Source organism: Neolamprologus multifasciatus, chromosome 6 (genome assembly GCF_963576455.1).
Source record: "Neolamprologus multifasciatus chromosome 6, fNeoMul1.2, whole genome shotgun sequence".
NCBI classification, from domain to species: Eukaryota; Metazoa; Chordata; class Actinopteri; order Cichliformes; family Cichlidae; genus Neolamprologus; species Neolamprologus multifasciatus.
In genome coordinates, this window is record NC_140444.1 from 17,174,172 (window position 1) to 17,232,689 (window position 58,518).

At 40.0% G+C, this 58,518-nt stretch overlaps 3 protein-coding genes across 3 annotated transcripts; all 3 read right to left on the reverse strand.

Moving 5' to 3' along the window:
• Positions 1-910: 910 nt before the first annotated feature.
• Positions 911-12,148, reverse strand: rnaseh2a (ribonuclease H2, subunit A). Its single transcript, XM_085162912.1, has 9 exons — positions 12,018-12,148; positions 10,445-10,580; positions 9,736-9,807; positions 8,133-8,259; positions 7,960-8,047; positions 6,467-6,604; positions 5,854-5,941; positions 2,392-2,515; positions 911-2,082 (listed from the first exon to the last, which is right to left on the reverse strand). The coding sequence occupies exons 2-9, from the start codon at positions 10,569-10,571 to the stop codon at positions 1,920-1,922; spliced, it is 927 nt and encodes a 308-aa protein (XP_085019038.1). The 5' UTR covers positions 10,572-10,580; positions 12,018-12,148; the 3' UTR covers positions 911-1,919.
• A 3,765-nt stretch (positions 12,149-15,913) lies between these two features.
• LOC146516770 (transcription factor Sox-10-like) lies at positions 15,914-20,110 on the reverse strand. Its single transcript, XM_085163201.1, has 4 exons — positions 19,972-20,110; positions 18,967-19,628; positions 18,315-18,586; positions 15,914-18,074 (listed from the first exon to the last, which is right to left on the reverse strand). The coding sequence occupies exons 2-4, from the start codon at positions 19,404-19,406 to the stop codon at positions 17,287-17,289; spliced, it is 1,500 nt and encodes a 499-aa protein (XP_085019327.1). The 5' UTR covers positions 19,407-19,628; positions 19,972-20,110; the 3' UTR covers positions 15,914-17,286.
• A 13,532-nt stretch (positions 20,111-33,642) lies between these two features.
• Positions 33,643-46,312, reverse strand: LOC146516771 (ATP-sensitive inward rectifier potassium channel 12-like). The gene is made up of 3 exons (XM_085163200.1): positions 45,822-46,312; positions 37,844-38,022; positions 33,643-36,887 (listed from the first exon to the last, which is right to left on the reverse strand). Exons 2-3 carry the CDS (start codon positions 37,933-37,935, stop codon positions 35,288-35,290), a joined length of 1,692 nt encoding a protein of 563 aa, XP_085019326.1. The 5' UTR covers positions 37,936-38,022; positions 45,822-46,312; the 3' UTR covers positions 33,643-35,287.
• Between the last annotated feature and the right edge of the window lie 12,206 nt (positions 46,313-58,518).

The following is a 58,518-nucleotide window of genomic DNA, read 5'->3' on the forward strand; positions in this document are numbered from 1 at the left end:
TAACAAAGTGGCCGAAAACTGTATGTTTACAAAGTGCAAGATTGTATTCCATATATAACGCTGCCTATTCACTATGGAACAAAGACAGGATGATCTAATAGAATTACATTGCGCAGTCCTAAGCTGAAATAGATCTGCCTTAGTCATATCTACACATGGGCCAACTGCTAACTAATCCCATTGACGCAACAGGACATCGAGCTCCTCAAAGGACTTAGGAGGAGTCTGGGGAAGTTATAAATGACCATAGAAGAAGGATCAAGAAAGGAATCAGCAGCACAGTGATTCATAAAGCTCCAGTTGAGGCTACAGCAGCCAACTTGCCTTGGAATTCAGCTTTCTGACATCTGACTACCCTCCACAACCATGGAGCCAGTGGCACAGACAATGACTGCCACGACAGCCTTTGACAGAGAAACTTTCCCCAGGAGAGCTCTGAGAGCAGCCCCCAGAGGAGCCTCATCTCACTTTGTGGGGAGCTCTATCATCATCCTTTCCTCATTTGCCGTCTCCAGCTTAGCTATGAACTGCGGGAAGAGGATCCAGGAGTCCAGAAACAAACCCAACAGCAACTAGCAAGGTGGAGAAATGGATTTCCCTCCATAGCCAACAGCTAGGCTAACCTAGCCAGAATATATTTTCATATTCATATGACGGGAGCTGGAACTCCTAGCCAGCTGCCTTTCATCATCCTGTAGTAAAATGTGATGCATCATAAAGTGTCCTGGAGAAAAGGCCTAGAAGAGGATGAAGCGTAGGACAGATCCGGAAAAAGAATGGCTGATGATTTCTGGAATATAAAGATTTGAAGATCATCTCAAAATTCAGCTGTGCTCTCTAAATGCACATTGTTGTATTGATACAGATTACAGAGTGGGCTTTAAAGAAGAGAAATATATGCAGTAATACCATCAAACCTCATCCTACTTCTACCTCATATCTGTAGCATGTAACACTGAAGACAACAGAAGCTAAACATGATTAAGTTCCAAATATCCGCCCCTCGGTTGTGATAAAAATGTACCATTTTATTTTTGAGATGCTTAGTATAAGTTTTTGTAACATGTTGTTTTATGTTGTTTCTGTTCTTGGCAACCTGTCTGTCAGGACTGATGACTCAAGGAAAACCTGGACTGTCATTTTTATTTAGTCATAATATATCAAAAGATACCGTCTCCCTACAAGAGCTGGATACAGAATCACTCAGTGTATTATCATGTGAAATTCAACGACAACAACTACCAACTGCTGTGAAGTATTTAAAGATTGTATTAAGATACTTAGAGCTGTACTAGATTTTTCTTTGAAATTACTAATTTACATAATTAAATTTTAATTTAAAGTTTTATTGTGACAATATTTATGTTGCTTTTTTTGTTAAAATTAAAGACGCTTGTTTTAAGTAGCGCTGCGTTTTATTCTCAACCTAAAAGCTACCTAAGAGCTACAATCTGAAGAAAACTGTGCAGAGTATGAAAAGTGTTCCACATCTGCAATGGACCACTTCCATCGGTTTTTACTGAAAGTATACAGAATTAATAAGTTGTTTAGATTTGCGATGAAGTTTAAGATTTCAGTGATGTCAGACTTTGATGAATAATTTGTTCTTCTTGTGTTGGCAACTCGAATAGTAGTTGCTACATTCTGTTGATGCTTTTCATTCATTTTACCAATGGAGGGCAGTATTGTCATTACAGACTGCAACGCAATCCAGCAATGAACCCACCCTCGTTCTTGATGTGTGGTACAGAATGCAGAACACACTTTAAAACATATTTAAACAACATCTTTATATATAAAAACAGTTACAAACAAGACAAATACAGACAGATGACTGAAGTTTGCATCCGTGTTACCAAAAAAGTCCCACAATGCATTTATGACTTCCAGGATGTATGTGAAGGCCCTCTAACGTGTCTTTAGAGTGTGTTGAGGCTCTTCAGCCTCCGCTCAGTGAAGAAGCGGTGTGCCTGGTGGGTTGCATTTTGGTCGTTACCTACAGCTGATACACTAAAGTAGGACAACATTGACTTGTTGCTCTGCCTCTGCGCTGCCTTCTCGCCATCCTCTTCTTCATCGTCCCTGAGAAAAGATTTACAAGGACAATGACTGTTTTTTAAACTCAGTGCCAACTACTTGTCTCCTAAGGTCAAACGATTAGCACAGAGATTAAGTGTAACCTGTGATCATGCAAGTATTCTTATCTAACAGACACTGAAAAACAAAGTATTTTGCAAATACACTATGAGAAATTGGTATCAGCCAGATCTGTGCTCACAAATAGCAGAAACAGTATAAGAGCAGAATCACAGAAGGACAGATGCTCCTTTAATTGAGGATTTCATAACCAAAGTAGGACTTTGATCAGAATAGAGTTTGAAGGCTCTTTACCAATGCACATTAACCGCTTTGCTGTCCATTAGGGTTTGGGCAGTGCTCCAGCTAAATCGAACAAACTGAGGGTAGCCAAATACTGGGTCGAGGTACTTCAGCAGCCACGCTTTCGTCTTGGGATCTGGAAACAAAGAAAAGAGTGGGACTCGGTGCTAGTTTTTCTACAAAACTTTTACATGCAAATAAAATTATTTTAGCATAACAGTCTTAAGTAGGCAGTGTTAAATTCAACAAGTGAAATGTTATTTCAAACTGTTAATCCCAACAATGTCCGTCGCTAATGAAAAAGTGTCCCTTTGGGTTACTTGTGTAACCCCGGTTCTCAGAATAGCATGAGTGAGATGTCTCACTATGGGATGGGCCTGACTTCATCATCAAATCTTAAACCACCGCTTAAATCATATGGTAGGGATATCTGGATCTGTCCTAAAGTGGTTCACCTCATTTCTTGTGGATAGAGCACTTTTAGTTTCAGTGGGAAACTTCTGGTCAGATATAGCTAGATTTTCATGTGGAGTCCCTCAAGGATCGGTTTTAAGCCCCTTGTTATTTTCATGATATATTCTTCCTTTAGGCCATATAATCACCGGTTTCAAAATTATTTCCTACCATCTGTATGCAGACGATATCCAATGATACATCTCCTTTAAACCTTGGGAATTAGACAAATTATCCCTCTAATGGACTGTCTAAGGAAATTAATGGTTGAATGACAAACAATTTTTTGCAGTTGAACGCAGACAAGACTGAGCGTTTAATTCTTGCCCCAGAGAGTATCAAGCCCCAAATTTGTCAAAGTCTGGGTTCTTTCTAATCCTCGATTAAAGCTACTGCTCCGAATCTTGGGATAATTTTTGATCAATCTCTGTCTTTTGACAGAGATCAGATGAAGTCTGTGACCTGCTCCTGCTTTTTTCATTTGAGAAATATTGCTAAACTTAGGACTATTGTCTCCAAAGGTGAAATGGAGATGCTTGTCCATACCTTCATCTCCTCCCGGTTTCAAAAATTTTAACCCACAGTAATAAATTCTCCTATATCACTCTCATGTTAAAATCTTTGCACTAGCACTAACTATGTGATATGCTTTTATACTTCCTTTATATTGTTGTTTTGGTTAGTATGCTTTTATATTCCCATGTGAAGCACTTTGTAATAGCTTCTTGTCTTAAAAAAGTGCTATATAAATAAATTTTGCTTACTACTTAACTTCAGCTCCCAGGATAAAGTTGAGAGTGCTGCCTCTCTCTCTCTCTCTCAGAGATAGAGAAGGAGCGGTGTCTCGCCCACCCTGCGTGTCCTAAACACTTGTGTTATGGGGACATCTAGTTGAAGAATATGGTTGTGACACCTAGTTAACACTAGCACACGTAGGGTGTTAAGCTTCTTATAGCAGTGTTTCCCAACCACTGTGCTGCAGCACATGGGTGTGCCGTGGAAGATTATCTGGTTCGACCTGATTGGTACTCTAAGCAACTGGCATGAGTAACGGGCAGAACAATTACATTCTCTTCCACTAGAGGGCAGTACAACTACCTGCTTTAATTAAATGAATTGCTAACTGCCAGGAAAACAGAAGACAATGAAGAAATTACATAATAGTCATGCTGTGAGACAATGCAGTGCGTAACAGCAATCGATAAATATTTGAAAAGGAAAAGTAGTCAATTTGACCTGGGTCCTGTTCAGAGCCAGATGAAGGCCCTAGCATGAGAAGTGGTCAGAAGAAAGCAAAAAAGGTAAACTGGGGACAAACGAGCCCATTCCGCTATACCTGGTGCACGGGGAAAAATGATCAATATGTCTTATGTGACATTTTTGTTTGGTGGTGTGCTGTGTGATTTTTATAATGTGAAATATGTACTGTGGCTCCAAAAGGTTGGGAAATACTGGGTTATAGCATGGTTACTGAGGTGGGCAGCAGTGCCCTCTTGAGGCAGCAGTGCCATAGTGTCGTTTATTGACTTTTTGAGCGCTCTAGACAAACCCCAGGGCCACGGATTGGTACCAGTCCGTGAGTCGTTTGGTACCGGGCTGCGAGAGTTGAGGCTCGGGTGTAAAATTTATGGTTTACAGGATTTTTAAAACCGTTAACTCGTTTTCCCTGGGTCTTTTCCCGTGTTGTAGTTGAGTGTCTTATTTTGTTATTTTGAAAGAAATATTTACGCATCACCATAGCGACCAGAGAGCATTAAGGGGCAGAGAGGAGGATTTTATTCTTAATGTTGATGGCACATTTAAGGAGGATGCTGCTAATAAAGTTACACAATTACACAGTGAATTTGCATTAATTATTATATTTACAAAATACCACAGTTTTTGCCTTGGCTGTATCATTTTATTTTGCTGTATTTATCCGCGACACAATCTGTGAAAATATTGTCTGACATTAAACCAGTCCGTGGCGCAAAAAAGGTTGGGGACCACTGCTCTAGACTGTGCCCTCTACAGTGAGTTTGGACGCGGCGGGGGGACATGTTGAGTGTGCCTGTGTGACTTAGAAGTAGCAACAAGCAACATACTCCGCAGACTTGGTGTGCATTTTTACTCTAGATTTTGTCGCCACAGCTAGCCTAAGCAGGTTGAGATATGCTCCAAAGCGAGAAGAGGTGTTTAAATAGTTACATAATACTGTAGGCTATTTAACAAATTTCCCACGCGTGGGACTAATAAAGGTTATCTTATCTTATTTAAGGGTGGGTGGTTCTGTCCAAAGTGGTAGTGGCAATCACCAGCCAATCAGGATTTGTGGAATGAGATAAAAACCTCTGATGAATGAGTTTCTGGGGGAGACGCATCCCATAGTGAGACAGTGAATACAACCATGTATCTTTTCATAAAAAAGTGTCAGCATTAACCAAACATTTCCCAAAGAAATGTTTGGTTTTTAAATGGCACAAAGGCAGTGATATGTAATAATGTAATAAGTCATATTTTTTCCATTCAGGTTAAAGTAATTCTACACTGTTTATGTGCCATGTTTCAGTTCAAATTTTCACTGCCCACCCCAGCTTTAACAGCTACACTAAGGTATATTAAGTGCATTAAGTGCATTTAATTTAACGTTAACTAGTTAACTAGGTTACCATACCATACCATACCACCTTTATTTATAAAGCACTTTAACATAAAACCAGAGTTCACAAAGTGCTGTACATGCTAATAGCATAAATAAATAAAAATTAAAATGAGATAAGATAAGATAAAAAAAAATAAAAATAAAAAAAATAAAAAAATAAAAAAAATAAATTGAATTGAAACAGGTTTAATATGACTTATCATTTATGGTCAGTGTAGAAATTTTGTACCCACACTCACAGCAACATTTCAGAAGTTTGCTCTACTTTATTGTTCCACAGCACTAACTTTACATACTTTTACTTGAGCAAAACAAACTTTTAGTTTAAAATAAAACATGTTCTTGCGGATGGATAATAACATATGTGCATGGTTTCCTACCATTAGGGTACCCTGAGCCATAGTCTGTATCCACCTCTCCCAAGTCCTCTGTAAAGTTCCAGCCTTTCACGACACGATCCCTAGCAACCTGCAAACCAAAAAAAATCGCACCAGAAAACTCTTTAAGAGCTGAAAATAAGAAATATAAAATATGAATATTCTTTAGTAACAGCAACGGTAGGTCAATAATCGCAAAAGGAAAATTGCTCCTTTTGGTCTGCTGTCTACTGCAGTAAACCAGAAACCATTAAGTGGAGAAAAAACATCTCAATGTAAAATACTGGATATTTGTAGAACCAAAACTCTGTTTTCTACACTAAATAATCGCATAAGATATATCACTAAAAAAATACCATAAAAAGTGTGTAATCCTTACACGAATAAGGACATAATTTTGTATTATTGTTCAAATGCTTCTCTTTAGCCTCATAGTAAAGTTGTGCAAAATCCAATGCATTTACTACAGCTTGTAAAAACTACTTATTTCAATACTTCAATAAAATCTCTGAAGGTAGCTTCACACCCTAGAGATAATAAAGTACCAACCAACTCTAATAGCCAAGGGATTTAAAAATAGAAAAGACTTAAATCCAGCTGAGGACTGGTCACTAACCTTTGCACAGATACTGGCTGCACTCACAACTGGAAACAGGGAGTCAGCTTTTGGCCTCACAGTCACTTGAATACCCGGAAACCGCTGAGAGAGTTTATGCTCATACTTGTCCGCTGGGCCAACTGTGTCCACATAAATCTGCACAACACCACAGAGATAGTAAAAGTTAAGACCAAGGCAAATAATACACAATGAAAAAGTCCGGTTGGATCACTCAGAGCTACAACTTAAAACAGTTAAACAAAAAGGATAATTACTACTTCAAATATAATAAAGCGATTTATTAGAGCGATTTATTAGAGCGATTTATTATATTTTGGTTTTTATTTGATGATACAGTAGATTAGACCTGGGATGTACGGTTCTAGACCACCTGTAGTGGAGGTCATTGGTGGACTGTTCTGCACTAATATGCCCACTAACATGAGGGGGGGTAAAAAAGAAGCATTGAGAAATGTGTCCATCTCAAGGCAAACAGTAACAAGACAGATAGAATTTGCAGGAAGTATGGAGTTTCCATTGAAAAACAAAGCAGACAACTTTGTTTTCCGATAGAACTTTTTCTCCTTGGCTCCATAATAGCTATAAAGTCTGCAACACATTTTTCGATGTTGGAAAACAAAAAGGTTTGAGGTCAGTGAAAGTTAGGAAACTGCAAGCTTGGATAGGCTGTAATGGAATAAATTGCAGGTGTAATGGCAGGTATTATAACAAAAAAAAAGTCTGACTTTTGAAGCAGATGCAAGATAAAGTGTCTGAATGGTGACAGAGGCTACCACACAGCTGCGTGTGGCTCATTCATGGGCAAGAGTGTGGGACCTGAGAGCAGAAATATAAAATTGTTTTTAAGAAGAAAGGCAAGCACATCCAGAGCTCTAAGGTACATAATAAGTATAAGATTTATTGTTGATGTGTTCATATTTCATGTTCATATTTTCATCTCAGGTCTTAAACCCAACTTGAATTTACTTGTTCAAGCCCAAAAAAGATTCACTCATTGAAAAAGAAAAAAGAACTTAAAAACTGCAGATCAAGTAGTTAAAACTATAACCAAAATAGCGAAAGTGCTTTGTTTAAAATTAAAAGTCTTTGAAATTTTACAAAAACATGTAACTTTTCTTCTTTAATTTTTGGAAATGTTGATTAAATAGTAATAAAATATTGGTGTTTTTACTAGGTCTATTTCACATTTTCATTGCCTAATTGTAGCATCTTCTCTTACCAGAAACTGTTTTATACACATCAAGAGAGTTTAAAGAGATTAATACTGAGCACAATTTAACCCACCTTATTAGTGTGGCTCTCCACAATGCCCCCTGCCCTTTAACTGCCCACCCACACAAAAGTGCCCCCTTAGGCTGAAAGGACAGTTTCAAATCAGATTTAGCTTTTAGGAACATAGAGGAAATATGACTTATACAGGACATTGCGGACCCTATATTAAAAGAATAATGTGCACATATTTAAACATTTCATGTAAACTGTTTACCTACCTCTTTAAGCTGTACTCCACTGTCCAAAGCATACTGTACAAGGTCTATTGCTGTATCGTGTGAAAGGGCGTTGAGGTTGTATTTTGTCCTTGAAGGAAAAATAGACATTATGTTAGTCTGCATGAATGATGGTAACAAACCTCCAAGTGCATGGCGCTGTATGCGCAAATTACCTCCGTAACATGCAGGTAGAGATGGTGTTTGGCGACAGAATCTGCAGAGCCCACCCAACATAACTCTTAGCTTCATCCAGTTTTTCAAAAAGATTCTCTCTTTCTGCCTCTGTCAGGGTTTTTGAATCTAAAAGAAAAGCAAATAATCACTGAAGACACAATGACAAATTGTATCTTCAAATGTGGAAAGGAAAACGCCGGGGGGCTTTTCATGCTTATTTATTTTCTGGTGACATTTTTAGTTACTGAAACAAAGTAAATAATGATTAGCAAGCTTCATACTTTTTAGGGCTGGGCGATATGGCCTAAAATCCATATCGCGATATAATTTGAAGCATGTGCAGTAACGATATATATCACGATATATTCTTTTCTTCTGTATAACATATTTTCCACACTATAAAGCACACTTAAAATCCTTTAATTTTCTCAAAAATTGAGAGTGTGCCTTATGTATAAATTCTGGTTGTGCTTACTGACCTCGAACCGATTTTGGCGTGCAGAAATCTGTTAAAAAATGTTTTAGTACAACTTTGGTAAGCCGCACTGCTTGATGGATTGTCAGAGCATTACGGCTGCCGTAGTGAGGAGCTTCGCGGAGTAATCTGGGTCCAAAACTCCGTCTACTTCAGGTCCCAAAGTCAAACAAACACTAAGAGTTAAAAACGGTCTAAATTCTTTCATCTTTAATTAAATCATCAGCGTTGCTGCTTTATCGGGTGTAACAATTATGTTTTACATCCATGAAAACAGAATTGATTAAATTTAACGGAGTTAGAAGTTAACAGGAAGTTAGCTTGCTAGTTTCCACCTAAACATGACATACCATGTTCTGACTGAGAGATTTTTGAAACTAATTAAAACGTACAGGTCTGCTACCACTTCCAACATAAATGAAGACAGAAAACTAAACAGCAGTGGCGTTTGCAGGGTTACTGAAGTTGGACTACCTGGTATATAATGTTGTGCTACGTGATTGCTAGCGACACAGCTATGTTAGCATAACATTAGCACAGTGAAGCTGGAGGATGAACGCCAACTTTTTTCCACTCGATAAAAGTTAACGTGAGGGATTCTGGTGGTTTGGGACAAATGCAATCGCATAGCAGGATGCTATACACGGGCCAAACTTCAGTCAGGAGAACAACTGAGATTATTCATCCACAATACGAGGTTAGTTATTAATATACTGCAACAACATGGGAATAGAACAGCTGCGAGAGAATTCAATATTAATGAATCAATGTTACGGAAGTGGAGGAAGCGCAGTTTTTGGCTTTCCCCATATTTCAAAAGTGCTTCATCTCTTTGCTATGACTGTCGCCCGGCATAATTTGCAGATGATAATGGTTTTAGCCGCTGCGATTCTTTCAGCCAAAACAGGCGTGATGACATCATCAACATGCGCTATCGCAATATAGTCAAAATCTCTATCGTTGGCCAAATTTATATAGTTTATATCGCCCACCCCTAATACTTTTCTTTCTTTTTTTGTTTAATTGTACGGGAGGACAGCAGTGACAATGAGTTTAAAGCATTATATTCAGAAAGACAGCTGCGTTTTTCTCAGTTTAAATACAGCAATACAAGCAAACTGGTTTACCTGCTACTTTCAAGTCCTTCAGCTCCTCCTTTCTGGAAAGTGGACAGAAACATATCCCATACACCATCGGCCCTGCATCACAAGTAACATCAAAACTGTTAGATTTCTCTACTAAATGTACATACTAATTCACCCAAAACTCAAATGGCAAATAACAGGGAGACAACAAACATCAATATCAGCTCATAGCTACACAGTTGGCTCAAATAACAAATAACATGGCATTTACCAAAGGTTAAGTAACTATCTTGTGTCAAATATTTCCACTGCCTTAATGTTTAAGGACAGTGAGATGATCAGAAAATCTGTTGGTTTTTAACCATTAAAAATGTTCTCCTTTTTCTAGCAAAGAAGGGATATTAGAAACAAATACATTAAAAACAAACATTTAAAAAAAGCATTGGACAAACTGTTCTTTAACACTGGTATTAGACCAGAATTTCACATTCTGTGTATCCAGACCAGTAAACAAAATTATTCCATTTTAAAATAAGTTGTAGGATAAAATTTCTAAACATTTTATGAATGTTTAGAAATTTTACAGGTTTCTAAACCTTAAATTTTTAAGGTTACAATTTGTCAAACATTTAATTTAGTAAAGTGCAATTTTAACACTATGTTTCAGCATAACTTTACATACTTTACACTCTGTGTTTCAAATATAGAAGAACCTCGAGTGGTTAGCTTAGAGTAAGTAAAAGTCACGTACCCAGCACAGGCCCCCTGCCAGCCTCATCAATGCCAAGACAGCAATCCTCCGTTTTGCAGACTTCAGGGATCTCAGAAACCAGCCGGCAGCTGACGGAGTTGTCAGCTTCAAAGGGGCAGAGGTCCATGACTGATGGCTGAAAGAACATGCAACATTAAATTAAATTTAAAGTTGATTTTTGTCTTGTATTTATTATTTTACTTATTTTAAACTTCTGTAACAGATGGCCCCGAAAAATACCTTATAAACTTTAATTAATAAGATAAAACTAAATAAATAAATAAAAGGATCAAATCCACTAAAAAAATAACTGAAGCCTAACTGAAGAGAAAACAAATACTGAAAACTAAAGGAAAAAAAATCAATCAGAAAATGTAAAGCTTTTTAAATTAATTTTTTTGAACTCAGAAAAACTGCAACAACACACTTAATACATTTTGCTGAAGAAGCGGCATCATTTAATGCCCTGTTTAGCATCTAAATCAGGTGTGTCAGGGCACACAGTGGGGTGTTAATGTTTCGACAGCATTGACTGACGGGACCATACATTTGTGCAAAAACAAAAAAACAAAACACGCTTTAGGATCAGGTTAAAAGTTGCAGTGTGTAAAATATCACTGCTAGAAAGACTGCAGTAAACTGAATTTTGTTTTCTTACTCCTCCCTTTTCAAGTCGATATCCTAACTATGGTGGCTGTTGAAGGACAAACAAGTTTTTGTCAGCCAAGAGAAACCAAAAACATTAAATTTAGACTGTACCCCACAAGGGCTGCAGCTGGCTGGCAGGTTTCTACTACCGTTTTAAAAAATTAAAATAAAGAGAAAAACATTTCTACACACTATATTTAAGAATATTTTAATATCAATATTTAGTAACAAATCAGGAAAAAACAAATAAACTGATATGTAAGGTGGGTAAGAAAAACAATGAAATACACAACATTGTTTTTCTTACCTACCTTACAGGAGGAGAAAAAAAGCTCTACCCAGACTGAGCTCCTGACAGGAGAGCAAATGATGATGTGTGAATCTGAGGGTGTGTGTCGGGAGCTTAAAGGGACTTTATGAAGGGAGACGTAAGATCCCACTGTGCGATGGCACTCTAAAAGTCAAATGACAGCAATGTGAGATCCAGCTCTGACTCATTAAGTTATACACATTCAGACACAATGAAACACACACTGACCTACAATCGGACATAGAATAACCACACACAGTTATTCTGTTGTTGGATTAAATGATTGTATGACAATTAACTTTTAAAGAAATTGCTTCTTTTTTCCTACATTTACTGCATACACAGAGAAAATCGCCACATTTCGGATCCTTACAACTTTAGAGAACGGTTTTTATCAACGGAAAAGGTGCATTTCAGAAGAAATGTGAAATGCTCTGTTATCATCTGTGTGGCTACTGTGAGCTTAAACGTTAGCTAAATGCTACGCGCCACTCAAACGGACAGTTTTAACCAGCTCGCCCTGGAGATTTGTGCTTAAGTCATTAGTTTAGGCTGCTGGGAGAAAATGCCAAAGTAGCACACATCGTCATAAACGCAAGCAAAGTTTATGCTGACCTGCTCAGATGATGAAAACACCCCAAACTTCACCCGACGAGTACTTCTGTGTGCACCGTGCAGCAGATTTGGCGCCCCTGGATTGACGTCATCATCGGTTCTTCTTCTCTTGTGTTTGATGGCAGTTCTAATTCTCTAGAGTTGTATTACTGCCACCCCCAGTTTTTTAGTCAATGATTTCAGTCTTTTCTTCCCCCGTACCGATTCCCTTTAGAGGGCCGCAAGTTCCAAAATTAGTTAAATAAATACATTATTAAATAATCAAATAAAAGTGTAATTAATTAATTAAATAATATTAAATCATAAATTATAAATAAGTAATGTATCAAATGTTTTAAATGAATTGGACAGCTATTTAATACAATAATTATATATTCATTAATTCATTAATTATTCCCTTAATTAATTAATCAATAAAAAATAATAAATTGTTTAATTATTTATTTATTTCCTTTGTTTTGGGACTTGTAGTCCTCCATAAGTCCCTACACTGAAGTTTTTAAACTCATTGTCACCGACAGGAAAACTCTAATAATCTTTATTCTTGCATCCTTCCAGCACAAAGACGAAACATGCTGTTTCTCTTTCTGAGCCAGTAACCCTATAATATTCCCTATAATGAAATTTTGTATAAAACAGTGTACTATTCTTTGAGTCAGAATGAACATTCCTGTCACAAAGTAGAAGCGCCAATCAGGTTTTGGAAAACTGAATTGTACGTATCCTTTATTTATCCAGATACTAAGGTCTCATTGACTTTAGAGATGCCTTTTTAAAGAGAGATCTGGCCTAGAGGACATCAGAAATTGCAGCTAAACATGTTAAGAGGCTAAAAAGGACTTGACTGATTACAACAAGTACAATGATGCAGAGTGATTTCCTAAAGACACTTGCAAAACAGATCATTTCATTTACTATATAGGCCCATTAATATATCCTGTTGACTACAACCTGTTTACCAATATAAGAAAATATATTAGACCTCAAAAGCACAGAAAAACTTCAGAAATCACATTTTGGCACAACATCGACAGGCTCTCTTGTTCTTTAGAGTTCGGTGGCAGTTAGCATCATTAAGAATTGCATTACTTCCTCCTTCTGAACTGAATACACTGCCATCAACAGTATTTGTAAGGCCAGTTGCTTTCAACAACCCACTAATTGAGTTTCTTTCCTCTACTAAATCTGCACAGCTTTAATTTTAACCCTAGCCAATCCTTGCACATACATAACTTTTTTCTGCAGGCCATGAGGATGTGCTCTACTGTGTCTGTAATAGCCATGAAATATGATCCGTTTAAGCTGCTGTGACCAGTTCTTATCTGCTCTTTATATTATTTTCGGTCTTATGTCTTGCTTCTTGCCTCCTCTACTTTATTTTCTGTCTCATGCAAATGTCTCTTATTGAGCTTTCCCAGCTCTTTAGCCATTTTTTTTAAAGTATTGACCAAACTATGATATTCCTCTTTGATTTGACTGAAAAGTTGGCATCAGCTAATGAGCAATTCATAACTGGGAACATGATGATTTCTTTTTGCCATTTTAGTTGTTAAGTATGCTGACACTCAGTCATTATTCAAGGTGACAAACTACCTCACATTTTGAATGGTTTGCAAATGTCAGCATACATGAATCTCACAAATGTGGTTAAAAAATAAATGTTTTGGTCTGTGCCTGGACCTGTAACTCAAACATGATTATGAGACAAAACAGCAGCTGAAATCATATTTCACGTGTTTAAAAAAGCTTAAAATTTAAAAGCTTATTTAAGCGAATAAATTTAGCTGAATTGTTTGTGTGGATGTATACAGCAGCTCTGCCTCTCAGCATTAGAAATATAGCTGTGATTTGTTCACCCTGTTACATATGAGTATATTCCTTTCTATTATTTTCTCCTCCCAATGTTCTTCTGAATCCCGTCTGACAACTGGAAACACTAACTGCTGCTTCTGTTGCCTGTTTCTGCACTGAGGTCTTCTTCTTCCTCCCCTCTTTTTATGGCATCAGCAAACTGTATCAAAACTGTAACCGCCACTGTTTGTTGAGGAGTGATACTGCACCAGCTTCTTCTCTTTAATCAGCATTTGGGCTGCTGTCTGACCCAAAAATGTTATAACTGACAAGCTGGAGTCTTGTGAAAAACTATTTACACTCCATAGTTTTTATATAACAACCTCTATCAGCAGTAACTGTCTGGTTTTTTTTTTCTGCAGTAAGTATCTGTTTTTTGTGTCAGTCGCTCACATTTGTGAAGGAATCTCTGCCTGCTTTTCTTTGAGGTTTGCATGCATGCTGCAGCATTCAATCAGGTTTTGACTAGAACTCTGCAACACTTTGAGTCTTTTCTTTAGCTTTATTTGTTGGGCAGATTGTGCCAAATTTAATTCTAGAATACTTTCACTCAGTGACTGCAAGGTGCCAAGGACCCGTGGCTGCAAAAAGGCCATAGCAATAGTTTGGTGTGAGCTGTTTCCAAATGTCATGCTGTGCATTAAAGTCAAACACCCCCATTTTGGTCTCAACTATCCAAAGGACATTGTTCCAGAAGTCTTGTGGTTTTTTTTCAGACACAATTGTGCAAATCTAAGCAATGAATTCCCACTTATGACTCTTTGAGGAATTTGTAGCATGTGCATTTAGATAATCATGTGTGCTCCTGTCTAACACCAGTGTCTGTGCTGTGAGTTGCTGTAGCAACGTTACGATCACCCAAATAACATAATATGAATTACTTGAGCTTGGTTTGGCTGATTTCTAATTTAGCCTTGAAAATGGATGAAAGCAGATAAGTACTATAATAGTATTACATTATAATACTATTTGGGATTATTTGTACTGATGAAGTATAAAAAGCTAAATCTTTGAAATGAAAGTATTTCTAAGTATGGTCTTATGTGAGTTTATTTGGACTTTATATGAGTTTATGTAGCATAACACAATAAACTCACCAATGTTTAACAAAGTATGAAATGCTTTATTGAATAAAATGACGTAAAGGTGCAGAAAAGCAAAAATGCAATGTTTTCATGTGAATATTTATATCTACTCATGAAACTTGCTCAGAATCTTTTTACATTCTTAAAAAAGGTTTGGGTTTTTTTTAGCGCACTCCTTCACATGCCCCCTTTTAAAAGCCATTCAAGGTTTGTTTTTCAGTTTTGTCATGGCCTGGAGGTAGGCAAAAAGCTGGAACCATGGCTGCTTATCTGTTTTTTTTCTCATCTTGCCCACAACATGATTTTAAGAGTGTTTATTCTCCAACTGGTAGGATTATTTTAAGATGCCATAATTTAAGATTAATCTAAGACGCCTTTGTGTAATGTAACAACTTCTCTTGGGCTTGGGCTGCTCTTTTCATTTAAAACTCCCACTTCCTTATTTTGGCGCATGTCTGCATCACCCCCAACGCGGAGAGAGCAATGAACTTGACCTTTGAATTTTGCGTGCCATCTGAATGGGTTTAAACTGCAGCTGAGTGTGGAGGCAGGGAGGGAGCCTCAGGTGGAGAGGAGAGGGTAGAGTGAAAGGAAGGCCATGTACAAAAGTCCGAGTGTACGCTGGTTACTGAGCTGAAATTGGCCTTGCCTCTGACTCTTTACACCCACCCCTTCTCTCTCTTTCTGTCCCTTGCTTTCGTTGAATGGCTCTCTTTGTCTTTCTCAGTAACACGCAGTCCCCAGCCGATTAAATGTGGGGGAATTAGTAGTCAATTTTAGCCTACCACACACACAAACACACTAAACAGCTTATGGTGGTGGGGCTCTGGTTGTGTTGTTATTACAGTTCACACGTCAGCTGCGTGTTTTTAATTAATTTCTACTTTTTTTCACCCTTCACTTGCTTCATATGTTATACCTGAACCACTACCACTGTATTAAATCACTCTCACACAGGACTTTTGTTTCTTTTTATAAATAAATTGATTTAATAGATGACAACAATAATATTTCAACATTGCTTTTCTGGTAAGGAAGCAAAATACTCAAGTGAATGTATAGCAAACACTTTACAAAACTATCCAGAATTATACAAAATGGAAGAAACAAAGGTGTGACACGATGCATTATTACTTACATAAAAATATCAACTATGTGAGAAAAGGGTCAGTATAAAATGATAAAGTATGTGTCACGTAATAAAGATGAAGCTGTGGTAATGACCATTATTCACATTGGTAAAAGGGGGGAGAGGGCGCAACATAGGATGAAAGTGTAAAAACAAAAGCGTGGCTTTGGCCCACATGTGGAGCAGAACGGCCGTACATGTGATTCTAATCCTTAAGCAGGACCCAAGCTGGCCAATTATCTTGAGAGATTTGGTTGAGACTTTGCACTTATAGATTTGAACTCTGTTAAAGGTGGATCAGGAATCTTTTAGGCACTTAGTAATCAAAAAGAAAAGTGGAAATTTGCTTTAGTCACCCATGTATCCAGTCATATTTCTCCTTTGCTGTTGGCACAAAACAAACAGAGCTGAGGTAAGTGTCCGAGACTGAGCAACAAGTCGAAATGCATCTTTTAGAGCTCTCTTTCCCTCTCTTTTTCCTATTTTTCCCCTTAAATGCTTCATTGATCACTTCAGCAAAGTTAATATAAAGGCAGAACAGTGATACAGTGAGACTGCACTATCTACAGAGAAAGAAAAGTTGCAGCTATCCTTTTCCGGCCATGAAAAAACAACCCCAGGGATCATCGAAAGATGTCTTTTTTTTTACCCCCCAAAAGCAGTGGTGCAGATGTAGATGTGTAATATCAAATCAAACACAATAAAGTTACACCCTAGGATATCCACAATGACAATAAACTTACTACTCATATAAAATAACACAAAGACATCACAAACAACCTTTAGTTTGGTTAATAAATTCTGATTATGTCAGTCTAAACCCAGCACTTCTGGGTCAAATCGGAGTCACTCATCAATCCATTTGTCCACTTTCAACGTCTCGTTCACTTGTCTATCTTTACACCCTTTCCTGTATGTCCCAACCTACGAAATTTTTGATGGCACATGTTTGTTAAGTTTTCTTCTGGTTTTGATTGGCGGATGACCCAGGAATCACACTCTATACTGTGTGGGTATTTTTTTTAACTGTTTAAGGCCCCATGGATGCACATTGCATTATACTGACTAAAAAAGTAAAAACTTCTAATATAACATCGATATGGCACGGGCATACACACACGCGCGCGCTCACACTCACATATTTTGCACACACACAGATCCACTCACACACTTCCCATATTTCCTTCTGCTCAGCTGGTCTCCCTCAAGGTCTTGTGAGTGTGGTGTAAACAGGCTGCTCCCAGTGAGTGGGGCTGTGAGAGGGCGCCACGCTGGAGGGGTCTCCTATGGTAGTGTACAGAGGCCTCTGTGTAGGGCCCATGTAGGAGAAGGCTGAGTACAGCCCAGGGGCTTGGCTGGAGTGGGCATAGTATGCCCCGGGGGCCTGGTGGTCTCCGTACTCAAACTGAGCTCTGGAGGCCAACGATGGAAATGCGGAGCCATAGTGAGGCAGGCTGAGTGGGGTGTAGGTGACATGGGTGCCTGAGGAGGGAGAGGATGAGGCTTCGGCATAGTGGGTACCAGAGACAGATTCACTTTTGATCTGAGCCTTGGATGGGTCAGAGGAAGATGGGGAGGCCTGAGGCTGTTGTTGCTGTTTGGACAGCCAGGCGGAGTGCCCGCTTGCAGCAGCCAGGGCGTAGGCGTAAGACGAGGCCGAGGATCCAGCTGCAGGAGCCCCAGTCGCGCTCTGAGGGTGACCATTTGGAGGGAGGTACTGGTCAAACTCGTTCACGTCAAATGGCTCGATGTTGGACATCACCTCATGGCTGATCTCGCCGATGTCCATGGTGCCAAAATCGATGTGGGGTTTAGCACTTGAAGATGAGGGACCACCGGATGACCCTTCAGCTCCAACCCCAAGGGCTCCCCTGGGCCCCCCTGATCCTCCAGGCGCTCCTGCTCCCCCCTCCCTCTTGGCATCTGACAGTTTCCCAGACTGGAGTTCTGTCTTTGGGGTGGTAGGTGGAGTTGGCGGGCTGTGACCCTGACCTAAAAGAGAAAGAAGGAGCAACATGATAAGGTGAACTTTGACATCAGATACAAAAAGGCTTTTGTTTGTTTGTTTGTTTTGTTTGTTTTACCTGACTTAAGTTATATTTTGAAATTACAGCATAAATTAATACGTTTCGAGATTTTTGATTGAAAAGTTTTGAAATTTTGGATCAGGTCTCTCGCAACGTGAAAATAATAATATCACTAAGACATCCATAGAAACGGGAAGACACCTACCAGCAGGATGGTGGTGATGATGGTGGTGGTGGTGCAGGTCACCCAGTGGAGACCCAGCCCCGCCATTGTGCTCAAGATGCACAGTCTTGTAGTGAGACTGGGAGTGGCTGGCCTCCCCTTCCCCCTGGCTATCTGACTCATTAGAAGGCATCAGTTTGCCATTTTTGCGTCTCCGGGGCTGGTACTTGTACTCCGGGTAGTCCTTCTTGTGCTGTTTTCTCAGCCTCTCTGCCTCCTCAATGAATGGCCTCTTGTCGGTCTCATTCAGTAGCCTAGGGGGCAGAAAAACAAGGACTAGTCTTATATTGCTTCCAAGTTCATTTTGAAAATATTTTATTAAAATATGTCTGAAGATTATAAATATCTCCTGCTTTCCGAATCATGCGTAATGCATAAATATCTTTTTTTCTTTACTTCTTTGGGTTAAAATCTGTTTGTTTACTTTTAAAATTCTCTCTGTAAAGGAGAACAACAGAAAAACACCAAGTTTTTATTTCTTTCCGATTTAATACCAAACAACCACAAACTGAAGCGCAAACATTTTACGCTTAAATTCAGCACCGGTACATCCTTTACGCACAAGAAATGTGCCGCTTGTATGGCTACACTGTTCCTTTTTTTTTTTTTTTTTTTTTTTTTTTTAAATACAAACCTCCACAGTTTGCCCAGTGTCTTGCTGAGCTCTGCGTTGTGCAGGTGGGGGTACTGGTCCGCGAGTTTCCTCCTCGCCGCTTGCGCCCACACCATGAAGGCGTTCATTGGCCTTTTGACATGGGGTTTAGCTTTGTTTCCGTTGTTTACGCGCACCGGCATTGGCACAAGTGTCCAGTCATACCCGTCCAGCACCTGACTGACCGCCTCCCTTATGCCGATCGGGAAACGATCGTCCTCTTCCTCTTCCTTGGCTCTGGGTCTGCCTCCATCATCACTGCTGCCGTCCGCGACACAGAGCGCGGTCAGCTGCTGCTGCCCCGTCAGAGGTGAGTCCTGGCCGGGCGTGGCTCCAGGTTGAGTCGGTGACAGTGAGTGACCATCGTCTGACCCTGCGGGACTCAGCTCCGCCTCGGACAGGCTGTGCTCCTCGCCGGACATTTTTCCTTTTCAATTTCGTTAAATTATAGGACAATCCTCAAATGAAAACTTTGCCACAGAACTAACTTCTCGGAGTAATTAAATGGTTTCAAGTAAATGTCCGGGGTGTCAAGGATCCCAGTTATTGTTGACTCTTCTTAGGCAAAGACATACTGCTGCGTAAAAGTCTCCAAATGCTTTCCACCTTCAGCTGGAAATCCTTTACAGCAACAGCGGCTAAATCTAAAAACCACACAGACACAAATTTGTTAAAATGATCATTTAAATTTTGGTCCGAAACAAAAGAGCTGATTTATTTAAAGATAAACACGTTAAGTTACTTAGCGGGACTAAATGTGATAAGAAAGCGACTGAAACTGAATTTCTTTTCGATAATGTCAAATAAAATTCCGCCGGTAAAATATACACATATTGTTATTATCATTATTATTATTATCATAATTAATAATCCAACTTAGACCATACAACGTTTAATAAAAATAATAATTACGCGTTTGGCAAAAATATTAATATCAAACATTCACTTTTATGTATGAACTCTCATTTTTAAAATTACATAACTTACCAATTTAGATGTCCAGTGGTTCAGCATGGAAGTGTGTGTGGCTGACTGTAGAGCCGATGAATGGCTGCTCTGTGTGGCAACACCGGAGCTTAAAGAGCGCCTTGTGAGAGGGACAGGGAGAAAAAAAAAGTGATTGAAAGTGGAAAACATTCCCAGAGAGGCAGCATTCCAGCACAAGCAGCCCCGCCCTCCCAGTAAGACTCTGCTCTGATTGGTCCTCTAATTATCCCACTGCTCTCCGATTGGGCGGAAGCCACGTAGCGTTAATGGCCGTCTGTCCATCACTGCAAGGTTTCCAACGGAGAAGAGGTGAGATTTTTACCTTGGAGAGGCTTAAATGACTGTACAGTGCGCCCATTTACAGGCAGGAGAAGGCCAGCTTTGTTGGACGTGTTGACATGTTATATCAAACAAATAAACAATCATGAAGAGAGTTATTGCCCCGTGCGGTTCCTGAAGAAAAAGCACCAAATGAATTGTAAAGTTCAGTTCAGACTGAACGAAACTCTACTTACAAAAAATTATCTTACAAATTTGAGAGATTTGGGTAAACAGAAGTTCGGGAAGAAAATCCACAGAAAAGAAAAAAAACGCACGAACGCCAGTTTAGGCAGGATGTGTTGAACGGGTTTATGGATCATGAAATCATAAACGTTATGCTAAATAATCATTTTGAATCTATATTTGACCTCATAATGATCACACAAAGCGTCATTACCTTTTTTTAAGGTATCTCCTTATTCCTCGTAGTATTATCTGCAATTCTTAAAACAGTCACGAAATTTATTCTATTGATTTGTATTCGTGGATGCGACTTTAGAGGGGAGGGGGGAACCCAGGAATCTGAAAGCAGGGATGTCTTGAAATGATTTGAAGTTAGTTGATATCTCAGATATTACACCTTTACTTGAAATAACCTTTAACTTTTGAGTGTTATACTTCATAATTGAAATGTCAGACGAGAAATCTATCTTTAAGAGTTATTTACGCTTCTATCTGCGTGAAAATGCGAGGGACAGACAAAAAGCGTTAAAGACACCTGGATTTAAAATGATAATAATAATAACAGATAATCTCAATAAATAGTGACATCTCTAAAAACAACCTAGGTGCTATAGTTATTGTTATGATTTTAATCTAATGTTGCATTCTTCGTGTCTCCTTAACCTCCTCTTCCCGTGTCCCGCTCTGCGTTTGTTCGCGTGTTAGGATCTATTTGTAGGCTGCAGGATTGAAGGCCGCGATTTTAATGCATGATGGGAAAGATAGAGAATTGACTTAAGCAGCATTTGATGCGCAAATGGACACACACACACACACACACACACACACACACACACACACAAAATGAATGCAACAATGACCCCTGTGTATCCTTTTGCCTCTCATGTTGAGCCCGACTCTCAGTTTTCTCCCTCTCTCTCTTCTCTCTTTGCTCTCTTTGTCTCCATCTCAGGTGAATTGTAGCCATGTGATCAAACGCCCAAGCCTCTATCCATTAACCCTCGTAAATGAAAAAAAGGGGAACAAAAAGCAGTTTTGTGCTGCAAACATGGAGAAAAAAATGATAACAGAGAGCGATGTGTGCGTCTTTCTCCCCTTATGTCCTAGCATTGACACTAGTCGCGCACACATAGAAAATACTCCGCAGCAGACGGGGACACATGGATCTCTCTGTTTCTCTCCCGCTCCGACACTTTGCTATCTTCAAACACACACTGCGGCACCTGGATATCGGCCTCGGAGGTGCTAATGGTAGGAAGTTGATGTTTGGAGAATGACGGGTTGTTAGTCGGCGGTGTGGTGGTGCTGATGGTGATGGTGGGGGACACCTACCTCCATGCTGCACCCCATCGACCAGCCCTCAACGCTCGGACTTGTGGTGAGGCCTCCGAGGTTTGTGTTGTTGTTGTTTTGTTGTTGGTCTGCACTAGAAAGAAAACGTGACCCGATAGTTGCTGCTTAGTTTTGTTTGTTTGTTTGTTTTCAAAAAAGAAAGTGATCAAATTTAGATTTTGTTTGCAATTTTCACATCAGCCCTGTGCAGAAGAGAGGGATGGGGAAAGTTGTGGTTTTACGGAGAGTGTTTAGTTAGTGCAGCTGGATGTGCACGGCCCCCCAGGGAGTATGTCTGAAAGAACCTTGAGGTTCCTGTGTCGCCAATTTACCAGAACGCCATTAAAATAAAAAGCAGGCAGTATCACGTTTGGTCGAAACCACATCCAGGTAATAATCAAAGCTTCTGCTGCTCGTTGAGGTGTATCTGATCATCTCAGCGCAAGGCACGTCTCATTAAGTCCTTATAATCAGCGTAGATTATTGCTACTAACATTAAGTTTCTGGAATCTGTGACGTTTTTATGTTTTATGTACTCCGTGAGTTTATTTATTATTTAACTATCGCGTTTTATGTTAAACGATGCAGAAAATATAACGAGATTATTACAGCCGATTTGAACAAAATTTCCTCTTAAGATTAAAAATAAATAAATAAAATAAAGAACTTTCTGCCTCTGGTTTTATTAGGCATGACAAAAAAAATCAGACCAAATTATTTTCATAATTTATGACTACATGTGCGACAAAAGCAAATGCATGATTAATTTCTATCGTAGAAAATAACCGAACCAAATGTTTCTTTATTTTTTGCCACACTGAAACAAATTTAAAAATCAAACTTCAATTAGTGATAGGAAATTATTATTTTATTTTATTTTTTAAGTGACTATACAGGCAATAGGTAAGTATTTGACTAATAATTCAACTAAAACAAATATCTGCCAGGCTGCTTAATTAAATCAAGTGTCAAATGTTTAACGAAGCCCTGTGTTTCGGTCTGAAAACTCATCACTATTTTACAAATGAATGGGCTTTTAAAAATAAATAAATATGTGCATGAAACGGACTGTATTTTAGTTTTGGCGCTGTGTACAAATTTGTTCATCGGTTTTAAATTTAACAGGCCCCAGAAAGCAGCTGAAACCCACCCCCACGCCCATTTGGATTAAACTTTGTGGATGTTCACTTGGATAAAGTCTTTTTTTTTTTTTTAAGTCTTTTGATATGCAGCGGAAGAAAAATAGACCGATAATTTATTTAGATAAACTCAATGATTTTGAAATAACTTTACACATATTAAAAAACAATTACTCATCGCATGGATTCTATTTGTATTTTAGATGTGATTGAATTCAGTTAAAACTACGCAGGAAGTCGATCTCCTTTAATTTATTGGGGGCTGTCTGCAGTGCCAGCTCTGATTCACTGTCATATAAAGGGACAGTATTTTATAGCATTTACGACTTTTACTTTTCTTCCTCTTCCTCTTCTTCCTTATACTGAAGCTTATATGCTTCACTTAAGCTTTTCCCTACGTGCAACCATGATATTTGGATGTGCGTTAAAAGTCCCCTTTTAAAAAATAGTCAAAAACTTAAAAGATTCTTAAAAAGCAAAGGTTTAAAAGTCATGTGGGGCTTTGTAAACATCTAATGTCAAGACCTCGCCTATTACACCTGCTGCTAAAACCAAAGATCACCTTCATCTCTTTAGAGCTGACTCATTTTTGCACAGATAAAAAACAAAACAAAAAGACAAACAAACAAACAAACAAAACAAATGAGAAAGAGACAAATTTTGTCTGAAATCTAAACTCCTCATGCACTTCCTGGCATTTTATATGTCCTGTGTGAAACTCTCATGAGCCGCGGGGCAGCTGTAACTATTTAGAAAATAGAGCTCACATGGTCGCATCAGTCCCTGCGCTAACCTGCCATGTGACTGCAGTAATGGCCCTCTCCATGGCTGCACAGACCACTGTGTCACAAGAGCTTGTTTCCTGTGGCTCCTCGGGGAGAGGATGGCAGGACGAGGTCCCATGATCAGCAGGGAGGTCAAAGATCCTCATCAACAGGAGGCGGGTCAAAGAGCCATTCTTCAGGTGCACACTGAGCATTTTCATGTATGAACAACATGAAGCTGCTTCAGATGAGTTTATTTCTGAAGAACCTTTTCTTTTGGGTGTTTCGTTTGTTTGTTTGTTTTTTGTGAAGACAGTAATTTAGATGGTCAGGTGGTGGGAGGACAAGGAAAGTAGGAAAAGAGAGAGCACCCTCCAGCTTTGGCCGTAATACTTGAACGGCTCCCAGGGGGAAATTCCTGAAATCTGATGATGGATAGAGAGAAAAAACAAGAGAGAGGAAAACAGGCAGATGCAGATAATATGAGAGAGAGAGTGTGTGAGAAGGATGCAGATAAGGAAAGCATGCACAGCGGTCAAATATTCACATGCTGGGTCACATTCTGCATCAAACTGGTGCATAATTGATGGAAGGCATTCATTCTGATGTCAATAGGCACATTTGGCCTGAAATGAATGGCGTCATTTGTTCCGAATGATGGCAAATGTAGAAAAAAGAAGAAAAGAATCTGAAATTATATTTCAGAAGTGGCACATTTAAGCCGTAGTTTCGTATTTCACCACAAAATATTCCTATGAGATTGAAGCAGTCTCATATGTTTGGTTCCTCTGTGTTTTCTTACTTAGTGCAAAATGTGATTCATAAACACTCTTAGTTCCTCTGAGAGTCTTTACCAAAACACAAAAGAACAGTCGAGGTCAGTGCATTAGCTTGGGGATTTCCAGCTCTTAAAGTAGACTATCAATAAAACTGAACATCATGTGACTCCACTGTCAGTAGGTCTGAGACCTGTACAGTGAAGCGTAGCATGTTTTCTCTCTCAGAGGTTTTCTGAGTCAACAACATACAGTGGTAACTGACTTTGTGACTGGATGTCAGACGATTGACTTACATGTTGACTGAAAATGTGGGGGAAAAAGGGGTCATATTGAGACTTTGAGCAGGTCATGATCATAGGGTCGTTAAGCTTGTTTTTAGGGGCTCTGTGAAGCCGGTTAGATTTGGACTTTCTTCTATGGGGTGGCTCTAAATCGTACTTTTACAGACTCCGTGGCTGCAGGTGTTTTCTGCATCCATTTCTCGACTGATTTCTCAGGAGATGATAATGCAGCGACACGCCATCCGTAGGGATGAATAAAATAGATTCTGCTATCTGGCCTCTGTCAGTCCTTCTTCACCCATTTTCACCCAGTGAATTAGTGCAGCTGCACCACACTTAAATGGGTCTCCCTCTTTTTTCTCTGGGAGTGTATGTGACCGGGCATGAATCCTCTCTTTGTGCTCAGTCTGCAGAGTTTCCCCCCCTCTATAGTTTCTTGCCTTCTTCATCTTTTTTATTTGGGGAAAGAGGGGCTTCGGTTGCGATGGCGGCAGCACTGGTGAGGTGGTGGCAGCGGTAGGGATGGTGGTGGCGGCAGCAGGGACGAGGAGGGGAGGACGGGGGGGAGCGGGTAACTTGTTGGACCACATTCCTGTGCAGCTGTGGAAGCTGGTGCAGGGTGGGGGCTGGAGGGCAGAGCAGGATCATCATTGCATTGCAGGGCATCATGAATGGTCTATTGTTTGGTGGTTTGCTGTGTCCGCATCTCTTTGCACAACTTCAGCCTGATTGAGAGCAATGGGGGGAAACTAAATGAACAACAGGGCGACCAAGGAAGAAATCTACAAATTATTTGGTGACTTATATGAGACGAGGCTTGAGAAAAACACATTTGTGACTCAGACGCAGGAGGTTGCCGAAACTCACAGCGTAATGATGATGGTGATGATGAAGATGGGGATGATGGTTATGCGGACAATGGCGGCATTCATGGTGCAAATTTATGACGGGTTTGCCCCTCAGTCATACGTGCCAGCACAGTGTTCAGTCATGCATTTATGTGCAGTGTTATCTATACTCAAGATTCTTCCCTGCAGTCCTGCAAGGACCAAATCTGAGGTTGCCATCAATGTTTTCTTACTTAATATGAGAATCACCCTTTTATCATTTTTTTACTGTCACATTCAATTAATCGCCCTGCACTTGTCGACCATATGAACATGAAACTCTGTTTGCCATACATACATGTTTTATTCTTACACGTTATGTCTGCTTCTCATTGTTTCTTTGGAGTTCTGTTAAAATTACAAGACGTCGAGATAAGGCTTAAGTTGAGCAAAAGTAAAGAAGATTAGGATCAAATGGACCCAGGCGAACTCAGAACTCAGGTATCTTTTAATCTCAGAGGTTTTCATCAATCAGCGTATCTAAGGACAAGCGAGAACTTTTAGCTGCACACTACAGCACTTTGTTTTGGGCCGTGATTCTGTTTACAACAATGTGTGAAAGCACAAGGAAAGAAATCACAAGGGGACATCATTTTAAAAACCTTTAAAAGAACCCTTCATACACTCAAGCCTATTTAACCTGTTAAATAAAGCATTTATGACCAATAAAGTGCCATATGTGTTGAAGAAGAACCAGTGCTATTGAAGCCAAATCAGTGCATATTAAAGAAAAAAGGACATTAAATATCAAATAGACAGTCTCCTTAAGAAAATACAAAAAAACTTGTAAGACTAAAACAAATTTCCTTTTTTTTTTTTACATGAAAAAAAAAAATCAAAGCTAGTTTTTATCCCTTCCTGCTCTGGATTAGGGTGATTTCAGTGTTCACATACTCAGAATTGCATTCAATATGAAAAAGCTGGAGGTCCTCTTTGACTGAAAACAACGGGATAGACCTTTGTTTGTGTTTATCTATGAAGCCCTCATGAGAGAGTCTTCCTATTGCTACACTGAAGACTCTTCGACTCTTCAGTTTCTATGCTTTGACCGCCTGGAAGTAAAAAAAATTACACTAAAATGAATTTCTGTAACTCAGTTTGAATAAATGAAACCATTACGATTCTATCTGTTTTACTCGAGATGCCTCTCATATTTTGATCTTGTTCTTTAATTAATTTCATTTATATATTGTGTTGTTGTTTAAAGTGTAAACTTTACTGTTTTTGTGGATTTTAAACGATCGTCATGGTTGGGACAGAGCTAGCCCTGATTTGTTTTAATTTAAACATTCAGTAAATTAATCCAGACCTGCCTGTCTCTTCAAAACCACAAAAAAAAAAAAAGACAAAAAAGTGGAGCACAACAATCAGTCACTGTTAAACCAGAACACATTATTAAATGTACCTCATAATTTCTGATTTTTTTTTATTCCCCTTCCAGCTCCAACACTTTCTTCTCAAGTTTAGATGACTGTAAAAATGAAGACAACTCGGATGTATGCTATCATTTGTGTGTTAATTGATCTTAAACCACAAATAAAGCAATAATTTTTATGAAAACAAGAACATCTGTGTTTTCATTAAAAAAAAACAACTTTTGAAATGCTATCAGGGACAGTAACTCAAATATAGATTTTATGACAACTTGTATGAGAAAGAGAGAGAGGTAGAGAGAGAGACAGGGGAAAAAACAGGAGAGAAAGCGGCATCCACTTTCCAATCATGAGCTCCTCTCAGAACATTTAATTACTGTGTGTGAACGAAGGAGAAAGAAGGAAAATGCCCGAGGGTCGGAGCAAAAGATGACTGCATGAAAGAGTCTGTTGTTGTCTGAGCAGAGGAAGGGAGATAAAAGGCAACAAGACAGAAAGATGGATGGGATATTTAGTGGTAGAGAGTGAGAAATATGGTGATTTATTATTTATTCCTCACGTCTGTCATTTTTTACTTCTTTCTTCAACTCTTCTTTTAAAAGCTTGAATTTTTCCACAGTTTAACAATACCAGAGGACTCTGTGAACGTATGTCGCAAAGACTGCAAATAGCAGAGAAATTTACACTAGTCAGAAACCTCTGAGCACATGAGTAGGATGTGTAAAAGCCTGGAAAACAGCCTGACACACAGACAGTGACAGCAAGTGGGAGATGTACAGATATCAGAAAATCTGGGACTGCCTGCAAAAAAATGGACAAGATATTTCAATTAGGAAGTGAAGCAGCACTCATCTAGTTTGACATTTTGGAAAGCTCACTTATTCACTTTTCTTCTGGGAATTAAATTAGAAGAGACATACCTCTCTTATATATTTGTCCTTTCAGAATCAGAGTGCACAAAGGAGCCAGTTAGCTCAGAAAGAGTGTAGACAGGAGGAAACTGCCAGCCTAGCCCTGTCCAAAGTAGTTTAAAATTCACATGTAGTAGTTAAGAACAAATTGTGGGATAATCTCAGAGATTTCACAGTTTAGATTTGAAGTAAACCCAACATGTGGTGTTGTAACAGAAATGCAGGATACATATAGACAGACTGACAGACAGAAGATGCAGGAGACAGACAGAAGCATCCAGAAGATGTTTGCCCTGTGGTGCTTCCAGCCTGGTTCAGTCAGGCCTCCTCTGCTGGCCTGAGCTGCACACAATGCTCCTCTGTCCCCGCAGCGAGCTGCTTCACAGCTCAACAACGGACAACAGCTCATTATGGAATCAAAGATCCCCCCAGCCACGGCTCCCGGTGCCTGAATACTGTCCCCCGCTGAGGGCACACACTGTCACCAGCTCCGTCGCACAGCCTGAGGCCGCAAACAGCCAGTGAGGCCGGAGAGGGCATGCAGATATGCAGGGTGTCATGCACATGAAAGCACACGCACACACTCACACGCTTAACCTAGACGAAGAGGAACACACACCACCTTATTAGACAGGATCCTAGTCAGCCATTAGCAGCCTTAACAAAGGTCACGCAGGTCACCCAGCTGCTCTCCCTCACGGACACTGATGACAGGGGATGTGACGATACGGATAATTAACCAACATCAGAAAACAGGCTGATAGACAGACAGGGTGACAGCAGGGAGAGAGGAGGACTGCAAAGAGGGGAAATATCTCGTTAGAAAGACAGGAGAGAGCATCGGTTTTCACCTGAAGGACACTGAAAGCATAAGAAGGAAATAAAAAGAGCAGCAGGGGGGAAGTAGAGCACTACTTATTTAATGAGCTACTCAATGGCAAGAAGTCCCCATACAGCAAAAACAGGAAGAACAACAAAACCCTGTTTAATTAAGCTTTCACTGAGATGCCGTGACCTTGCTCTATGCTTTAAAGTCCATTACTACTTTTGTGTATTTAGCAGCTACCTAGATTCACACTTTTAACAGCATCTCCCGAAATAGAAAGACTGCGAGTCTGCTCCAAGGATGGTCAACTCAACAACAACTACTTCATTTTTTAAAGCTTGATTTGGATTCAGATTTGCAGATAGATAAATTATAATGTGTGACGTCATGTGCGGAATTTGCGAGGTCAGATGTTGGATACTTGCAACAAAAAGTTGCTCTTTATTAACAACACTTTTATTTAGTAAACACTTGCGTATTGTATAAAAGCACAGCTGTCACACTGAGGTCTTGTTGAAGCGTGTACAGGAAATATGATTAAAGCAACTTAAAAGTGATCTGGACTTCTGAGCTTTCCTTTAAGACAGGCTACACCTTACAAAGGAAAGTGTGACCTTGGTCATGACCAAAACCCTGAGAGTATATGTGCCACCTTCTCTGTTGTTAAATGGGATTATTTAGCCCGATTCTATAATAGTGAATCCTTTTTACTTTGGTGGCAGGTTGAACGTCTCTATAAAATTTCTGTCTGTCACTGCTTTCTTTTTTCTTTGTCCATGAACTCCTCTTAGACCATGAGGAGTTGAGCATTATAATTATATATTTATAATTTATATCTACAAAAATTGGTTTCAGGTTGCCTGGCAACCACCAAGAATATGATAAAATGACCTATTTGTTTTTAACCTTTTAGAACCTAAAGCAGTTTATTAGGAAATATTGTTGTTTTAATTTCATGACAATAAGATCTCCTTTATATCCACAAAAACTGGAATGTACATGCCTGGCAACCACCTAGCAACAGGCTGAAATGACCCATTTTTAGCATATAAACAACAGCTACCATCCCCTCTTTTTTTCTCAATGTAGTTAAGTAAAGTTAAGTATAGCAGTTTGCCGACAGCACAAACAGGCGTGGGCACGTACTAGTATTCAAAAGACATAAGCGCTTCCAACAAGTACTCTTCACTTTAAAATCTTAATATTTTGCTGGAGGATTCTCAGTTCAATATCTGTGTTTTTTAGCACCTTTTCCGATGAGAAAAAGCACATATTGGGTCTAATAAGTTTTAGTGGCAAGTTGGCTACCCATGACAGAAATCAGGGAAATCTAAACTGAAAATCCCAAGATGTTTTCCACATTTCTACCCAGCTGATCCTCTTCAGGGCCTTGTGTCTTTGATATGACTCCTTGGAGACGTTGTGAACCTCAGATTTTAAGCCACTGTGCTAAATTATTCCTGTGAGTGATCACCCTTTAGAGAAACCACCTGTTTACTCCAAGGTTTTTAATCACATTTTAATAAACATCATGATAATAACAGTGTAGTAATATTACAGCTCTTTCCTCATGGCTTCACTGTTCAATGTCGCAGTTCAGCCACATGATGGAGCCTGCAACCAAGGAAATTCCTACAGATTCGCTTCAGTTCCTCTTGATGTTTTAAATGCTCTTTATATATTTTACTTTGTTTTTCTACTTTTCTATTTCTTTATGTCTTTATTTCAGTAGTATCCAAAGTATCCTTTCATTCCAGTCTACGATTTGTCAGGCTGAAATCTGACCTTTTCTCTGTGACTCTGTGAAACGAAAACACAACCAGATTAAAAAATATTGCATGTGTGCCACTGCAAAGTGCTCATCCTTGTCCAAATGTAGGTCTTGTAGGTGAGATTGATGGAGGGTTTGCCCTTCATATCACGACTGAATTAGCCTGCCTGTGAACCCAAGGGGCAAAGCTACATCTAAGTCCCCATCAAGAGCACATGACAGAGGACTTTTTGGCAGATGTGATGGTATTTGGTACTCACAGTGGTTGCTGGTCCTGAATCTGGTTGTTCCATTTTGCAATCTCATTTTAATCTTCTCATTTGGATTTTATTTCAAAATAAATCTTATTGTTACTTAACATATGTCCACAGGACTCCCCAAATCGTAATACTGCTTTTTGAGAATTGTTTTTGTCCATTTATTTTGTTAAAAAATAAATACAAACCACTCTGCAGGCTTTCCAGTCTGCGTGAACCAATTCTGTTTTCTCACTGGAAGAAGGCTATTAATTATCTGCTGCCTGTCATTAATAATGCATTGTGATGATGACCAAATTTTAGTCTTAGCAATTGGTTGATTAGTGCTAAAATTCACATTAAAGACTAATGCTGTTGATCTTATCATGTGAGAATATAACTTTGAGAGGTTATCTCTTTATCTAAGCCTATAACATATATATCTAAATTATTATCTCCCATGTCTAAACTAATTTGTAATGTTAAAACAAGTTTATACAATGTTAGGCTGACATGTCCCAGCAAAAACTGTAAACAAGGTTCTGTTTTTTTCTGGCTAGTGACATCATGATATACCTGTAGGAGTTAGGTCTGTGGAGTCACACGGTTTTTGATGGGTGCAAAATGGAGTGGAATATGAGAGCAACTTAATATATTTGTTGCATAATTTCTTTGTTTAAGTAAAAATTTTAGAAGAATGTATGGGACTCAGAAGATTTATTCCTTCGTGTCATATTGAAAGCAGAGCACACGCCTGCTCAGTAGGCCTCAACTCTTCCACCTCTAGTGCCACCGCCTCACTACAGATCACAATATTGTCAACAAACATCATAGTCCACAAAGACCCCTGCCACTGTCAAAAAGAAGGGGCTCAAAGCAGATTCCTGATGTAATCCCACCCTCACCTTGACTTCTACTGCACACCTCACCGCTGTCTCACAGTCCACATGTCCTACACCACCACACGTCTCTGCCACTGCTTTTGCTTCCTTATGCTAAGATCACATCTGCAGTGCGTTTTCCTGACATGAAGCCATACCTTTGCTCACTGATGCTCGTCTCTCTCCTTAACCTAGCTTCTTGGTTAGGCTCATGAGGGCTATCCCTCTGTAGTTTCCACAGCCCTCACATCACCTTATCAGTGTATCAGTACACTTCTTCATTCTTTAGGGATCCCCTCACTCTCCAGGATTGTTTCAAACAATCTGCTCAAAAAGTCTGCTGCTCTCTCCCCTAGACATCTCCATACCTGCACAGGTATGTCATCTGGACCAAGCGCTTTTCCACTCTTCAACCTTAATAACTGACCTCACTTCCTCCTCTTCTTCCCTTCCTGGTTCACTAACCTTCCTCCATCTCTCTCTCTCTCTCTTCATCCATCAGCTCCTTAAACTAAAAACACATATATAAAATCAAAGTAATTTATACTCAAGTTTAAGTTAAACTTAGACTATATTCACTAGATTTCACCAGCAGCAACCAAATTTTCATCAGAACAAAAGTCAGCTGGTTCTGAAACCTGATTGGTAGGGGAGACCGGGGATAGTTGTAACATTTTTGACATTTCTGTCTGTAAATTGGAGCTCTTTTAAGGTAGTGTATTCAAAATGTAATGCAAAGTATTTACATGTCTCGGCTATTAAATAGTGCAGCTATTTTCTCTGCAGCACAATTACCCATTGCATGGTATGGCCTCAAACACAAAGAGTGAAATGTTACAATTAACCCCATAGTCTGGGTTAGTTGTAACATATCCTGGGGTGAAATGTAACACAATGAAATAAGGGTACTAACAAAACATTAACATGTAATCTTTGTTTATTCAACACATGAATGCACTTAGAGCCATTTATGTAGCTGTGTGTGTGTGTGTGTGTGTGTGTGTGTGTGTGTGTGTGTGTGTGTGTGTCTGTGTCTGTGTGTCTGTGTGTGTGTGACAGAATGGAGAAATTGAGCTTTTGAACATATGCCAACCCCCCAAAGAAGACAAATTGTGGAATTTTCTGCAACTGAATATTTCATTATTTGGTTGGTCTTCCTTGAGTTTGGCCTCATTGGCTCAGTGGGCATTATAACCTACAACTCTTGCACCAATTTTGAACATAACAATGACGCTGAAAAAATGTAGTTGTTCACCAGCATCGCAATTCCATTACTTTTTTATCATGGCTTACCTTGGTGTGGTTTGCAAAGTGCTTCAGAAAGATGAGGAAATCTGTTTCTTGCCCCCGTCTTGATTTATTTCCACTACCAGTACTTCCTACTGGTCCATCTCTGACACAGTGGTCTGCATAATGTATGTGTGGGAACACAAACAGTGGAGGAATTGTGTTGCCAATGGCATTAACCGCATATACAAAAGCGACCAGTGAACCTCTCTCTGCTGATGTTGTTGCCCCAACTTGTTTAATATAAGTTAAAATAATAGTGTGGTAAGTTGTAACATCTGCATTATTGTTACAACTAACCCAGACTGTTGCTGTTACAACTGACCCAGACTCCTATAGCCATGAACTAGCTAACATTACAGCCAACAGCTAAAACATTAGCACTAAAGACCTACACAGAATATATCCCCATAGACATACAAATAACATAATTTAAGTTTGATGAGTTTAACTGCAAAGCAGATAATGCTATTAGAAATTGAAATAAAGTAGAAAAACTTACTTTTTGGCATACAAATGACTTTTTTTCGTGTTAAATTGTCTGTGTTTGACAAAATGTGCTGATTTTTCACATGTGATAGCAGAACTGAATTGGGCATGCACAGGATGAGTCACATCATTTGAAACTTAGCCCTGATTGGAGAAATTGGAAGTGTTACAACTGACCCACGTTACAACTATCCCCGGTCTCTCCTACACACAAAAATGTGGCATCATCTCTTCCTTCTAAGACTTGCCCACTTCCAACATAACTACTTCCATGGTAACCAAGAGAGTGAAAGAAGTAGTTGCGGAGCCCCCCAAAAAATCCACTGACTCTGTAAAATACTCTTTCTAAAAATATCTTAACCTCCTAAGACCAGAACTCTTCCACAGCATGCATTTTTAATTTCTCTTTGATATTTGGGCTGAATGGGACCTGATGAATGTAAAAACAAAGAATTACCAATTTGTTTTTTTTTTTTAACTTGATTTTTACTTCTAAGAAAAATAAGAGCCACATATGAGGATATTCGTTTAAAATTTCGATAGAACAGTAGCAGGATAATGTCCTCGTAAGTGGATATCAGGCCCTTGTAGAGCAAAATTAAGTATTTTGGTCTAAATAACCCAAAATGTAATGTCCACATATGTGGACGCCAGGTCCTAGGAGGTTAATGTAAGTTTAGTTTATAGCAACAATAAAAGAGTGCAACAAATAACCCAGAGCCTTCGTTAGAGCCCTTTTCATAGACTGTATATAAAAGATGGACGCAGGCACTGCAAATCACCAGCTTATTGAGCCCCTATAAAGTTGTTTTGAGGGTTCAAATATAGAGACTCAACCTTTCTTCTTTTTTTTTGCACTAGGCTTTAAACATGCTTCAGTTTTTAGCAGTTTGAAGTGGTTTGAAATTTTTTTAGAAACTCCTCATTTGTATACTCTCATAGAAAAGCACCTGTAACATCACAACACATAATAAGGCTAAAAGTATGTCGTAATTGGACTGATCAAAGTGGTAAATGACACAAAAGCTGTAAAATTATTTGAAAAATGTGAAATAATTTCGAGACTGACGAGAGGCAGTTCCAGTCATAACAGTACATACTGCTGTTTATTAGGTGGTTTTGTTCATACAAAACATCACACAGTTGCAAAGTGTTTGTGTTTGTTGAAAAAAAGTAAGAGTAAAGTGCTCGTTCATCGTGTGCACAGGTTTGAATTATATAGTGTGGTTATGGATTTCATCTGTGCTTTGTTAGCGCTAAAGAATATACAGTGATGAACTTCGAAAGAAAAGAGAGAGAAGCGCTTACTTATCAGATGTGAAATGCAGCAGAATTCAGGCAAGAAGACAGAAGATGAAAATGCAGAAGTAATTTATTTTTACACAAAGAAAGCAAGTGTGTTAAAGTTTGAAGCATTTGCGTCATGCTTACTTTTTTTTTATCCTGTAGCTATCTGCATATGATGTCAAGTCATTATAAAGTTAAAATAAAATTATATCATATTTACAAAAACAAAAATGAATGGAAATCAATAACAGAAAGCTTATTTGCACCTAAAACACAGGTCACACAGAAACAGACAAGTAAGCAATTGAATTTTCAGGGTAACTCGTGATTGAAGACAATTACCTCGTCACCGTGTTTAAGAGCAGGTGAGCTGTGCGGTTCGACAGATGTTGATGTTACACTGAAAGTGTGCATTATCTGAAACCATGTGAACTAAAAGCTGTGTGTATTTTCGCAAGACGTGTGTGCTTTATTGCGTTCACCATCTTTTATTTTTTACAAGAGTTCAATACTTTGGTTGGGTGCACGCAAAGAGAGGAAATAAATGGAAGAGCAGTCATTACCATTGATTAAACTCCTGACTCTCTGCTGATGTATAAAGGTAGAGCAGGCTGTAGTCTGTCAAGGCTGATCTGATTTTCTGTGTCCAGAACACATAACATCTCCACTCTCTGCTCTTCCACAAATGTCTCCTTGAAACCTAAATCGCCCAGCTGCTCCTTTGGATCCTTCTCATCCTCATCATCCCCACAGCACAAAGCTACCTCATTCTCGTAGCAGAAAGCACTGGGAGAGTGTGAGCCCAGTAGGCGATGACTCGCCCTCGGAGCAAACGGTGAGGGGGACTGAGAGCAGCTCGAGCTGGAGGATGAGGAGTGCCCCCTGTGACCCATCATCTGGTTCAGTTCCCTGGCACTGCAAATAGGTGTAGATGGCACTTCATAGGTCTTATGGAAGCGGGAATAGTCCACATTGTAGCGATCACCCTTCTCAAACACCACAGGCTCAAAGCGGTGACCCCAAAGGATCTCCTTGGCCAAGTAGGAGCTGCGAGCCTGAGTGGTCATAGCTGTCGCCTCCACCATGCCCTCCAGGATGACCACAATCTCAAAGTCCTCCTTCTGCAAGTCATTGCGGTTCAGGTTATACAGAGGACTGTTCTTGTTGATCTCGTGGACCACCACCAGCGGCGACACCAGAAACAGCCGATCCAGTCCGTCATCATAGCCGACATCAATGTCCGTTTGCTCCAAGGGGAGGTATTCGCCCTCTGCAGTCACGTAGGGCTTTATGAGCTGAGCACGGACGTGGGCCTCTACAATGTGGCTTTTGCGCATGTTCCCCAGCCGCCACATGAGGCACAGCTTCCCGTCTCGCAGAGCGATGACAGCGTGATGCGAGAACAGCAAGGTCTGCGCCCGCTTTTTGGGCCGCACCATCTTTGCCATGATGGTCCCTATCATGAAGGAGTCAATAATGCAGCCCACAATGGACTGCACCACAACGGTCACCACTGCAAACGGACACTCTTCAGTGACACACCGGAAACCGTATCCAATGGTGGTCTGGGTCTCTATGGAGAAGAGGAATGCCCCAATGAAACCCTGGATGTGGAGAATACATGGCCGCCACTCGGTTTTTCCTTCCTCTGCGCTACTTTGAGTATCTCCATCCTTATTAGGGATGCGAATGTCAAAGTCTCCATGAGCGTATGCCACTCCCCAGAAGATCAGGCCAAACAGCAGCCAAGACAGAAGGAAGGTGGTGGTGAAGATGAGCAGGAGGTAGCGCCAGCGTATGTCCACACAAGTGGTGAAGATGTCAGCCAGGTATCGTCGTGGTTTATCCTCCATGTTGTTGAAAACCACGTTGCACTGGCCGTTCTTCTTCACAAAGCGGCTGCGCACACGCCCGATGCCCAGATCCAGACCCAGGCGGCATGAAGGTGAAGCTCGGCAGCTGTTGTGGACAATCGGATCATTTGTCACCCTCAGAGACAGAGCCCCTCTTCCGTCATCGCTTCCTGGACACTCTCCTCCTCCCCCTCCTCCTTCCTCACCTCGCATGCAGGCCCCGGAGATCGTTTGCTGGCTCAGAGGACTGTGTCCGTTGTGGAGGCCCAGGCTGGAGATCTTCAGGGCATCTTCATCTGTGGAAACGATGCTGTATCTGGAAGAAAAATGAAGGAAAAAATTAGAAAGAAACAAAAAAAAATGAGTCAAACTAAATTCTTAATTAGTAGTTTATGGAGCCTAAAATGAAAACTGCTGTTTTAGATTTTATCATCCACCTGTATCAACAGTATGAATGGTTGCATCAAGCTAACTTTGACTGATAATGACTGATTACATTTGTTCGAACAAATATGAATAAACCTGCATGACACAGACGGGAATTAAAAAACTTAATAATTTCCAAGCTGCCTCAACAAATCCTGACAGACCTGCAGCTCTAACAGCTCTATGTACTTGGGATTGAAATATGGCAACAAGTAAGTACAACTATTTTTCTTTCTTTCTTTTTTAAAACTACTTTATTAAATGTTACACTTTTTTAGGAATTTCACAAACAGTAACTCATTTGCAGATTAGTGTTATACAGAAGCACGTTGTGAGTTTTTAATAAGCTGTCAATCAGATATTAGTATGACTAGGTTATATAAAAGCAGATATAAATACAGGCTGTATCAACTTTAATCTATATTCTGCAGCCGTACTAATCCTTGCATCATTAAGCCTCTGAGTTTCTTGGCCAAAGTTACATGTTTGCATGGCATCAGCGATGTCTTTTGTAATCATCTTTTGTTAGTTGTTGTAAATATCAGTGCGTAGATGGAAAAAGATAAAGAAAGTTTTGTGGCTCACTAAAAACAATGTTCTAAAAGCTGATAGCCCAGTGATCTAGTAAGACTCAGTTAAACTATAGTTAAATCCTGTAATTCAATTTTTTAAAACTTGGAGTAAAGTTGTGCATCTGTTTCAATCTAATGCTTTGATTTTGTGGTTTACTTTTAATATCTATGTTTAAAAGGCTACTAATGAATGGACATACTTTGCCAAATTGAAAGGAAGAAATGTTCTAGAAGCTGCATCCACTGACATGGTTTCATTCCCATTGCCTCTTACCTGTTGACCCGCACCGCTCCCATGGCACCGGTGATCATCAGGCTGTATCTGCGGGGGCAGTAATGTAGGTTGGGGCGGGTAGTTCCAACCATTAACGTACTGTTGCTGAACAGGGAGGCAGTATGAGCTCAGGTGTGACTTGCGTTTGTTATCAGCACTGTGCTCTCTTGGTGCATTTTCTGTGAATGTAGAGGACAAAGAGGAGCCATGCTGAAGTTTTTTAGAATATGAGAATACATCAAAACTTGAGCGTAGATCACAGCATATATAATGCAACAACTTATGGAGGGGAAACTGAACATAGCTAATTCCTGGGAATTCCTAGGAATATCATAGCCCCCGAGGGCCCAGGAATTAACCATCTTCAGTTTCCCCTCCATCATTTCCATCGTTATATATGGATATATAAAAGGCACTGATATACAACACCTACACATAATACAACACATCAATAAATCCATAATTAATGATCCAATGATATTATTGATACGATTATGATTCCCACTGCCCCTTCCCATGTCATTCCATCACATTATAGAAAATTCTGTCAGCAGTAAAATGGGCAGTCCTGTCTTCTTCAGTAACATTCATGAACATTATTGCCAGCTCTAATGCAGATTATTCAGTTGATTTACTGTAAACCTTCTGCACCATTCCTCTGGCAAATCTAGAGGATTGCTGCATTACATTTTAATGCACCAATTTAAATTCCTGAGAATTTCTTTAACACTAAACATTCGGATAATTTTCACCTGTCTGTTTATCACTCGCAGTCTACATTGTCACTCACTGGACACTTTATTAGGTACACCTGCATAGTTGGTCATTAAATAATGAACCAATCTCCAGCATCTTCAGTTCATAGCCAAATCCATGCCACGAAGAATAAGGGCAGATCCGGAGTCAAGTGAATATATATTAATTCACCACACAAATATGTTCTGATGTGATAAAATAAAGATTGAAAAAGCAGCAACATAAAAAATAACAATTTCGCTAGTTTAGACTTTTTAATGGAGAATAACAACCTAAAGCAATCTCAGAGACACTGAAGATAGTACGACTGATTCTCACTGGACCGTGAATATTTGTAATAAAGTAATGACATCTCGTCAAATGGGGGCTAACACACAAACAGAAGACAAGAATCTCCCACAGCCCACCATCCATAGATCCACAAAAAAAGGTCAAAAATTCACAATCAAAAATCCCTCAAAAACTTTGGCCTTTCCTAATGCATGGAGCAGACCAGACAGTTTTGTATAATGACAGCACATTGATTAGGTCCTTGCTAGTGATTAGCCTTAGGGACCTTCAGGCCAAACCAGGGGTGGAAAACCAGACAGGCTGTGGAAGGGACAAAGGTTTTAAGAGATGAATCAGTGGTAATCTACTGTTAGAGGAACAATTGATTCGCTGCTTTGGCCTGATGACAGGGTTATGTCAGCAAACCGGGAACCGGGATGAACAAAAACCACAGGGTTGCATAACCAGTAGAGGGCCAGTCACACGCAACACAACAGGGCGTTAGTGGTTTATGTTTTATTGTACATGAATCACTTTGGCTGATGTGAATTAGCCGACAGGCCTGCATTAATGAAAGAGCAGAAATGGATTGTCTTGGGAAAATTTCTGACAACTGTAGTTTAAAAGCCTCCGTTCAATATCGCCGTTACGTCAATAACAAGCACATGCACCGCTACACATTTTAACACACATGAGCACACACACGCAAGCAGATTTTGATGGGATTGGATGTCGTGTAATGAACCCTTGTATGCAACGGTTCCACGCTCGTGTTACACCAAGGACAGATGTTACGAACTGGCTGCTCAGTGGCTGGATAAAGGATGATCTTCTATTGGATAATCCCAATAGGGCAGATGATTACATCATCTTAACTCTCACAGCTGGAGGAGGGAACCTTTACTTATGGAGTTCTTAAAGACGTCAGGCGGTATGTCATGCCACACGGGTCAGACCCGGGTGAGTGTCAACAAGTTCATTTGTTGGCTAAGGCGAGCACGACACAATTCACAGACTGGTCTGTTTGGCCTGCATTTATAATGGGAAAATTACTCTTTGTTGTTGCCCTGATTTATTGTAGATTTGTTATATTTTGACTAAATTTTGTTTAGATTTGTCAGCAGAAACATGTCATTAATAACGCTATTATATTTGCTTCTTTAGGCTTTGCAGTTTTACATGACATTACATGACAGTTTTGTTTCGCTTCTCAAGATAAAGGTTTTTTTTTTTTTTTGATGATTTACAGTTTTTCCAAATATCAGTAATTTCATCTTAAATTGTAAATTGACTAGTACTGACATTCACACATACACAATGCCATACTGACATGATAACTTCAGACAAATGCTGTTGATTTGTCGTTCATCTCTCATTCCAACACATCACAGGTGTTGGAATGAGGTGCTCTGTTGATTTGAGCGGGCCATTTAAGTAAAGAGAACTCATTGCCATTTTCAAGAAACCAGTTTGAGGTGATTTAAACTTTGCGACATGGTGCGTTATCCTGCTGGAAGCAGCCAACAGAATGACATGGTCAGCAAAAATACTTAGGTAAGCTTTGCCATTTAAACGATGCTAAGTTTGTACTAAGACGCCCAAACTGTCCCAAATATTCCCCCCACACCATTACACCACTGATGGCAGCCTGAGCTACTGATGCAAGGCAAGACACAGCTATGTTATTGACACCAAATTCTGACCTGCGATCTAAATTAAGACTCATTGGACGAGGCAACATTTTTCCAGACTTCTTCAGGTTTCATTTATTTTGTGTTCAGAGATGCTCTTCTGCATACCTTGATTTTAATGACTGTTATTTAACTTACTACCTTTCTTTCAGCTCAAAGCAGCCTGGCCATTCTCCTCTGACATCTGACATCAGCATAGCATTTTCAACCAGAGAACTGCCACGCACCAGATATTTTCTCTTTTTTGAAACCAATGCTGTTCTCTCTTTTGAACAGCAGCCACAATCATACCATGCTGAACTTCTGCAGGACATCTAGATCGTGTCTGCATACCCAAATGCAAGGAGTTCCTGCCATGTATTTGGATGATTAGACATTTGGATTGAACAGGCACATGTAGTTAAATTATCTGTGAGTGCATATACCCTTGCGCTTTTCACTCAAAATGCTTTTAACTCCACGCCACATTTATACACACATTCATGAAGCACATTATTCTATGCGTTTAAGGATATTTCTTACTTTCATGCACACATTTACTCCGATGAATACATCAGGACTAATCTGGGGTTCAACATCTTGCCCAAGGACACCTTGAACCACAAATTCACCCTTTCCACCTCCCTTATATTTGTGCTTCAGCCACATTCACAAAATCCATTTATTACTTCTGTTTTCTTGACTTCTTCGACGGCAGATTAAACTGAACTGCCTATCCTTAGTGGTTAAAGATTGTTTCTTTTTATTACAATGGTGGAAATTAAAATTATACTTATAAGTTTATTATGCTTTATTTCATTTGTTTTTAAGTTTTAGTCAATGTCAGAAGTAAAGAAGATTTTTGTTTTTAAAGAGCGGACAACACTACAGAAAAATATAAATAAATAATTAAAAATCAATTTACAACAAGGTTTGAAGATATGAAAGGGCATGGATATAATAAAATAAAAAATGATAACTCTCAAACTATTAGCCCCCCAACAAAACTTTTTTTTTGTAGTTGTAGTTAAGCCTTTGGAGCCATGTTGGCTGATCTGTTTGCTCACATAGTGTCCAAAATAAGGGAAATACCTTGCAGTATTTATAGTACAGCACAGCAGTATAGTGTTGTTGCCATGGTGATCATCATTTTGACAAAGCCATAGAAACATCTTTCAGTGAACACAGTTAAATACAATTTAATGTATTTAATGATTATAGAAGTAGTGGTTTCACAAAACCAAGTTCACCTTCTAGGAGTGCAGGTGACACTCCTGATGCTTCAGAAAATGCTGTCACTTTATTGGGCTGTTAGAAAAATATTCTACTCTATGACAATAAAAACATAAAAGAACATTGCAAGTTTCATAAAACAAGCTTTGTTCTTACTAAGACACAAACAAAACAGCTATGGAGGTAAACATCATGAAATACAGGCCCATTTTTGTTTCCACCAGTTACGAAATAAGTAAAAATAAAATAAGGTAGTTTGAACAACCCCTTTACTTTAAATACGAGCCTTTACCGTCATGTAACACATGTTAAATAGCATCCATCAGCTACGAATATGAAACACTTCCTGTGTGGTGTCTCTTCAGGCTGCCTAAATGTGACACAAACTACCTAAAAATTCCTTCCAGCTTTAGTCAAAATGCTGAACTGTGGTGCTAAAACCTAAACGGAGCAGTATACAGCTTGTACATGTGGATTCCAATAATCCTAGCAATTTGAAATTCACTGCAATTCTTCGCTGAATTAATGTCTCCTTAAGGTATGTCCACACAGGAAGCGGATCACTTCTCATGTATCACTTTGAACCTGACCGTTTGTCACTAATGGACATTCAAGGCCCCTGTTGCCTAGGTAACCGTCTATTACACTGCTATATGTCAATCAGTGGTTTGCTTCCCCTCAAAGTTGAGAAAAGTTTACCACAGACCTCACTACCTTTTCCTGTGTCCTCTATGTAAAACAACGGACTGTAGCGCGATGTCACTTTTGGATATTTTTACTTTCTCTTCTATTTTCTTATTCCTCATCATTAGTCAGTTACTGTTTTTTATGCATGCTGGTCCCTTTTCCCCAGCTGACAGTAGTCCAGGGAGAGAGCTACAGTAATTGATGATCATAGTTAGTGTATTAGCTGTCGCCATAGGAACATCTCTCCTCTCAAAGGGACTGACTCGCTGTGCTCTGAGTGTTTGTGTGTGATGATGTTTTATCCTGTGAGACAGGACGAGATAAACTGACAGAGAGGAGAGAGCCATCCACAGAGTCGCACCGAAACTCAACAGGGATACAGCACAGTGCATGACAAAGCTCTACAAGATTAATATTATTATTAAGTACTGTGTCAAAGACTCTGAGAGGGATGCTCATGCGTGACGTAGCTCTTATTCAACTACGTCAGCCAAACCAAACTTTCATATTCCAACATAATAATCCCATGCAGAGGAGAGGATGGAGGAAGCCCTGTCCAAATAACAGATTACTACTTCCCTTAATCCCTCGATCCAAACAACAATACGAAAGGTGGATGGCAGTAGCTGTATGACCTGGCTTAAGCCCTTTTGTGTAATCTGATCATGTAATCTGACATCTGATCATATGAGAAGAGGGGAATGAGAAAAAAGAAACACACAGATAAAGAAATAGGGAAAGAAACAAAGAAATAAAGGTTTACAGGTGCAAGGTCACGTGAGGTGGCCAAAGAGTGGGAAAAATACAGATTAAGATGAAGAGATTATAACATCAGAGGATGTTACTATAAAGTGTAGTGCCATTTGCATAAAATTAGAAGATTTACACACCACAATAGAGTAACACACACACACACACACACACACACGTGTATTCTGCACCCTGTTTTTGTATTTCTTCCTTCTGCCTGTGTAAAGGCTTTTTTATAAAGAAATGTGCGAGAGAACTGGCACACTTTTGGGTGTGACTTTTCTTTTTTTGTTGTCCTCTATTTTTCTGTATTTCTGTACAAGATGTTCTTAAGTGAGAAGGACCTACATATCCCTGAGGACAGCACTGGCTCTACACTCTGTCCAAGTTAAAAAAAAAATAGGATCTTGATCACTCAGCAGACCTGACTACACACACACACACACACACACACACACACACACACACACACACACACACACACGAAATAAGCAGTGACTGGTTGAAACTGTTGAAAAGGTTTAGTCTTAACAAAAGAATTATAGTCTTCTACATATACAAGCCAGTGGATAAAATAAGTGCTGGTAACAGCTGCTGGACTAGCATACTGCTAGTATTACATTGCCCAGCACCACTGTATGACCAAATACTGCACTTTCTACTTCACACAATTTGTTGTAAAGATAAATAATCAACAGCTCCAACACTAAAGTGATCAACAGCAATGAATCATTAATTATGATCCAATAAGAATATATATGTGATTTTGAAATGTGCAACATAATGAGTATGTTTGCTTTATTTAATTAAAATATTTTTGTTTGTATAACTTTTTGTGCACTATTAAGCGATTGAAGAACACTGCAGAAAGTTCCATAAAAATTCTGTATTATGAGCCATCTTAAAGTGAAGGAATTTTCTGAATACAATTTTTATGAATGTTTTTCTGTATTTTTAACCAGACCTTGAATTTGATTATTTACAGAGATGCACATAAACCTTAATAAATAGATCATGTGCCATCAGAAGATTACTAGGGTATTCTCCTTTTTCTTACTTTTGTTTTTGTTTTTTTGTTTTTTAAACATATAGGAATATAACTTTTACTTAAATAAAAATGTACATACTTTTTTACACTTTTAAAACAATTATTGTATCCAACACAAAAAAAAAAATAAAAACATCAACAGGACATGCAACATCAAACATCAACAGGCTGTGCATGAAGCAGAGAATCTTGCCCAGTTTTTCTACACTGACTTTTAAATCTCATTAAATATTTGGATTTCCTGTGCCCCACCCCTGCCCCGTGTGTCACCCCAATTGCAAAACCCTGGAAACGTCCCTGCGCTTACCAGACTCATGGCTTCATGGACCTTGCGATAATGAACACAGGCAAATCAGCTCAAGTAAATGAAAAAAAAGGGAAGAATGGTGGTTTGTGGATGGTTGTTCAGTGTATCAATAATCCGTATCATAAAAGCACTTTTATAATGGACACTATGTCGTGATTTTCACTGTTCAATTTGGAGAATGAACAATGAACAGTCTGTCTATAAATTTTAATTACACGCAGTGGTGGAATCTAATCTTTATTTTTAAACTTTAAACAGTTTCTGCTTCAATTTTGTACATTTCAGAAAAAATGTTACTCTTCTCACTTCACTTTTACTTCCCTTTAGAGTGCATTAGATAAACATACTGGTTTATATGACCTCACACCTGTATTTTTGCTCTGTAATAGAGATGTGGATGAAGCCAAACTCTAGTCATTAATCTTGAGACCTTTGACTTGACAGGAAAACAAAAACTGGCAACTGGACTTTGATTTTATTACCATTGACTTCTGACTTCACTTGAACATTTGCCTTTGATTGACTTGATATCCTGCTGATAATGAACAGGGACTGAAACTCAAGGGAATGCATTTTGCTGGTATTTGAGTGACAACTGAACTATGGCATCAGCACTTTCGATATTAAAAACATTAAAACATTAAAAACATATAAGATTAAGTTTCCATCTCTGCTCCGTCCATCCCTGCAGGAGAAGATCTAACAAGCCGATCAATGGTTCACACAGTGCACGCAAAAGTTATGACGGGGCAGTTTTCAAACAAAGCTGCAGCTATGACGTGTGTCCGTTTCATTGAGGCCACAGGAGCTGTCCAGTGCTGAAAATCAATCCAAAGCCTGCAGGAATAATTGACAGCTGGGAGGTGGAGGAGGAGGAGGGTGGTGAGAGCGGAATACTATCCTAACCTTGAAAATGATGTAGTCCTTTGAAATCTTTTCCTCTATCTGTTTGCCCTGCCCACATTTATTACAGTTGACTTATTCAGTAGCGTCAGGGTTTTGTTTAAGTATTGATTACATTTTCTCGGTAGTTAATTAGTTAGTTAGAACAGGGAAAGAAGAACTGCAGCAGAGCCTACGAAGGTGGCAGCTCCTTATAATGCACTTTTAAAGAGATCTAGACTTGGGTGAGGAAAGGAAATACGCTGGGCTAAAAGCTTACACAATTGTTCCATCATTATAAACTTAAAACACTTCTTATGACTAAGTCCTTTCCTGTGGGGGAACAAACATAAAGATGGAGCTTTAAACACTCACCTTTGTGTTATTGCAGACTGAATTAGTAGTTTCATCCTCCAAAAAAAAAAAAAAAAAAAAACTTGAGTGGATTTACAGTCTCTGCCGCTCTCCCCTCTTTTTCTTCCTTGCTTCCCTTTAATAGAGAAACACCTATGTCATGAATACGCTCCAAGAGTTGTTTTGCACGAACTTGCACATGCCTCCATCCTGAGCTTGGGCTTGTTGCTCCATAGTAGCTGATCAGAGCCGCTCCAGCCTTGTGGTTGTGCATCTGCCCTGATCCCTGCTAGCGTGAGTGTGTGGGAGAGAGGGAGAGAGGGAGAGAGAGAGAGAGAGAGAGAGAGAGAGAGAGAGAGCTCTGATTATGATCCTATTTATATGTGCTATTGTTTTCCCCAGAGAGTGGAGATGTGGACTGTATAATTTAGACTTTAGCCCACTCAGGCAGATACTGAGACTCACATCCAAAAAAAGAAAAAGAAAACAAAAGATAAACACCAGTGAAGACTTTTGTAATCCTGACAAAATCTTGTAGAAATAGAAGAAGTGTCTGTGAAGCATTTTAGTGTGTGTTTAAATGGAATAAGGACACAACATGACTTTTCTTGTGTAATATCAAAGGTATTCCTTAAATCCCCACTTTAGATGCATGTTTGGAACATCTACAGTTTCATCTTCTTACTGGGAAAACTGCTAAATTTATTCTGTATGATTACACCGATTTGCCTATTTATCAGGAACATATATCTATGGCTAATGCATACAATAACACATACAATCAGTCCTGCTCAGGTTCTGTTTTGACCTGAGTGAAAACAAAAGAAAAAAAATCACAAATTTTATGTGCAATAAAATGTGTTTGTATAATTTATATAATTATAAATTAAATTTATATAAATATTATATAAATTTATATATTATATAAAATTTATATTATTTTATTTATTTATTTAAATAATAATATAAATTATTATTTATATTATTATATTATATATTTATTAATTAAATAAATTATAAATATATATAATATATATATATATATTAAATAATAATAATAATAATATTTAATAATAATATTAAATAATAATAATATTTATTATTAAATTATATATTATATTATTTATAATATAAATATATTTATTTATATTATTTATATATATAAAATTTATATATTAAATTTATATAATTTGTATAATTTGTTTAAAATAAAATCAAACACTTTGTCTGCTTGATTGAAAGTATTATTATGCTCAATATGTCTTTCTGGTCTGATAACCTGACTGAAAATAAGGAAGAGACTGGACAGGATTTTCAGAAGTGCAGAAATATTTGTAGGTTCACAGCAAACCTTGATCTGTAATCATCTGTAGCAATGTGTCATTTTAAGGGAAGCCCATTGTTGCTAATCAAGGACACGTCTTAACTCTGATTTTGAATTAATACTCTAGAGGATGGCATTATAGGGTTAATAGCAGGACTGTCATATTACTCAGCATCACATATAACAAAGTGGTGTACATGCAAAGAGGAACCCACGATATTCTTCAGTTACACTGGTGTGGGTCTCAGTCATCGATCTGGCTATTGAAAAGTCAACAAAAAAAAAGACTTGCAGCTTTACTTTGACATATGACATCTGGCTTAGCTGACTTCATGTTAATCAGGTTTCATATTAAAAAGAAAATCCTGCTATGGTTGATTGTAATGTTGTGAGTTTTACTGAAATGTATTCATAAATCAGTTTGAGTCAGAAATTTTAATTAAAAAATCAGAGATTACTAAATTTAATGCAGCTTATGTTGAGGAAATATGAAGGTGTACTATTTTACTGGATGTGTGAAAATTTTCCTTTTTTAATGCAGTCATTAGGATTCTCAGCTGCTAGAGCAAGAATAAGAATGCAGGGTACACAGTGAATAGCGCACCTATCACTGGAGGGGGACCCAAAGTCTCTGCACAAAACTTTTTGGCCATTAAATCTCTGTGCGTGGACTCTCCATGCTCGCCTCTGCAGATAGCTGTCCAGGTTTTGATTCTGCAGAGTTCTCGTGCTGTTCAAATCAGTGTTGTCACTTCTCGCCAGCTTAGAGTCAGCAATCGATTCCTCATATTAACACGTGTGGATATAAAAAGTCTTCAGTAGTCAACAAAAATATACATAGCAACATGCTGGATGCTCAGCTATTTACAGGAATAGCACACCGACACACAGGATCTGACTGGTTTTGAATCATTTAAAGCTTCTTTAAAGGTAGGCAACAAGAGGATACTGTAAATGGCACATGCTTTACAACTAAGTTGACACACAAAACTGATCTCTTCCATTTTTTGTCTATTTTTGCAGGATACAAATGGCTTGCACTGTCAACCCTGATGACTGAACAACCAGTCTTTTGACAAGAAGAGTGGTAGAAGAGAGAAATCACTACAAACCTTCCACCGGTTCAGTTCTTCCTCCTCTAAGAATCAACCATAAATTATGTGAGACTAAATAAAATGGAACTTTTGTTGCTGCTCCCAACTCATTTGTATTTTTCATTTGATTAAGTGTTATTTAAGTGAGATTAACATCTGGATTAACAGGTTACATAACAATGTTTGTGTTAACATCCTGGAAACTTCAACTGAGAATTTGGAAATAAAAATCTAAAGCCTCTAAGTTGCAGATAAATTAAACTCGACACTTAAAAGAAAATTGAGCTGCAGCTATTATGACCACAGGATTTTAGTTTTTAATTTCTCACCAAATTTAAGACAAATCACAATTTGTACTTTCTAAAGTTAAAGAAGGCAAAAACAAAACAAAGAAACAACAACAAAGAAAAAAAAAAGGTCTGGGAGAAACGATCTGCTTCAGGTTGTGAAGACCAGAAAGATGAAGATTAACTTCAGAAGGAAGAAGGCAGCTAGGGTTTGCTGTGGTCTGCTATGAGAGGTGAAATTGAATGAGCAATTACAGGACTCACTTACAGATCAAAAAATGTGTGATGAGCATCTTCAGTACTTTTTGAAATTTGATGGATGCACATTTCTGATTAATGTGAAAATCTTCAGATTAACTGGGGATTAACTAGCTTTCAGAGGGATTTTCTTTTGGCAGTCAGGTCGATATTTGATTTTGTCCATTCACGCACTTTCACATGCGTGTTTGCATGTGTGTGTGTGTGTGGGGGGGGGGGGATGCTGAATAAACAGAGCACCTGTGTGCCAAAATAATCTCTCCTTCTTTGGTTTCTTATAAGCGTCCATCCCAGAAATAGACAGAACGGGCTGCTACAGTGGCCAAAACCATGTTGTGCTTGTTCTGCACAGATTGAACTATCAATTTGTGTAAATAAATAAAGCATTAATAATAAATCAAAACAAGCAGTGTTGATTGTACGTTGTCATTCATTTCCAAACGACTGCGCGAGGCCAGCTTTATGGCCTTTTATTTCAGACCTCTTTGAAGTGTTATTGCCAATTAGACACAATTCTTTAGTTTCCATGGAAACCTTATTTTTCCCTTCTTTCTTTTGCACATAAATACACAAACGCACTCGCCACATGGTTTATTTTTAAAAACTCCTTACTATCTAGTCATGAGACAGCAGGTGGGCGTTACATCGCATGAGGAGGTGTTGGGTTGCAGTGAAATAGGACTAAGTAGTGTAGGCACAGAGGTCAGAGGTCAGGGAATCAAGTAAGTGAGTACACAGAGGGACAAAGTGGGCCGACAATAACTCGAAGGAACAGCGTGTGCTGCCTCTAAGAAGTCTGAATGAAACTAAACTTGTTATTACTGTTTTGCCCATTAAAGGCAGGAGTGTGATGATTCACAACGTTTCACAATCAAAAACAAGGTGGCATTTACACTTGAATGTGGGTTACACATGAAAGCAGTATAATAATAATCACGTGACAGATCTTTATTGTACACTGTAAAAAAATTGTCTGTTAAATTTGCACTGAGAATGGCCAACATTAATCTAGGAGGCTATACTTCAGGCTATACTATACTTAAGTACTCATAAAGCAGTTATTTAATGTATTGCAATTTGTATGATTTTGATTACATTTTGTGTTATGTTTCTGAGTTTCTTCTCTTCTTGCACTAAGGTGTGTTGCATTTCTCCTACCCACTTTAGATCATACTGGTAAGGGAATGTTACTCTACTCACCCATTCAGCCATGAATACCCATGACTAACATTCAAGTGACTGAGTCGGGTCATTTATGGGGTATAATTATTTTCCCTTTTTGTCAATTTTTATTTTTTATTGTCATTGGGGCGATCGTGGTTCAGGGGGTTGGGAAGCTCATCTTGTAACCGGAAGGTTGCCGGTTCGATCCCCAGCTCTGTCTGGCTTGGTCATTGTGTTCCTGGGCAAGACACTTCACCTACTTGTTGGCCAGAGGGATATGGCAGCCTCGCTTCTGTTTGTAGGTGTGGCCACAAATGTAGCTTCCCTCCATGAATGTGTGAATGAATAGTGGAATTGTAAAGTGCTTTGAGAGTCTTGAAAAGTGTTATATAAATGCAATCCATTATTATAAAACGTTTCCTCCTAAATGTTCTCCTCCTAAATTTATTTATAGATTTTTTTTTAGAACTTTTGTATTAAGAAAATCCACTCAAAGTAATATATATATGTATATATAGCTTGGTAGCTTTTGCAACCACAGCCATTGCCCCTAGGTGGCCATTAACAAAGATGCAGGTTACAGTCACTTTGTGCTGACTTTACTTTTCAAACCAAGGGGCTACTTTACTTTTTTCTGTTTTGGTTTTGCAAACACATGACCACTAGCCACACAACATTTACTAGTCCACAGTTTTTGGCTATGTGACAATCATTGTGACAACATTAAGTCACACACAGTGACCATCTGGCAACCATATGCTGCTGGGGAAAAAGTGTTTATGCCTAGCCAGCCATTAAAAACCTGTTGTTTTCTTCACTATTGCTACGGTCATTTTTTTTTTTTTTTTGAAGTGACAGACTTGTCTATAAATACTCACCAGCTACTCTCCAAACTTTAGAGAAACTGTGAAAAGTGTGATGCCTGCCCTACAGATGTTGCCTGCAGTTCTGACCCACAACTTTTACTTTGAAAGCGAACATTCTCCATTTCTAGTTTGTGTTGAAGACTTTATTAAGACGTACTAGTACCTCCTAATTACTGGGCTAGTAGTTCACGAGTACATGAAAAACTGCAGGAAGCTGTGACAACCAAAGCATTCACTAAGAGCCTTTTGATGCAGCTTTTGATCCAGCGAGAGCCAGCATCTCCCAGGAACAACATTTCTCCCAAGCAGCCAATGGCTGTATTACATCCAATATGGCGGACAACTTTCAAGCACTATCCACATGACATGAAAAATCCTAAATACTCTCTATGCAGGAGACCCATGTGCATGTCACAGACTTTCAGACATCATTTTTAAATCCAGTATTAATTAAATATTGTTTGTTATATGTAAAGTTAGTGTATTAATAAAGACCTGGGTAGGGACAGAAATGATCTTGAGCTTAAATCTTGTTTAAAACACAAGATTCAAGCTTTGGTTTTATGGTTGCCATGGTAATGTCTCTTAGCTTTCTCTCGACAAAATAGTGCTTCATGCACAAAATATACTTCCTATTGAAATGCATTACTTACAAATTCATGCTTACTAACACACGTGAAAAAAGGGTGACAAGTTGCATTCATCAACACAAAATGGACATTACATCACAACAATCTAAAGACAAAATAACTAAAATAAACATCAAAGTATGTTAAACCTGATTATTTTAGCTTAAATATAAAACTCTGTATTACACTAAAATGTGTGGTAGGTTGCTGTTAATTATTTTTCTTTCTTTAGAGGACTAAGCATTCACAGTATTTAGTGGTTTTCACACTAAATTGTGCATTAAAGGACTTAATTTCTGGTATTTTACAGCAGTTTGTTACAGTGCAAAAGCCTGAAGCTGAAAACAGCCGGAGGATCCTCTTACAGCCATCCTATAAATACCAAATACTGTGTCTAACAGAAAGGCCTGTAATTAGTGAAGGGAAGACTGTCACTGCTGCCAACAGAGCCACCTGTGTATAGATATAGCACCCATATAGGTGGCAGTGGGATATCAATTCATTTTAGTGACATGTTTTTCTGCAGGGAAGTCTCTGTTTCAGACATCACTTTTTCCCTTCAAAAGCACCCACACATTTTCCCACAGCAAACCTAATTGAGAAGGTCAACGATGGAAATTATCACCAAAAGCCCTCAACACCTTTTTAATAACTCATCTCTTTAGTCCTTTTTAAGTTTGATAAGCAGTTGATTGGAGCTATTTTCTGTAGTGCTGTTCGTCTCTGTGGCCCAGCTTAATGACTCCCCCTCGAATGCCACGAGAGCCAATTTACACAGAAACAGGCGGCTGCCTCATTTCTCACTTTGAGAACCGATCCAGGTCAACATGTTTTTAGAAAAGCAGGCCGGGGGGGTGGGGGACAGGAGGTGGTTGAGGGCAGCCAGGATCGTTCCCAGTGCATGAATACATTTTATAAAAGGAAATTCTAAATAAGATCTGTACACAACGTTGTGATTAATAGCAGAAAAAGGCATTCACACGTCCCTGTTTAGCGTATTTTGTTTTCATCCAACTTCAAAACAAATTTAATGAGACTGAAACGAAAACAAGTACAAATAGAAACAAGTACTCTAAATCTCAGTCTCTCCAGTCTGTGATCTGTGAACTCAGTGGAGTCGAAAAGCTTTTTAGACTGGAACTTTGGTAACATTTCACTCTATTTTATTGTTTAGTTCTTTTGTTGTTGGTTTTATTTGACGTGAAGCACTTTGTCTGAATTTGTATAAATTTACTTACTTACAAATATAAATGTTATGTCAATGTTTCTCAAGCCCACTGTTTGCCCCCTTCCTGATTTCTTAATTTCTTTCCATATTTGTTACACACTAGTGTTTCAGATCATCAAACAAACCTTCCACACTCAGGCCTGACATCAACAGAGACATTTCTAAGCCTTTGGGTCTCCAGTAAACTGTGGCAAGAAGCATCTTCAACAAATGGAGAAACTTGGAACAGGAGTAAACCTTCCCAATGGGAAGAGTGACCGACCTACCAAAATTACTCCAAGCGCACACCAATGACTCATCCACAGTGTTGGGAAGGTTACTTTTAAAATATATTCCACTACAGATTACAGAATACATGCCCCAAAATGTATTTTGTAACGTATTCCGTTATGTTACTCAATGAGGGTAATGTATTCTGAATACTTTGCATTACTTAATATATTCTTTTTTACAACTACATGAATGTACTATTGCTTTGTGATTTATTACTATTACTGAAGGTTACTCACCATACCAATACCAACTAGATTTTTAAATCTTAATATAAAATGAGTAACAGTAGGGTGGACATTAGGTAAGGCTGCACTTTTTGAGGCGATCTCGTAGAGAAAACTATTCCACGCTTATATAAAACAGGTCCCCGGCTCCGAACCGTAGTAAAGGGACCTCTGGCTAATACGTTGGGTTCCGTGTCGGGCTCGTAGCCGAAAACTAGCTTTACTTTGTTGTCTGGGTCAACTTTGCTAGCGAGAGACAGAGAGAGGCATTGAAAGGCTGCTCCAACGGAACTTATTGTTTCGGAGGAAAAGATGAACACAGTGTACAGTCGAGTCTTAATAGCTTACTTACAACTGGGCTCGTCAGGCACTCTTTTCTTTTTGGCTGCAGTGATTATTATTATATTTACATGCTTCCAGCTCCCGTTTCTGGTCAGTGACAGCTCGTACTTTTCGACTCTCCTTTTTCTCCCTCCCTGGCGCTCACGGACCTAACGGGTATAGCAGTCCATCCTCCCTGCAGCACGGACTACACTACCCATCAGGCTACATTCTTTAGGGCAATGCCTGTAAGACTCTGTCTATTGCCTTCATATTAAATCATTTTTAAAAATATTTCTTCACGTCATTATAAGACACGAGATTGAGACACGGGCATTAGAGCCTCTTTTGTTTGGGTTTCCACCGGCATGGAATTACCAAAAATAGAGAGAGCATAGCCTAAAATATGAAACAGGAAAAGACTGCCGTGTAATCCCTTTATTTCAACAAAGTAACTGTATTCTGAATACCACCTTTTTGAACGGTAACTGTAACGGAATACAGTTACTCATATTTTGTATTTTAAATACGTAACGGCGGTACATGTATTCCATTACTCCCCAACACTGCTCATCCAGTAGATCTAAAAAGAACCCAGAACAACATCTAAAGAATTGCAGGCCTCGCTTAAGGTCAAGGTCAGAGTTCATGATTCAAAAATTAGAAAGAGACTGGGCAAAAATCGCATCCATGGGAGAATTGTACGGCCAAAATCACTGCTGATCAAAAAGAACTCAAAGGTTCGTCTAGCATTTGCCAAAAAAAAAGATCTTGATGATCCCCAAGACTTTTATACTCTGTGGACTGACAAGACAAAAAGTTTCATTCTTTGGAAGTGTCAGGGTTCCTGGGTCGGTGACCGAGTGTTTTCAGTTTTGCCACATCAATGTTATCACTTCCTGTTTTTTTCCCGTGTCAGCTTGTCTCTCGTGTCATTAGTCAGATTATGTTCAGCTCGGTACTCACCTGTTTCCAATCATTGTCATCATTCAACCTGTGTATTTAAGTTCCTCGGTTTCACCAGTTCTTGGTCGTGTCATTGATGGTCGTGTGATGTTGTCCTTCCCGTGTGTTCTCTCAGTTCAGTCAGCCATTCAGTGATCCAGCCAGTCAGTGTCCGTTCACCCTCTGTTCATCCACTCCTTATAATAAACCTTCACCAGTCTTCACCTACCTGTGAGTCCTGCGTTTGGGTTCCTTCTTCCTCGCCTCCACACAACGCCTGACAGAATGACACGACCCGTGCCACGAAGACACGATTGGAACCCAGCGGACTCGGACCTCTACGAGCGGCAGGAGGCAGCGCTTTCCCGCTGGGCAGAGGAGCTCAGGGCCTCGGAGACGCCGCGTTCCCCCACCTGCTGCCTCACCTGCCCCGGAGCATTTGCCGCGGAGAGTGGACGTTTCATGCCGCGCTTCGGCCGCTCCCTCTCTCGCCGCTCCGCTCCTCGCTCACACACCCGCCGCCTCATTCGCCGGACCTCCACCTTCGCCACGGCACAGCGGCTACGCCTCCCACCTCGGCTCAATGGAGGCTACCGTGCCAGAGGCTCAGCTGTTTACCCCGGCCGCTTCCTCTTCCCGGAGAAAGCGGCGCACACGCCGCCATAATATGGACCATTTTCAGCAACTCCCGGTGGTGAGTTCCAGTGACTGTTTTCCACACCCTTCATCTGATTACTCCCTTAAAGCGCTCAGTACACTCACTTCTGATTCATGGGGAGTTTCCCTCCTAGAGGACGATGTGGACTGGGAAGACTTTTTCTGCTCTGCTCCCTCTGAGCTGGGATTCATTAAGGACAATCCCCGCACTTCAAAACCTCCGAAGACTGTTCAACTAAAGACTGTAAATGGTGATGGCAGGAAGGCCAGAGCAATCTCCAATAAATCTGTTACAGTCCGTGTGTATGCAAACCCTAGGCCTGCTCACTCTAGGACTGTTTTATCTGAGCCTGCTCCTTCGTCCACCTGTCAGCCTGTTCCGGTTTCATCAGCTCCGGCCACTGTTAATAATACTCATGCACCCGAACCTGTCTGTATCACTCACCCAGTCATTATCTCCACTCCCGTCAGTCAGCCTATACCCACACCAGTGCCAGGTCCCAGGAGGAGGGCAGCTGCGACCCAGCCTACCTCCACACCCGTTCCTGTTTCTCGGGTGGGGGTGACTGGCGTCCAGCCACCTCCCGCGCCTGTCCCAGCGCCCAGGCTGAGGGCGGCCAGGATCCAAGCTGATCCCCCTAGAGGCTCGGCTGAGGCTCTCCAGCCAGCGCCCTCATGCTCCGGAGGCACGGAAGAGCTAACCTGTCCACCTGCTAATTCGCCAGCCCGTCCATCTCCTCACTCAACTTTCCATGCCCTAGCACTATCTCTAGTTAGGCTAGCTGACCTGTCCCCTGCTCAGGCACCAGCCTTACTAGCCCAAGCTGCAGCTTTATCCCCCTCACTAGCTCAGTCTTTAGCTCAGCCATTAGCCTCACCGACCTCTGTTTATCCATTAGCCTCCTCAGTCCAATCAGTTCACACTCCTGCTCCAGTCCAGCCTGTAGTCCAGCCTGCTCCACTCCAGTCAGTTCCCTCACCTGCTGTTCAGCCTCCTCTCCAGTCAGTTCCCTCACCTGCTGTTCAGCCTCCTCTCCAGTCAGTTCCCTCACCTGCTGTTCAGCCTCCACTCCAGTCCCCTGTAGTCCAGTCGCCCCCTGTCCAGTCAGTCCAGTCGCCTCCTGCCTCCCGGTCGCCCGTCCTCCAGTCTGTTGTCCAGTCTTCTGTAGTCCAGTCAGTTCAGTCACTCGTCCACCACCCTGTTCAGTTCCCGGACCTGCAGCCACAGCACCCAGAGCCAGCTGTGAGCTCTCCTGCTCTCCAGCCAGGGGCTTCCGCGCCCGCTGGCCCAGCCTGTCTCCAGCCAGGGGCTTCCGCGCCCGCTGGCCCGGCCTGTCTCCAGCCAGGGGCTTCCGCGCCCGCTGGCCCGGCCGCTCTCCAGCCAGGGGCTTCCGTGGCCGCCGCCGTCTTCCTCGCGGCCGCCCACCGGACCAGTCTCGTCTCGGCCGCCGCCGTCTTCCTCGCGGCCGCCCACCGGACCAGTCTCGTCTCGGCCGCCGCCGTCTTCCTCGCGGCCGCCCACCGGACCAGTCTCGGCCACGTGGCCGCCCACCTGAACTGTCTCTGTGTGGACTCCGTCCCTCCGTCCTGGGCCCCCTCCGCCCGCCCTGTTCTGGTCTTTTTCTCTTTTGGCCGTCGGGTCCCGGCCTTTGAAGGGGGGGGTACTGTCAGGGTTCCTGGGTCGGTGACCCAGTGTTTTCAGTTTTGCCACATCAATGTTATCACTTCCTGTTTTTGTTTTTTTTGTTTTTTGTTTTTTTCCCCATGTCAGCTTGTCTCTCGTGTCATTAGTCAGATTATGTTCAGCTCTGTACTCACCTGTTTCCAATCATTGTCATCATTCGGGGGGCGATCGTGGCTCAAGAGTTGGGAGTTCGCCTTGTAATTGGAAGGTTGCCGGTTCGAGCCCCGGCTTGGACAGTCTCGGTCGTTGTGTCCTTGGGCAAGACACTTCACCTGTTGCCTACTGGTGGTGGTCAGAGGGCCCGGTGGCGCCAGTGTCCGGCAGCCTCGCCTCTGTCAGTGCGCCCCAGGGTGGCTGTGGTTACATTGTAGCTTACCATCACCAGTGTGTGAATGTGTGTGTGTGTGAATGGGTGGATGACTGGATATGTAAAGCGCTTTGGGGTCCTAAGGGACTAGTAAAGCACTATATAAAATAGTGCTTTACTAGGCTGAATGGCTGACTGAACTGTTCTCTCAGTTCAGTCAGCCATTCAGTGATCAGGCCAGTCAGTGTCCGTTCACCCTCTGTTCATCCACTCCTTATAATAAACCTTCACCAGTCTTCACCTACCTGTGAGTCCTGCGTTTGGGTTCCTTCTTCCTCGCCTCCACACAACGCCTGACAGGAAGGGGTAAGTCAAGTTTAATCTGACATAAAACTAGCAGAGCATTAAAAAAAAAAAGTGTGATGGTCTGAGACGGCTTTGTATCTTCAGGACCTGGATGACTTGCTGTAATTGATGGAACCATGAATTCTGCTAATACACCCACAAGTCCACCTGTAAATGGTTCAATAAAGAAAAAAAAACAAACAAATAAGCTGTTACCAGCTGTTTATTTTACATAAACAGCTGGTAAATATGTTTTGACACATTGGACGGATTCATTGTTTTGCTTCATTATGAATAATATGGTATCCATGCAAGTATAGCGAGAGATATTCATTCATACACCAATTATGAGTTACCAAAACATATGGGAAGAGTTAAAATGTGTTACAGTGTGAAGTAAATTATTGTTAAGGCTATTTATGAAGTATTTGCTATTTCACCATGGCAGATGGGTTTGGGAGACTAAAATAAAAGAGAAAGTAGTGAAAAAGGAGAAATTACTACCTTGGAGCTGCTTCATGTGCTAGACTTGTCGCTGCCTCATTGTTTTTAAAGATTTGTAAGACACCAGGGTAGCAGATGATGGCAACTAATGCCAGCAATGATGCAGTAGAATAAGTTGGTAAATACTGTAGCATTTAAACTAAAGGTATGCAAGTCCAGCTGCTGTAAAACTCAAGCATGCGTGACGAACACCTAGACTGCTTTAAATAAAACATCAATTATCCATCCATCCATCCATTCGCTTCCGCTTATCCTTTTCAGGGTCGCGGGGGGCGCTGGAGCCTATCCCAGCTGTCATAGGGCGAGAGGCGGGGTACACCCTGGACAGGTCGCCAGTCTGTCGCAGGGCCAACACACAGGGACAGACAACCATTCGCACTCACATTCACACCTAGTGGCAATTTGGATTTTCCAATTAACCTATTCCCACAAATTGCATGTCTCTGGACGGTGGGAGGAAGCCGGAGTACCCAGAGAGAACCCACACAAACACGGGGAGAACATGCAAACTCCACACAGAAAGACCCCGGCCTGATGGTGGAATTGAACTCAGGACCTTCTTGCTGTGCGGCAACAGTGCTAACCACCGTGCCAATGGAGAGAGTGAT

What these genes read in the sequence shown, in the direction of transcription:
- rnaseh2a (XM_085162912.1), bottom strand. Translation starts at nt 10,571, where the DNA reads ATGGACCTCTGCCCCTTTGAAGCTGACAACTCCGTCAGCTGCCGGCTG. An exon ending in TGGCAGGGGGCCTGTGCTGG is followed by an intron (nt 9,808 to 10,444) that starts GTACGTGACTTT and finishes CTTGTGATGCAG; the next exon opens with GGCCGATGGTGTATGGGATA. An exon ending in AAAGCGGTTAATGTGCATTG is followed by an intron (nt 2,083 to 2,391) that starts GTAAAGAGCCTT and finishes ATCTTTTCTCAG; the next exon opens with GGACGATGAAGAAGAGGATG.
- LOC146516770 (XM_085163201.1), bottom strand. Translation starts at nt 19,406, where the DNA reads ATGTCCGGCGAGGAGCACAGCCTGTCCGAGGCGGAGCTGAGTCCCGCA. An exon ending in ACACTGGGCAAACTGTGGAG is followed by an intron (nt 18,587 to 18,966) that starts GTTTGTATTTAA and finishes TCTGCCCCCTAG; the next exon opens with GCTACTGAATGAGACCGACA. An exon ending in TCATCACCACCATCCTGCTG is followed by an intron (nt 18,075 to 18,314) that starts GTAGGTGTCTTC and finishes TTTCTCTTTTAG; the next exon opens with GTCAGGGTCACAGCCCGCCA.
- LOC146516771 (XM_085163200.1), bottom strand. Translation starts at nt 37,935, where the DNA reads ATGGTTGGAACTACCCGCCCCAACCTACATTACTGCCCCCGCAGATAC. An exon ending in GGAGCGGTGCGGGTCAACAG is followed by an intron (nt 36,888 to 37,843) that starts GTAAGAGGCAAT and finishes TTTTTCTTCCAG; the next exon opens with ATACAGCATCGTTTCCACAG.